The 72,089-nt window shown below is 35.5% G+C and overlaps 1 protein-coding gene and 2 pseudogenes across 1 annotated transcript; 1 reads left to right on the forward strand and 2 right to left on the reverse strand.

The window, feature by feature from the left end:
• Positions 1–25,485: 25,485 nt before the first annotated feature.
• On the reverse strand, positions 25,486–29,657 carry LOC101414798 (multidrug and toxin extrusion protein 1 pseudogene; annotated as a pseudogene).
• A 1,175-nt stretch (positions 29,658–30,832) lies between these two features.
• On the forward strand, positions 30,833–33,860 carry LOC131279789 (poly(rC)-binding protein 2 pseudogene; annotated as a pseudogene).
• Positions 33,861–36,235: 2,375 nt separating this feature from the next.
• On the reverse strand, positions 36,236–37,726 carry LOC139438000 (endogenous retrovirus group FC1 member 1 Env polyprotein-like). The gene has a single exon (XM_071212980.1). The coding sequence runs from the start codon at positions 37,724–37,726 to the stop codon at positions 36,236–36,238; it is 1,491 nt and encodes a 496-aa protein (XP_071069081.1).
• Between the last annotated feature and the right edge of the window lie 34,363 nt (positions 37,727–72,089).

The following is a 72,089-nucleotide window of genomic DNA, read 5'->3' on the forward strand; positions in this document are numbered from 1 at the left end:
CCATGGGTAACTTTAGGGGAAACTGAGTGAAGGGTGTAAGGGATCTCTCTTTATTATATTTGCAAAAATTTGGAAATCTAAAAATCTCCCAAAATAAAAGTTATAAAGAAAGGACCATTAAAATAAAAACTTGGGTACAAAAACATACATAATCATATGTAGAAACAGAGGTACAAGAAAAATACAATTCTGGAAGTTGTTTACATTCCAAAAACTCATAATGTCATTTTAATATTTTTCCACAATAATGACTGATGCTTATAAAATATAATTTATTTTGAATTGAAAGTTTTTATTTGCATTTTCTCCAACAAAAAGCAATAACCTTTCCTGAAATTCTTCAGATTTCTTGAAGTTAAAATATTTTTAAAGATGAACATATTTTGGGGGAGCAGGTATAGCTCAGTGGTTTGAATAACTGCTTCTCATACACAAGGCCCTGGGTTCAATTCAGGGACCCTCCTAAAAAAAAGATGTTATTTTTGACATCTTATATTTTCCTAGTGGTCTCAGTATTGGCTGATATTATTTATAAAGATATATGCACATATAATCCATTTCTTGATAATAAAATAACTATTTCTTTGTAGCTTTCAATTTAATATTCATATTGACATCTTAAGAAAGTGTGTTTCTTAATAAAGACCAAAAAACCAACTATGATCTTTATTAGAAAACTACTCAAATGTAGCAAAAGAGAGTTAGCTGTATACTAAGGATCTAAAGTTAGATCTATGGATTCTCACACGAACCAAACATACTACCACAAATTTAAGGATTAATCAATTGTAACCATGCAATTTCATTACACATGAACATAACCTCAAGTAATATTATGAAATATGTTTACATAATCAAAAATTCATTGTGTAGAAAGAGGTGGGCATTATAAAATCTGTTATGTAAAAACTCTCTTGTCTAGAACAATTAATGGATATAGATTCCAGAATGAAATATGTATAAAATAAAACATTATATTTTTCAGATTGTCATTTGATTTAATAGTAAGGATACATTGAATGTTAAAAAATTATCCAGTTTTACTGTATTATAGTAAGAAATGTTATTTTTGTTCTTGTACATGCATACTATTCTCAAATATTTGCCTCTGTACTGTAGATTCTACCATTTCAACATCTGCCAAACTATTCTTTCTGCTCTTTTTTTGCTGCATGGTAATTTTACTGAGTGCGATAATCTTTTTTTTCAACAAAATATAGTCAGTGACTGTAAAGCGGCAGATAATATTCAATATTGGGAGAAATGCATTTCTATGTAGACTATAAGGTAAGAGGAGCATTTCTCCAAAAAATCATCACATCCACTGCTTCATATTCACCCTGCCAGCTTTTGTTGAAAATAGATCTGGCAGTGAAAAGAAAAGAAGTAACATGAGGTTAAACAAGTAGGAGTATTATTTTTGTTCATCTTCATACCAAAGATGTAGGCTATTCCTTTCTATCTGAAAGCCAGTATGTAATTTTCTCTCTACTCTGTTCCAACTACTCAGTTCTTTTTTTTTTCTTCAATGACACCTTTTTTAAATTAAGTCTCACCTCATTAACCTTTCTCTAAGAGTACCCATTTGTTTTGCTACTCATATTACAGCACCTTGCAATGTTTCTTGTATTGCCTTTTTGAGTTTTGTTATTGTTATTCTAGTTTTCCTGTGGTCTTGTTTCCCCACAGTGCTTACCAACATTATGATAGTTCAAAATATATTTATGTCATTGAGTGAAAATATGATGCAACTCACAAGTGATTCCTGAAGAACCCAGAACCCAAATGGTGCAAAGCTAGTATATGCCATGTGTACAAAGTGTCATTGAGCCAGAAAAAAATATTTGCATGCTATTGCAGTTCATTGGTAAAATATTTTGGCAACAATATTAGCAATGTTTTGAGGTATACTTTTTGTGCATATCTAAAAGTCTCCTTTAACTAAATTCTCAATATTCTGGAACTTCATCAGGACCATACATCAAAAAAATGCATGATTTAAAAAGTGGAATAAACAGGCATCCAGTTTCAGCTCCAATATGTAAGGACTTTAGACTTATTCACTTATCCTCACAATAAGAAAAAACTGAACAAACAGAATATCATTAACTGTTTTCACTGGTTAGGAAACTGAGGTTGCAGGGCAGATCCCACACTGAAATCTGGAGAGAGTGATGAATACAGAGCCACAGTCCAGCTGTTTTCACCTTGAATAAGTCATTGGAGCCATAAACTATTAGGAACACTTAAATAACAATTTTGATGAACTGCAGGAGGCTAAGTGTTGACTAGTTTGAGAAGGATAAAATATTGTATGGCACAGTCTTACATGGCTCCCCACATTTTTGTTTTACAACCAAGAAGCCTACTAGAGTCTCATGGTGAATTGTCACAAACAATCCATTCATGGTTCTGGCAAGGGGAGGGAAACCTAAACTTTGTGAAATAGGTCCAGAGTATTCTCCATAACAAAGGAAGCCTTCTGTCAGTTGAGGGAACAGATATTCCCTATCCTTTTGAGGTCTCTGTAGCTTTGCTCTCTCATCTACAGAAGATAAAAAAGCTAAGAAATATTTGTGATGTTCACAAACCAGGGTCAGAGACCCACTAATTTTGAAGTTTATTTATATTATTAGAACATTTCACACCCAAAAATCTTATTACCACAGCAATGGGGCTAACTACAGCAAACATTAAACACAGTCCAGGTCTAGCCAGATACATGTTAAAATTCTCTCTAAAGTCCTATTTACCCCTGTTTCTATTATCTGATGAAACTTGTTCAGCATTCAAGAAAAAATTACAAGGCATGCTGAAGGGCAAGAAAAACACATACTAAAGAGAGAGAGGGAAAAAAACAACAAGCATCAGCAACAGACTCAATGATATCAGATTTTGTTATTATTTTGCTTTTATTTATTTTTTTAGAAAAGTTGTTTATAGAGCAAAAACGAATAAAACAGAGGAATTCCATATACCACCCCACCACCAACACCTTACATTGATGTGAAACATTTGTTACAATTGAGGATAACATGTTTTTATAATTCTACTATTAATTAAAGTGCATGGTTTAACTTAGGGGTCACTGTGTAGTGCAGCTCCATGGATTTTTAAAAACTTTTATTCTGCTACCTAATATACAATCTAACATTTCCCTTTTTAATCCTATTGAGATATACATGTCAATGCTGTCAATTGCATTCATAATGTTGTGCTACCATCAACAACATCCATTATCTAAACATTTGCATCATTCCAAATAGGAACTCTGTACATTTTAAGCCTAAACTTCCCATTCTTAATCCCCACCCTGTTACCTGGTAAACTTTTATCTAGATTCTAACTCTATGAGTTTGCTTATCCTAATTGTTTCAAATTTGTGAGAACTATAATATCAGTCCTTTTATGTCTGGATTATTTTACTCAACGTGATGTCTTCCATATTCATCTATGTTGCTGAATGTATCAGGAGTTGATTCCTTTTCACAGTAGAATAATATTCCCTTGTATTATAAACCACGTTTTAATCCTCTCATTGATTGACAGCCACTGGGGCTGCTTTCATCTTTTGGCAATTGTGAATAATGCTGCTGTGAACATCAGTACCTGCTTTCAGTGCTTTTGTGTGTATGCCGAGTCATGGCCATATCTTCTTTTTATACCTAGATTTTTAAGGAACTGCCAAATTGTCTTCAACAGCAGGTGTATACTTTTACATTGCCACCATTTCTCTGTATCCTTGCCAACACTTTTTATTTTAAACTTTTTTTAATAGCAGTCATTCTAATGGGTATGAATATTCATTCCATATTTTTCCATTTAGTAAACATTTATTAAACACCTATTATATGCTGGGCATTGCCTTGTTTTTTTATTTTTCATTTATTTTTTATTTTTATTTTTTAAAGATTTGTTTTTTATTTATTCCCCTCCTCTCCCCACCCCCCACTCACATTTTCTGCTCTCTTGTGTCCATTCACTGTGTGTTCTTCTGTGTCTGCTTGCCTTCTCGTCAGGCAGCATGGGAATCTGTGCCTGTTTTTGTTGCTTCATCTTGCTGCATCAGCTCTCCATGTGTGTGGTGCCACTCCTGGACAGGCTGCGCTTTTTGTGCAAGGTGGCTATCCTTGCAGGGCACACTCATTGTGTATGGGACACCCCTAAATGGGGGACACCCCTGCGTGGCATGGCATTCATTGCACACGGCAGCACTGCGCATAGACCAGCTCACCACACAGGCCAGGAGGCCCTGAGTTCAAACCCTGGACCTCCTATATGGTAGGTGGATGCTCTATCAGTTGAACTACATCTGCTTCCCTTTTTATTTTGTTAACAAATCAATGTTATTAATACATATTAATAAAGCATAAACCCATCTAAAGTGTACAATCAATGGTATTTGGTATAATTATATAGTTGTGCAGTCATCACTTCAATTATCATTAGAGCATTTCATTATTCCAATAATGATAATAAAATTAAAAAGGACAACAAACAAAAGAATCTCCTCACCTCTCAATCTCTTTATGCTTTCCTTGCCATACAGAGTTTCTATTCTGTTTCCATCTCTCTAGTTTGTGTTTTTATTTTGTAAAAAAGTCTTATATATGCAATATTACCCATATTCATATTTCACATAAAGTTTCACTTTGTTACACAATTCCAAGTTACACTTTTTAACCTCCGCTCTAGGAATATACATGTTCTTAGACTTTCCATTTCAGTCACTGTCATACCCATATAATAACTCTATTAGTCACAAACACCATGATGTAGTCCATTCATTTCCAAAGATTTACACACAAACATTTTACCAATTCTGCATAGATTAACCCTCAGCTATCCATTCTGTACCCTCATTCTATTTTCCAGTGATCTATATCCTAATTATTAACTCCATGAGTTTACACAATATATTTATTTCACAATAGAAAAATCATACAGCATTTGTCCTTTTGAATCTGGCATACTTTATGTCACATAACGTCTTCCAGGTTAATCTGTGTTTTCACATGCTTCATGACTTAATTTCCTCTTACAGCTGCATAGTATTCCATCATGTGGCTACACCACAGTTTGTTTATCCATTCATTTATCAGTTAAGAGACACCTGGGTTGTTTCCATCTTTCGGCAATTGTGAATAATGCTGCTGTGAACATCAGTGTGCAGAAGTTTTTTCTTGTCATTACTCTCAATTTTTCGTGTATAACTAATAATGGTATTGCTGGGTCACATGGCAAATCTATATTCAATATTCTTAGGAACTGCCAAACAGTTCTCCACAGTGACTGTATCTTTCCCAGTCTCATCAACAGTGAATAAGCGTTCCTATCTGTCCACATCCTCTCCAACACTTGTAGTTTTCTGACTTTTTAGTAGTGGCCATTCTAATAGCTGTCAACTGACATCTCATTGTAGTTTTGATTTGCAATTCCCTAATCACTAGTGATTTGGGACATTTTTTCATGTGTTTTTTTCAACATTTGTATTTCTTCTTTGGACAACTGTTTTTTCAAGTCTTTTGCCTATTTTTAAATTGAGTAATTTGTGTTTTTATTGTTGAGTTGTAGTATTTGTTTATACATAAGGGATATTAAATCCTTATCAGATATGTGATTGCCAAATATATTCTCCCATTGAGTCAACTATCTTTTCACTATTTTGACAGTTTTTTGAAGTATAAAAGTGCTTACTTTTAAGGAGGTCCCATTTATCTTTTTCTTTCTTTTTTTTTCTCATGTTTTAGGTGTAAGGTTTAAGAAACTACCATCTACTATAAGATTTAAAGATGTTTTCCTACATTTTCTTCTAGGAGTTTTGTAGTTGTAATTTTTATATTTATGTCCTCGATCCATGTTGAATTAATTGTTGTATAAGGTGTAATATAGGGTTCTCTTTCTTTTGGATATGAATATCCACTTCTCTGAGCACCATAGACAGTTCTGGCCCAGGTAGGAGAGCTTGAAGGCCTTGTTAAAAATCACCTGACCATAAACGTGAGGGTCTACTTCTGAGTTCTCAGTTCACTTGCATTTGATCAAGCTATCTGTCTTTATGCAAGTATGATGTAGTTTTTATCACTGAAGTTAAGTAATAAGTTTTAAAATGAGGAAGTGAAAGTCCACCAATGTTCCTTTTTAAGACATTTTTAGCTATTCCAGGCCCTTACCTTCCAAATAAATCAGTTTGGATAGAATTGACATCTTAATGATATTTAGTCTTCCAATTCGTTAACATAAAATGTCCTTTCATTTATTTAAGCCTTCTTTGGTTTCTTTTAGAAATGTTTTATAGTTTTCTGAATAGATGTCTTTTATATCCTTGGTTAAGTTTACTCCTAAATATTTGATTATCTTAATTGATATTATAAATGAGATTTTTCTGCTCAGATTGTTTATCAGTAGTGCATAGAAATGTTATTTTAATACACTTCTTAATATATATTTTTAAAGAAACTTAGATTACATAAATGTTACATAAAAAATATAGGAGGTATCTATATGCCCAACTCCCTAGCCCTCCCACATTTTCCCATATCAACAACATCCTTCAATAGTGTGGTACATTTGCCAGATTGATGAACACATCTTGGAGCCCTGCCACGAAGTGTGGATTATGGTTTACATTGCAGTTTACACTCTTTCCCTCACATTTTTCTAAGTTGTTACAAGATATACAACGGGATGTATCTGTCATTGCAAAATCATTCAGGACAGTTCCCATGTCCTCAAAATGCCCTCAAATCACACCGTTGATTTTTGCATATTAATCTTTTATCCTGCCACTTTGCTGAACTCCTCTATTAGATCTAGAAGCTTTGTTGTGGATTTTTCAGGATTTTCTAGATATAGGATCGTATCATTAGTGAATAGTGAAAGTTTTACTTGTTCCTGGTAACTTTTATTACTTTATCCACCCTAATCGTTTTAGCTAGAACTTCTGGCACAATATTGAATAACCGTGGTGATCGTGGCATCCTTGTCTTTTTACTGATCTCAGCATGAATGTTTTCAGGCTTTCACTGTTGAGTACAATACAAGCTGTAGGTTTTTCATATATGCACTTTACCATATTGAGAAAGCTTCCTTCTATTCCTGTCTTTTGGAGTGTTTTTATCAAGAAAGGATGCTATATTTTATCAAATATCTTTTCTGCATCAATCACAAGATCATGCTATTTTTATTCTTCAATTTAATAATGTGGTTTCTTACACTAATTTATTTTCTTGGGTTGAACCCCCCCTTGCACACTGGGGTAAAACCCAATTGATCGTGCTGTATAATTCTTTTAATGTGCTTTTGAATTCAGTCTGCAAGTATTTTGTTGAGGATTTTTGCATCTATATTCATTAGAGATATTGTTCTATAATTTTCTTTTCATAGTATTATTATCTGGTTTGGTATTAGGATGATGCTGATGTCATCACCTGAGTTTGGTAGTGTTCTTTCCTGCTCAATTTGTTGGAAGAGCCTGAGCAAGATTGGTATTAGATATTCTTTGCATGATTGGACGAATTCACTTGTGAAGCTATCCAGTTCTGGGCTTTTCATCTTTGGGAGGTTTCTGATGAGTGCTTCAATCGTTTTACTTGTGATTGGTTTGTTGAGGTCTTCCATTTCTTCTAGGGTCAGTGTGGGTTGTTTGTGTGTTTCTAGGAATTTGTCCATCTCATCTAAAGCTTCTAGATTTCTAGCATACAGTTGTCCATAGTATCCTCTTATTATCTCTTTTTTTTGAGGGTACAGTGGAAATGTACCCCCTCTCATTTCTAATTTTATTTATTTGCATCTTCTCTCTTTTTTCCTTTGTTACTCTAGTTAAAGATTTTTTCATTTTGTATATCTTCGCAAAGAACCAATTTTTGGTTTTGTTGACTGTTTTTTTTTTCTCTATTTCTTTTATTTCTTCTCTGATCATTACTATTTCTTTCCTTTGGCTTGGTTTGGCATTAAGTTGCTGTTCTGTTTCTAGTTCCTCCAGGTGTACAATTAGACCTTTTATTTTAGCTTTTTCTTCCTTTTCAATGTAAACTTGAGTGATATAAATTTCCCTTTTAGCACTAGCTTTGTGGTTTCCCATAGGTTTTGATATGTTTTGTTCTCATTTTCATTCATCTCAAGATATTTACTGAATTCTCTTGCAATTTCCTCTTTGATCCACTGCTTATTTAGTAGTTTTCTTTAATCTGCTTGTATTTGTGAATTTTCCCTTTTTCCATCCATTATTGATTTCCAGCTTCATTTTGTGATGATCAGAGGAAGTGTTTATATAATTTCAATTTTTTAAAATGTATTGATTCTTGTCTTGTGAACCAACATATGGTCTATTCTAGAGAAGGATCCATCAGCACTTGAAAAAGAATGTATATCTTGCTTTTTGGAGGTATAATGCTCTATAAATGTCTGTTAGGTTTAGTTCATTTATCATATTTCTCAAGCTTTCTGTTTCTTTACTTATCCTTTATCCAGATATTCCATCCAATACTGAGATTGATGTATTGCAGTCTCCAACTAGTCTAGAGACATCTATTTCTTCCTTCTGTTTTGCCAATGTGTCTTTCATGTATTTGGGGACACTCAGATTGGGGGCATAAATATTTATTATAGTTATTTCTTCTTGGTGAATTGCTCCTTTTAGTAATATATAATGATTTTCTTAATCCCTTATAATAATTTTGCATTTAAAATCTATTTGTCCAATATTCGTATAGTTACTTCAGCTCTTTCCTGGTTACTATTTGTGGGAGATAACTTTTTCCAACCTCTCACTTACCTATTTCTGTCATTACATCTGGGGTGAGTCTCCTGTAGACATTATATAGCTGGTTCATATTTTTATTCCATTTTATCAGTCTTCATCTTTTGACTGAGGAGTTCAATCCATTAACACTTAATGTTAGTACTGTAAAGTAATACATCATACCACTTTCTTCTCACCTACATGTTTTCTGATGAGAAGTAATCACTTAAGCTAATTGGGTTTCCCTTGTGCAGCAGTTTAGTATTGTTTATGAATTCCAAAAATAGATATTTGATTGTGTTTGTAAACTGGTCTGTTCCTCTGGACCTATTAGACTGTGTTAGACTCAGAGATTTTACTTTTACTTTATTACATCAAGATTAGAGCTTTTATTTAATCACATCATTAGTGTGACTCAAGTTGAGTCACTGCCCACAGCTAGGGTACAGCTTTGGGCTATATAAATGGATGCGCAGTCAAAGACAGGGAAGTAAATACATGGAGAAGGAGAACACAGAAGCAGATATGCAGGAAGGAGAGTGCTCCACAGACATGGCCCCGGGAAGAGAGATGAGCCAGATAGTGTACAGATGACCTTGTGAAGAGAACAGGGCAGCTGAGCTCAGAAAGAAATGAGCCCCAGGTAGACAGATGAACCTTATGCAAGCCTACAGATGAGATCAGAAAAAGATGGAACCACACACAGAAGAAGAGGAAGGCTGAATCCTCACAGTTGTCACCCAACATCTTGCAAGTGGCAACAAACTCTGGGTGAGAAAATACCTCTTATGGTGCCTTGAGTTGGACTCTTTAGGGCCTTGTGAATGTAAGCTTCCACCACAAATAAATATATTTTATAAAAGTCAACAGATTTTTGGTATTTTACATCAGCACCCCTTTGACTGACTAATACATCTTGTATGTGATGCTTTACTTTTTCTTGCTTCAGAATTTTCTCTTTATCTCCAATATTTATCATTCTGAATAGTAGGCATCTCACAGTAGTTGTATTTGGATTTATTCTGTTTGGGGTCTGTAGTCCTTCTTGGATACTTATATTCATGCCTTTCAGAGGGGTTGGGAAGTTTTCAGTCATTATTTCCTCAATTTTCTTTCCGTCCCTTTTCTACACCCTTCTCCTTTTGAGACACTGATAATATGTATGTTACTGTGTTTTGAATTGTCATTCAATTATCTGAAATTCCTGTTCCATTTTTTTCCCCATTTTCTTCCTGATTTTTTCCCAGGGATTTGGTAATGAGAGACCAAAAGTCACTTTTTTTTTTTTGCCTTGGAATTTCCTGGCTGGCCAGCAGATGGAGTTTATCTGCAAATCTTTCCATGGAGTTGTTTTATCAGTTTCCACTTTCCCATGTTTCTGGTTGGCCAGAGCTGAGATTCAGTGTGGTTTCTGCTGGCTGAATTCACTGAAGAGATGCTCTAGATCTCGCCTCCCCCTTTCCTTGTAACAGCTGACAGGTAGGAAGAGATCTCTTCCCTTCTCAGTTGGCTGCAGTGAGAGGGGTTTTAACACAAGTTAATGCCTTGATAGTGGGATATGGGAGAACTTCCTGGCTGCCACAGAAGTTTAGTAACTCACAATTGTTGTTTTAGATTCATTGTCTCTCTGTCCCTTGCCCTCCTGGGAGTTGTATAGCACTGTCCTAGTTTGCTGACCCCCAAAGCAGATCTCTCAGACAGCTTTTAGCCCTTTCTTCATTGTTTTTGTAAGAGAGTTGAGCCATGCTTGCCTATTCCAATGACATCTTCCTAAAAATTTCACTGTCATTTTGATTTCCTTTTACCTGATGGCTAATGATATTAAGCATCTTATCATGTGCTTTCCAGGTGCTTGTGTATCTTCTTTAGAGAGCTGCCTGTTCAAGTCTTTTGCTCATTTTTTATTTGGGTTGTTTGTCTTTTCTATTGTTAAGTTGAAGAATTTCTTTATGTGTACTGTATATTAATCTTCTACGATATTTGGTTTACAAATATTTTCTTCCATTGTACAGGTTTTTGTTTTACTTCCATGATAAAGTCCTTTGATGCACAAAAGTTTTCAATTTTGCTGAGGTTCCATTTATCTATTTTTTCTTTTGTTCTTTGTGCTTTGGGTGTATAGTATAAGAAGTCATTGCCTAACACAAGTTCTTGAAGATGCTTCCCTACACTTTCTTCTTGAAGTTTGAGAGTTCTATGTTCTTATATTTAGGTTATTGATATATTTTAATTGATTTTAAAATATTGATATATTTTAATTGATTTTTAATACAATGTGAGATAGAGGACCTCCTTTGTTATTTGCAAATGAAGATCCAGTTTTTATACCATCATTTATTGAAAAGACTATTCTTTTCAATTGAGTGGTCTCTCCCACCTTGACAAAATTCAGTTGGCCATAAATGTGTAGTTTGATTTCTGAGCTTTCATATGATTCCATTGATTTATATGTCTTTCCTTGTAGCAGTACGATGATGTATTTTATAATGTTTTATTGAAACATCTATAAGCCAAACAATTCACTGAAAGTGTACAATCAGTAGCATTTATATAATAACAGAGTTGTGTATTAATCACTTCAATGTATATTAGAGCATGTTCATAACTCCACAAAAAAAGAAAAGAAAAATAACAACAACAACATAATAAAACCCTATGCCTTAATATTCACCTCTCAATCTATCTTTCCCCTGCATACATAACTGGTAATCTATTTCCATCTCTACATTTTATTTGTATTCACATTTTATATATATGGAGTTAAACAATATGTGGTATTTTTGTCTAGTTACTTTCATTTAACATGCTTCCTTTTGTACCACTGAAGGAATATTATTAGTTAATTACTACAAGTTACTACCTATAGTTTGTTTTGGTTGTATTTTTCCCAAATATCACCCAGATATTAACCTCTTGTTACATCAACATACATTTGCTCTCTTTCATAAAAAGGCATTCTTATATATGCCCTATTAAGCATACTCATTTTTCACCAGAGTGTTTGCTATGCTATACAGTCTAATGTTTTATTTATTAGTTTTAAGATTGGGAAGGATGAGTCCTTCAACTTCATTCTTTTTCAAATGGCTTAGCTTTTCAAGGTCCCTTACCCTACCATATAAATTTGAAGATTGGCTATTCCATTTCTGAAAGGAAAGTTGTTGGATTTTTCATTGGTATTTCATTGAATCTATAAATTGCTTTATGTATTGTTGACATCTTAATGTTATTTAATCTTCCAATTCATGAACATGGGATATCCTTCCATTTATTTAGCCCTTCTTTAATTTCTTTTAAAAATGTTTGTAGTTTTCTGTGTACAATTCCTTTACATCCTTAATTAGATTTAGTCCTAGATAAATGGTTTTATTTAGGTGCTATTGTGAATGGATTTTTATTCATGATTTCTTCTTCTGATTATTAATTGTTTTTGTATAGAAACATGCTGTTTTGGGGATGTTGATCTTGTATGCTACAACTTTGCTGAATTCATTTTTATTTTCCCTAGAAGTTTTATTGTAAATTTTTCAGGATTTTGGGTATATAATATCATCCCTTCAGCAAATAAGGAAAGTTTTGCTTCTTCCTTTCCAATTTGGATGACTTATCTTTCTTTTTGTTGCCTAATTTTTCTGGGAAGAATTTCTAGTACAATGTTGAATAATATTGGTGACAGTGGGCATCGTTGTCTTGTTCCTGATCTTAGAGGGACATTTTTAGTCTTTCACCATCAAGTAGGATGTTAGCTTTGGGCTTTTCTTATATGATCTTTATTCATGTTGAGGAAATTTCTTTCTATTCCTAATGTTTCAAGTGCTTTTTTCAAGAACCTTTGCTGTATTTTGTCAAATGCCCTTTCTGCATCAATTCAGATTATCAGGTTTGGGTTTTTTTTCATCATTCTGTTAGAGTAGTATAATACATTAATTGATTTTCTTCTGTTCAAGTGACCTTGCATACCAGGGAAAATACCATTTATTCATGATGCATACTTCTTTTTTTCTTACTTACATGATCACAGTTTTTATTGAAAGGGTGCATTCTAGAAATGCGCTATAAATCAATGATTTTTAAATGATTTCTCTCCTGCTTTTCATCCTCACACAAAAATTCTAGATTCTGTCATTTAGCTTCAACAAAGAAACTGCAAAAGAAGATATGATTATTATTTTTTTATGTTGGGAGTAACATGTATTTTTTCTTCCTTTTTTTTTCCTATATGGAGATTCCTACATATCTCTCCCCCTCCCAAAATTTTCCCCATTAACAACATCTTTCATTAGTGCAATACATTTATTACAATTGATGAACACATGTTGAAGCATTGCTACTAACTACAGTCTATCATTTACATTATGGTTTATACTTTGCACCTCACAATTTTATAGGTTGTATGGACTGTATCCTTCATTACAATATCATGCAGGACAATTCCAGTGTACAAAAATGCCCCATGTTACACCTATTCTTTCCTCTCCCTCCTCTCATATCCTCTGGTGAACACTGCCTTTATATCATTGTTACAAATTTTTCAATTACTATAATAATTATGTCTACTTTAATTCCATAATTACATTTCCCTCTTATGTTTTTCATTCTTCAGTCTAGAGGATTTTGGGACGTAATGGCCTCTCTGCTTCTGATTGAGAGGAGTCTTAGATCCTTTGGGGCATATGGGTGGAACTGTCTTGCTTACAATTGTAGATACACTCTGGTTTTTGGGCTGGGCATTGTCCATCATCATCCTTTTCTTAGTTGTTCTAGATATATTTCTTATCTCTTTTACTTGAGGTTACTAGGGAGTTAAACTTTAACGTCCTAAATATAAAACAATTATGTTTGTTTTGATACCAACTTAACTTCAGTACTATGCACAAATACATTTAGCTCTCTGTTTCCCCTCCCCCCACGAATTTTTTGTTCTTGTAACAACTTCGTATATTGTATGTCCCAAAACCTAGGTTTATCATTCCTTTTATGCATTTGCATTTTAGCATTTGTAGGAAGTAAGAACTGGAGTTACATACGAAACAGAATACAGTAATACTAGCATTTATAACTGCCCAAATGGTTACTGTATTAGTCAGCCAAAGCAGTGATGATTTAAAATACCAAAAATCTGTTGCCTTTATAAAGGACATTTATTTGGGGGCAGAAGCTTACGGTCATAAGGCCTAAAAAGCCCAACTCAAAGTATACCATAAGAGGTACTTTATCACCCAAAGTGTCTTGCTACATGTAGAAGCAAGATGGCAGGCAATGTCTGCAAGAATTTTATTGAAGCATCTATAAGCTAACATCTGTAAGTCTTCCTTCTTCCTCTTAAGGCTCTGTGATCAAAGCTTTTTCTGATCTCAGCTATAGACTGGAATAAGGTTCATCTCTTTAACCGAGGATTGTTTCTTTCCAGGGTTAGCTGCTCTTTTCTCTTCACAGGGTCAGCTGTAGACTACCAAGCCCATCTCTCTTCCCAGGGTCTCTGCTGTGTCTAATGAGTTGTCTTTCTTCCTCTGCCTTGTCTTTTTCTGTGTGAGTGTCTGGGCAGGGACTCAACACCCTTCTGACATGGCCAAATCAAAGCCCCAATCTAAATTTAACCAAGTAGACTTAACCTTTGAATTTAATACAAAGGATATCACAAACCAGAGGAACTGACAAGTTTACAAACATAATCAATATGCTTTTTGGAGTTCATAAATAATAAGAATTATTACAGTTCATTTACCTTTACCTTTATTTCTTTATACTCTTTCAAGCACTATCTAGAATTCTTTCCTTTCAGTCTTAAGAATTATCTTTAGCACTGCTAGTTGGAGAGGTGTAATGGTGTTGAACTCCTTCAAGTTTTGTTCATCTGAGAGTGGCTTAATCTCTCTTTTTGAAAGACTGCTTTCCCAGTTATAAAAATCTTGACTGACAATTGTTTTCCTTTACCATTTAAAATATTTCAATCAACTGCCTTCTTGCCTCCATAGTTTCTGTTGAGAAATTGGCACTCAATCTAATTGGACCTCCCTTGTATATAATGAATTGCTTTTTTCCTACAGCTTTCAGAACTATTTCTTTGTCCTTTGCATTTGATAGTGTAATAAATATATTAAAGGTTGTATTTTTTCATGTTTATCCTGTTTGATGTTCTCTGAGCTTCTCAGATATGCATATTCATGTCTTTTGCTAATTTTGGGAAGTTCTCTGTCATTTATTTGATTATTCTTTTTCCTCCTTTATCTCTTTATTCTGCTTCTGGGATTCCAATAAGAATATAATGGTGCACTTGATGGTGTCCCATAGCTATCTTTTGTTATTTTCACTTTTAGTATTTTTTTTCTTTCCCCTCCTCAGCCTGACTCATTTCAATTGTCTTGTCTTCAAGTTCAATTTTTCTTTCTTCTGCCAGCTCCAATTTGTTCTTGAAACCCTCCTGGCCATTTTTCATTTCAGTTATTATAGTCTCCAACTCCAGTAGTAGGGTGATTCCTTTTCAAAATTCCTTGCTCTTTATTTAGACTATCATATTGTTCATTCATTGCATTCCTGATATTCTTTACTCTTTCTCTTTACTTTACTTCATCTCCTTGAACATTAAGATCATTTTTTAAAGGCTTTTCTCCCCACATTCTCATTTTGGGTTTTTTAAATTTTATTTTAAAATCTTTCTTTGTATGGGTCATAATTCCTGATTTGTTTATCTTGTACTCATTTGTTGCACATTGTACATTTTAATATTTTAAAATGTTAACTCCAAAATTACTTGCTAAAATGTCTGTTTTGGCTTTGTAACCTGCTAGTAATAAGATAGATATTTTCTTGAGCTTCAACTCTCATAATAGGAGGCTTGCCCAAGGCAAATGCAGTGTGTAGTGTCTTCCCTGTCTTTTGGGTGTCTGTCTTGTCCTAGGCTTTTGCTTGTTAGTTGTGTTGAAGTTCCACTCTTCCAGGAGTTAGTTGTCCTTTCTTATTCCAGAGGGAAAACCTCCTTCTCCTAGGTGTTTGAAGTTGACAGGCCTTTCTTCCAGACTGTCCACCTCTAGTTTTTTACACTTTTTGTCTCTGCTGCTTTTGCATGAAGGGTAAATTCTGATGGGAGGATCACCTCTGGGAACATTTCTCAAGTTAGTCTTTCCCAGACAAAACAGGACCAGGGATCAACAATGGAGACATGGACTGGCTCCCAATTGCCCTGTGGAAGGGGGCCAGGAAGGCTGCCAAAACTTTCTCTGATGTCTCCCCAAAGCTTACCTTTCCTGGCCTGCCCAGAAAACACAGTCCTTCACCTAAGTATCCTCCTCAGCCCTGAGGAAGCACTGAATCTTTAAATATCCACTACTTCTGCCCCTGTCCAGGAAGGGTTGAAAAAATGGCTGCCACCTCTTTTGTCCCAGGCAAGGTTGAAACAATAGCTGCCCTCACAACTGGGACCCAAATACCTGAATGCACTATTCAAAAGCCATGATCAGAAATCAACCATGCCCATCATTGTTCCTGAGGAAGAAGATTTTACATGCCTTTCTGTCACCTATGGCTAGCCCAGGACTGATCTTCATGGTGGTGCTGGTAGACAGTGTGAAGAGAGAGCAATTTATATTTCTTAAACATAAGTTATCAGCGTCTTTCTCCTGTTCTTCCCTGGATGCTGCATTGTGTATTTCTGGTCTCTGGAACTTCCAATTAATTGTTTTAGACAGTTCTTGCCTGTTTGTTGTTTTGGTCCTAGAGTTCCTTGCTCTGCCTCTTCCCTGGATTTTGTTATTATTAGACAGGGAGTTTAAAATAGCTATCATTAATATGTCAACACCTCTAGTGAAAACATGACAAGCATGCAAGGACAGATGTGTAATGTATGCAGAGTGATGGAAGCTAATCCATTCAGTTCATATAAATCTATTTTAGGTGGCAAATCCTGATTAAATTATTTTTGTTAAGGGTCTTTGATTATATTATGTGACCCAGTGGGTCTTAATTCTCTTACTAGAGTCCTTTATAAATGGAGAACTAAAAGCCCACAAATACACACAAAAGACCTGCAGAGACAGAGAATTCCTGAAAGGCTGAGAGAGAGGACCTGGAGGTTGGAAGGAGCAGAGCACAGAGGCACAAAGAGGCCCCCGAGAGGCTGAAAGAGAAGACACCCAGAGGAGAGGGGAGAGATGAGCCATATACCTGATCACCCGCAGTTGCCACATGATGAAACAGCATATCTTGATGATGCCTTGATTTAGACTCTTCCATGGCCTCAGAACTGTGTTTTAACCTAATTAATTCCCATTACAAAATTCAACCCATTTCTGATATATTGCTCCCAGCAGCTTTTAGCAAACTAAAACATCAGGGAAGTTACTAACTCTCTCCTCTGTGCTCTCCTTTTATGTAAGTTTATTATTATGTTGAGGAATACAAACAGATCAGTCTAATTTCCACTGAGCCAGTGCAACTGCAAATCAATAAGATGGATTTCTGCTCAAGTTTCTTTGAACTTACAAATAATTGCTTCAAAAGGAAAATAATGAGTTTACAGATACTGATTTTAAATAATTTAAACTATCTTCTTAATTACATGTTGAACTTTTGGAAACTTTAAAAAGTTTTATTTATTCATTTGTACTAATATATTTTAAGACTTACCTACAATTGGATTTTATTAACAATAGGAAAATAGTCCAGACCATTCAACTCTAACCATCATCTCAGTCCCCTTCTCCCAAGATAACGGTAGCTTTAGGTTTTTATGAGTATATTGATAATTACCATTTAAAAGAATCATATTTTAATTAACAAAATGCTATATATACCAATTTACAACTTATTTTATATGCATATCCATGTGTACTTTCCCTTGATAAACATTCATAGTAAATAATTATAGAGATGAGTGGTTATTTGAATTAAAGATTGTCTCCCTTATTTTACTCTGTAATTTGTGCCTAAAGTAATGTGCTGGAGGTGCAGTTAATGTTGGGGTTTAAGATATATTTAGGGGATTTGAATCTCTGGACTGACAATGTGATAGCCAGATCCTGAGCCTCAACAGACTCCAGCACCTACAATCTGATTTATTGGACTTACCACACTCAGCTAAGATGGAGTTGAAGAAGGACAACCACCACACCATGGAGCCTAGAGTGATTACAACTGAAAATGGGAGGATTGCATCCAGCATCCAGGTGGAATCTGACCCTCCTCTTGACATAGAGGTGCAATGGACACAACCAATCCAATGTCCACATAGAAGAGGTGGCATTGGATTGGGAAAAGTGGACATAATGGACAAAGGGTATGAGGAAAGGCAGGAAGAGATGAGAGGTGGAGGCGTCTTCGGGACATGGAGCTGCCCTGGATGGTGCTTCAGAGGTAATCACCGGACATTGTAAATCCTCACAGGGCCCACTTGATGGAATAGAGGAGAGTATGGGCCATGATGTGAACCAATGTATATGAGGTGCAGAGGTGCCCAAAGATGTACTTACCAGATCCAATGGATGTGTCATGATGATGGGAACGAGTGTTGTTGGGGGGGGGGGAGAGGGGGGGTGGGGGGGGTGGGGTTGAATGGGACCTCACATATATATCTTTAATGTAATATTATTACAAAGTCAATAAAAAATAAAAAATTAAAAAAAAAAAAAAAAAGAAAGTGCAGCCTGCTCAGGGTGAGGGAAGGGGAGAGAAATAAATAAATAAATAAATCTTTTAAAAAAAAAAAAAAAAAAAAGAGTGTTTACATATACTAGACACCTCCCTCTTTTTGAGAGGGTATTCCATTCTGTTATATTTATATTCAACCTTTTGTTGATATACAGCTAGGTTGTATGGAGCACTATTTATACTACTATGCAATTGGTATATTTCAACAGTTTTATCATAAATAAGGGATAGGGATATCATGGTAAAATATAACCCTTCTGGAAGGACAGTTACTAAATCTAGAACAAAAGGTAAGCACATTTTATAATAATCCCTCAAGCAGACTTTTCTTGATGCTCTTTTGATAATATAAAATAATTTCTCAGTATCACCTAATATATGAGGTGATTCCCATCATATGCCTCTCTGTTTTCTCTCTGGAGCCTTGAAGTTGAAAGGACAAGTGTAATACATCACCATTGTTAATCAAGCTGTTTAGTTTTGGAGGATTATACAAAAACACACCAAATGTAAGATAAGGACTATGATAAGCTATGTAAGATAAGATAGGGACGTCTAGATATTCTAGATTCAAACTAGGTGGTAGTTTGTGTTGAAAAATATACTCAAAATATGTTATGACCATTCAAAAGCAGCTAAGAAAAAAATTAAAAAAAACATTCAAATTTGTCTCTGCATACATGTAAGAATCTGACTGGTCTCCACCTACCAGTTTTCCACAGAGAGTTGGGAATGATGTGGTTTTACTTGTGGGTTTTCGATTTTTCCTAAATAGGTTCAGAAAATCATTCTTTAAGCTTGGACTATATATAAACTGATCTTCTGTATTTAGAAATACAAACTAGAAATGTACTACTAGCTATAATACAAACATAATGATAGATATTTAAGCATTAGGAGAAATTTTATTGTACACCACATTGTTGGAATTGCATTTTATTAATATTAAAAATGTACCTTTCCAAATGAAACTTGAGTAGCAAGCAAAAGCATTGGAAGAAAATGTATTATTCTGACTGTAAAGTGGAAAAAATGTATATTTCACTTAATTTAGATCTAAATGAAAATGTTCAGAAATATTTCAAATAAAAGAAAGTTTACATATAATAGAACTTCAAGGGCACTTAATGTAACAAGTCACTTCTGTTTAATAAAGCTTACTTAATCTATAGTTAAGTCTGTGTTATATTCTGTAATGGAGCATTCATAATTTGGGTGAAGCCATTAATACACCCAGCTTATATTAAATGTGTGCACAATGACTTAAAAAGCTTACTGAACTCTGTGCTGATTGTTCATCTAATAGCTGAACAATCAAGCATATTTCAGTTTATTCAGAACTCAATATGAATGTCTTAACTTTCAGCATAATACTCCATAGATTTTGGATTTATGTTTCAAAAAAAGGAATACCATTTGGTTGTTTTAGTTAAATAATTTTAGACTTTATAGATAATTTTTGAATTAATAAAAACATTAATTGCTATAAAAATATAAAAGATTTATTTTCTTACTCTTTCTTCACAAATGATAAGATCTGACATATATAATGCAGAAAAATGCATCTGATGATTCTAAAATGTGGACATGTATTTGGACATTTAATGTGGATATTTATTTGAATTAGGTGTTATTAATAAGTAATAACTGAACTTAAGGGCAAAGAATAATTCCATTATATGAGAAGATGTTTTTACATATTTAAAGACTAAATTATGTAGCTATTTAATTTTAATGATGTTTCACAATTTTCTCAGTATTTTTCTGATTATAAAAGACATAGTCTAAAATTGTGACATATTTCATAGCTTCTTGTCAGATAGAGGTATTACAAACCATGGCAATAAAATTCACGCACATAAAAAAATAACAAAAGTCATACCCTAGTAATTGTTTTTAAAAATTCAGAAAATTATGAGAGGAAAATAAACAAGAGTATGCCAAACATTCAATATAAACACTAATAAGCATGTTGGTGAAAACATTGACAGATTTTTTGTGTCTATTTTCTTTAAATAATAATCATGAAGTCATAATATATTCAACTCTGCAACTGAGATAACTGATTTAACATAATATTGTGTACCTTTATCCTTATTAACAGAGAACAATTCCACTTACCAATCAGGTTTCTTTTGTTTGAATGTGACAGCCACTTACATGGAAGTTGTATAGGTAAAGAACAGTAACTTAATAATTCAACCAAATCTCAGAAAGGTTGGTGTGGAAAGCTATTTTTAAGGGATAAATGCGACTAGGTATGTGAATGCTTTCCAGGATTTTCTCTCCAAGACATTTTTGTGATACTTTTTGCATGTCACATTTATTTTTCAATTGGATTTAATGAAGGGTTTACCATGTCCATAGCAACTTCTCAGACCTATGACTGGCATCATCCATTAAATAAATGTGGTTTCAGAGGAAGAGAGAAATCTACCACATGAACAGCTGTACTGCTTCCAAACCAGTGTGGTGCTGATGAGACAAACAATTGGTAACTGTTATCTTTTTTTTTTTTAACTTTAGATTTTTTTTTTAGATTTATTTTTATTTATTTCCCTCATCTCCCCATTCCCCCTGTTTTCTGCTCTCTGTGTCCATTTGCAGAGTGTTCTGTGTCTGCTTGTTTTCTCATTAGGTGGCTCTGGGAACCTATTCTGGGACCCCCAGAATGGGAGAGAGGTGATTGATTACTTTCTTGTGCCACTTCAACTCCCTATTCTGCTACATCTTCTTATTTCCTCTCCTCTGTATCCCCTGTTGCATCATCTTGCTGCACCAGCTTTCCATGTTGGCTGGCACTCCTATGGGGCAGGCTTCCCCACATGGGGCGGCATTCCCAACAAGGTGGCACTCCTGCGCGGGGCCACATTCCCATGTAGGCCGGCACGCCACGTGGGCCAGCTTGCCCTCACCAGGAGGTCCTGGGTCTTTTGCCTACAATTTAAAAATCCCTTAGTTAATATCACTGTTTTTTTCTATCTTCTTGGCCTAAATCCCCTATATGCTAATGGAGTGGACTGTCTAAAATATAAAACAGATTAAACCACTCCTCTTCTTAAAATTCTTCAATGCTTTCCTTTGAAAAAAGGTTAAATCTGAATTTCCTATTATTATCTACATGGCCATAAATGATCTGCTCCTGTCTACATCTCTGAGTTCATTTTCTCCAAGCTCCACTTCCCTGTTTTACTGTAGCTAAATCATCTTCTTTCCATCCTTCAAATACATTAAGCCTATTTTCAAGGTTAGTAGTTCTTAAATTATGTTCTGTGTACATCTGGGAGTCACCAAGATACTTTCAAGGGGTCTACAAGATCAATCTTATTTCCATGATATTACTATGACTTAAGTTGTCTTGACAAGTCTAATTCTTTTACAAGTATATAATAGAATTTTCCAAAGGCTGCATAAACTGTGGTATCACACAGATTGAAGGCTGAAGCAGATGTGAGAATCCAAATACTTTTTGTTAGAACTGTGCACACTTGGAGCACAGTGACATTCTTAGCAATTTTCTGGTTTTTTTTTTGGGGGGGGGGGTGGATATAAGTTTTAAATAGAACGTTATTTATATAAAGATAAAAGGGATTTATTATTTTTTAACTCATTGGCAAACCAATGTGATTTTTAAATTTTCAGCTTTAATTTCTAACGCGGAAACTATTGATAAATACAGTCCATAATAATAAAAGTTCTTTAAAGTCTCCAATAATTTTTAAGAGTATAAAGTGGTCCTTAGACATAAATGACAGAAAATTCTTGCACCAGACCTTAGAGTTTGCAGTTACTTCTGCTTAAAATATGTTTGCCCTAAATTTTGGCATGGCTTTTTACCATGGTCTTTTTATGGGTTCTTTCTCATTATTCAGATCACAACCTAATGTCAATTTTCTCTCAGGCTTTTCTGATAAAACCAGACAAAACAGTCCACTGAGTCCTTACTAACATCTTCTAACATATGACGCTTCCTTAACTTTTATGTACACTTAAAACTATTTGAAATTTCTGATTTCTTAATCCATTTATATGTTTACTTTCTAATTTAGCCAATATAAAAGAAGATCCTTCATTTGTATAAACTGTTCACTATTAAGCTAATGCAAAGGAACAAATTTGCCAATGAGATTCATGTAAATCAGAGATTATACATAGCATCAACTGTCCAAGAGACCAATAGACCCAGGCAAATCAGAGATGGGTTTAGGACATTGTTGGTAATTTTTTAGGTCATTCATTCCTACATGGGGTGTACTTTCAACTGGCCCAAAATAATAAGTGTAATATATGGTTGTCTCTCTTAGTGAGTACTTGTTTATGACACCATTCTATATACCAAAGTTATATAACTAACAGGTCATTTTCTTGGGGTCTATTCCTGATAAATTTATAGATTCTAACTCTGTATACTATAAGTAATTCTATTCAGGGACATACTACTAAATTCATTATATAGATAAGAACTCTCTTAATATCAAATATCATTAGTCTGACTGCTAGGATGTTTCCTTATCAGTGTATGTACAAAGAGATTTGAATGGGTCTCTTGTCTTCTTTATTTTCTAGGGGACATTCCTCTAGTAATAACTGGAGAAAACATGAGCAGGTCAGTTACTTTACCACCATTCTTCTAACCACTAAAACCCCAGTACTTAGAAGAGTGCTTGTAATGTAGTTAGTGTTCATAAATATTTCTTGACTGATTAACTGGTATTCACCATTTCAATGTTCTTTCAATATTTCATTATATAATTTAACACAATTTATACTTTCTAAAAAAGCAATTTAGTTTTTAAACAAAATAGTGATGAATATCCTTGCATTACCATCTTGATATATTTGCCTAATTATTTCCTTAAGTAATTTTTTGGAAGACAAATTCTGGGCCTAAAGACATGTACATATCAGATTATCAGTCAAGTTACAAAGTTGCCATCAAACAATTTATACCAGTTTATATCCATGTCAGCAGTACATAAAATTGAATATTGACACAATGTCACAAATATTTTGTACTAACACATTTTGTTGCTAAGTTTTAGGCTCAAAATAAACTTATAATTGAATTTATATTTCTTTGATTATTAATGAGAATAAAATATATTGCAGATATTTATTAGTCATTTTTAATTCTTATAAATTTCTTATTGATTTTTTACTTATTTCTCTGTATTTTTATTTTTCTATATGTGTTTATATGGTTTATTTGTATGTTAAACACATATTTATACATATATACACACATGAAGTGTTTATTATATATAACAAACATACATATACATGTGTTTACCTCGTTAAGATAAGAATTAAGCATGCTATACCTTTGTAGAAAATTGTTGTTAAATTATGACTAGTTTTGGTATAAAGGCCATCATTGTATAAATGTTTGAATCTTATTTAAACCATGAGATATCATTTATTATTGACATGTGCTGTAGCCAGTGGAATAGTTATTATATGATGGTAAATTCATAGCCATAATTCTGCTCTGAATTCTTCATTGTTAATTTTGCAGGAAAAATATTTAGCTACTTAAAGCAGAACACTTGAATATTTTATAGCATTCCTTTTCAAAAAAATATTTTTGGCTAATTTTTAGAAATGATTTTTGTAGAAATGAGTTTTCTTTTGTTTTTCCAAGGCTTAAAAAAAAATTGTAAATCAAATGTTTCCAGGGAACTGACAGGAAATATTAATGAGTGAAATAAATAAAGTAACATAATTGGTGTGGTAACAACAGTGGTCATCTAAAGAATGCAAGACCCACTTAAAGGGAAATTCATTTTTATAAAATCAGTTTTGGTCAATAAAACAAATCCTGTTCACTGATTGAATCCAGGATCAAGTCCAACAGTTCTCAATCTTTAGAGAGTGATTAATCTATGAATTTGGAATAGTCATTACATGCAAGTTTCTATTTGTCTTGGCTATATATATAACATATAAATATATATAAACAATATTACATTAATATTTTTATTCTCAATGCAAGTCAGACATAGATGGTAGTTTTTGTCTTAATAGTCTACATATGCTAAAATTTTGAAAGTGACATGAGCAAAGCAAAACCAAAACTTTATGTGTATATGGATTTATGTGTAGTGTTTTAGTTTGCTTAGACTGCTGAAAGCAATGCAACATGAAATGAGTTGGCTTTTAACAATGGAAATTTATTAGCTTACAAACAGTTTTGAGACCATGAAAGTGTCCAAATCAGGGCATCATTACCTATGATTTCTTCCTGAAGACCTGCTGCCAGTGATGCTGGACTCCTCTGTCTCATGACAAGGCATATGGCAGCCTGTTGGACTCTCCTTACTCTTCTTGGGATTCCTAGCTTTCAGCTCCTTGCTTCTGTGGCTTTCTTCCTCTTTGTCTGAATTTCATTCTCCTATAAAGGATTCCAGTAAAAAGATTAAGATTAAGAAGATTAAGACCCACCTATGCCGTACCTTAAATGAAGTAGCCTCATCAAAATATCTTAGTTACAATAGGTTTATACCCACAGGAATGGATTGACTTTAACAACATGATCATCTGTGAAAATTGGATGCTAGGCAATTTGTATCCAAAAGATGGCTTTATGAAATACATTTTTTATTTGTTTAATATCATCCTTCCCAACTAGAATATTGAATATTAATTTTTACTCTCTCTCTGCCTAGAACATGGTTCTCCAAATGATTGATTTCTTTTGCAAATGCCACATGAGTTAATGTTGGTCATTTCTTTTTTAAGCATTAAAATGGTTAATTTTATGTAATGTGAATTTCACTTGCATTTTTTTTTTAAAGGAAAGGTAAAAACAAAAAATAGTAAATAGAAGATATATCAAAGCTATAGATAAATGCAACCAGCCATGGTGGGCCTTGGTTAAAATCCTCATGGATGAATCATTACCCAAAAGTAAGCTTTTTGACGTTAATTCAGACTGTAAAATAGTGTCCTTCATGAGGAAAACATATCTTTGAATCCCCAGTCCTTGAAACCCATGGATACAACCAGATTCTGTTAACTGAAAAGGAATACCCACTATTGGGCCAATGAATAACTGGTTTGGAAACTCCAAAGAACTTTGCCCAATTTTCTCTCTCACTACATCACTGAATTCTTACATATAATCTCACTAAAATCCCCACCAGCAAGACTAAACTGAATGCCAGGAGCAGGAGCCCTTGCCAAAGGGCCAACTGTCTCACAGACAGCTCAGGCCTGTCCTTCGGAGGGACAGGGAAAGGTTTTCTCAGTGCATCCGCAGCTCCAAATGGGACTCCACCTTTTTCAACGTTTCTAAGTAAAATTCCTCCTTGGTTTTCAGGGCCCACTGGATAAAGTGGCTCCGAAAACAGAATCCCCAGCCAGCTCCATAATTAGTTTCAAATTGGCAAGGACTAGAGCCTGTTGGCAGGCTTTCTTACAATTTAACTGAGCAATAATGCCCAGAAAGCAGGGCTTGGGAGACCGAACAGATGATTATTCCCGCCCACAGACCCATCACTCCAAGCTGAGCTGCAAACATCAGCGAAATCCCAATGGGGAGGCCAACGGCATAATATCCAACAGCATTAACGATGACTCCAACCTTCTGGTCTCAGCTTCTCTGCAAAATTCCGCCACTTGTACAAGCAAGACCTTCAAAGAGGTGAGAAACTGCATAAATTGGAACCACCTGAGCCACCAGAGCAATGATTTCTCTGTCAGTACTAAAAATGTAGCCCACCAGATCCTTAGAGCTTGACAGCAAGATTCAAAAGGTTACAGCAAAGAGTTCTGTGATCACCAAGGCAACAACAGAAGCTTTCTTTGCTTGAACCATGTTTCCAGCCCCCAGTGCATTTCCAACCAGGACACTGGCAGCCAGACTGAAGCCTGTAGGTATCATGTACATGATGATGGCCAGTTCCTAGACAACAGACTGGGCTGCCAGCTCCACCATGCCAAGGATACCACTCAGGAAGCTCCCGATCTCGTAGGCCCACCCCTCCATGCACAGTATAAGCATACTGGGAACCCCCAGGGAGAAGGAGCCCAGTCCTGCAGGCATTCCAAGGACCACCCATCCCAAGTTGCTTGGAGCATTTTCTCCCGAGGATGTAGAGAAAGAGGAGCATGGCCAGGACGAACTGGGAAATCCTGTTGGCCAGCGCAGAACCCATGAACCCAAAGTTCAGCTGATCCAGAAGCAGGTAGTTGGTGAGGGTGTTGACAAGGTTGGCAGCAACTCCAGTTAGGACCTGGGGCAGCATGATTCCCTGGTTGAACACGTATTTAACTTGTAACGAATAAAGAAAGGTTGCACGAAGGGCTGGAAGGAAGATCTTGACGTAGGTCTGGGTAAGCCTGGACACGGCCGGGTCCTGCTCAAAGAGTCTCAGGATCAACTCAGTGTGGAGGAAGGGGAAGCCGGCGAGCACAGGGTGAGCACGCCCCGCTGCGGGGTGACCCCCACGTGCCTCAGGTTCCGGCTCCGGTATGTCTGGGAGATGAGGGTGTCACAAGCGGAAGATAAGCCGAATCCCACCGAAATGCCAGTGACGTTGATAACCGCGATCGCGAGTGTGACGGCATCCAACTCGAGCTTCCCCAGGTGGCGAAATACACGAAGCTTATGAAACTGATCAGAAACACCGTCAACTGGGCCAGGACCGCCGAGCCCGCCGGCACCGCGAGCGCGCAGCTCCTCTCGGAGGTGGGACAGCGGCGGGCAGCGCGGCCGGGGCGCTCGCGCGGACCCGGACCTCGGTCTCCCGGCTCTTCCACGTGCCCGACTTGGTGCCCGGGAACGCACCCGCGGAGCGGAGAGACGCTGGGCCGGCCCCCACCGCAGCCCCCGCCCAGGCCCGGCCATTTTTTAATTCATATATTGGTACATTAAAACATGTTCTCCTAAGATGTTACTCAGATTCTCTTTATGACATAAAATTTTTAAAATACATGAAGAAATGGGGTAATCTCTAGTGGTCCAACAGAATGGCATACTGTTCAACTTGCCAGGCAAGTTCACGTTAAATAGAAACTCAGCTGACATTTATCAAAGGGATCTTCCTTTCTTCCCAGGCATTTAAAAACTTACTATAACCTTCAGGTCTTCTCTTGATTAACACCAAAAATCAACTAGTTAGAAGAGGTGGATACCCTAGTGTTTTTCCTTTAAAAGACATAACATTTTTTTTTCCTTATGTAGATATGATTCAATTTCATGATTTATGGCAGTTGGATAAATAATATTTTCATTTATACTTGGCTTTAATAACACCTACTGGGAGAAATAGAAATATAATGATTTTTTGATGTAACATTTCTCTTTTTAAAATGATACCAAACTAGCTAAAAAATTTATATTTGAATAGGTACAAAAGTAAGTAGAAATATGTGCAAGCATGAGAGAATATACAATAGTGTCTCTGTAAATAAGATATAAATGAAATAAAAGAACCATAGTGGCATTTGGTATCATACTAATTAGAATGCAGAATTTAAAGCACTAATTTGAAGAATATTTATTAAGAGTTAGAGATTATTCAATGAAGCCTATCTATTTAACTTTTTCTCTCTTTATTCCTTACTTTTTTCTTTACATGGTGAAAAATTTAGAATATATATTGGCTGAAGCAGAATTAACTAATTATGGAAAGATTACTTGTTCCCAGAAATAATTAACATTTATAATTTAAAAATTATAAAAGTTTCCCTGGGTCAGAGAACCCTTCTGAGAATGAAGACACTATTGGGTCTGGCCAAAAATAATGAAATAACTCTAGTAGCTTGGGATCAGAATATTATTCTCACAGACCTGCCTATTTCAGCCATGGTTTTCAATCCTACAATTACACTGACTTTTGGCCATTTTCAAGCATGGTACCAATGAGGTCTGCAGTTAACATTAAATGATGAAGTCATCACTTATAATGTCCTGCAGGGCAGCCATTCTAGTCCTAAATTCTGAACTGGTCACATGGAAAGAAATGAGCACAAAACATGAAAGACTACTGCATCTCAATTCAATGATTAAACAAATAATGCATCATCTCTTGTGGTTCACAAAGCAATTAACATACAGGTGTCACCATAAAACCATGAAGAAGGACAATACTTTTTAGCCATAATATAGCAATGTTATTGCTGTTCAGTATTAAATGTTCAATGTTATTGATGTTCAATATTAAACAGCATGTTCAAGGTCACAAATTAATAAAAAGAATGTTTTCTTAAGCAAGACAAGGAGAAAGAGAAAGGAAGCCTAAAGTGTGAAATTGTTGAGTATGCTATCCACCACAAAATGGTGAAGAATAGCTCAATGCATGGAAATAATAATGGTCCTGATAGCAGAAGGAATTAGAAAATATAAATAAATAAATAATAATTCTCCACAGTTAATCTGGCCATAGATGCCTTTTACAGTTTTGTTTAAATATGTGATTCAGTAAACCTATGATTTGCTAAATAAAAATCGATAATAAAATTAAAGGATTAAAATTTACTTAACATTATCATGTCTATTTTCTGCAGTCCAGTAAGATGGTTTTCATTAACTATCCTTTCTTTGAGGCTCTTCTACAAAAAACAGTTACTTTTTCTCTAAATAATTATCTGTCTATAGTGTCAGTTCTTGTACCACTATTCTCTTAAACATGCATTTTAAAACCCTTTGTTTTAAAACTATGCAATAACTTAAATTTTCATTTCTTTACTTGTTATTACCAATATAAAGTTCAGAACTTATGCCCTGTTCATTCTTCATCATCATTATCTTTAGCTTTTATTTGAAGTTGTCCCTTCCCACCCTCTTGATCCCCTGCCCCATTCCTAATATAAGCTTATACTTTTTTTTATAGCTACAAGAAACCACTAGAAATACATTAGTCTACTCACTTAGCTTTGAAGTTTTACTTATTTACAAAATGTATAAAAATGCTAACTTCAACCTGATGCCCAACTCTAGCCCTAATAGTTCAGAAGAAAGTTCCTCTGCCACACATTAGTACACCATACACAGAATAGCACTTGAATGTAGGTATGGGGGTTTGAAACTGTAGATATCTTAAAAAGTATGTTCTTAATCTATTCCAGTGAGTGAGAACTCATTGTAAGTAAGATCTCTTGGTGAGTAGGATCTTAAGATGTGATCCATCACCTTATAGGTAGGTCTTAATCCTTTTACTAGATCCTTTATAAGAGAAAGAAGGTCAAACAAAGAGAGAAAGCCATGAAAGCAAGAAGCAGAAAACAATGAAATCTGGAAGAGAAGGTGGATACCAGCAGGAACCGCCATGTTCATCAGCATTTGACAAGTAGTTTAGAATCACTGGAAGCCAGTCTTCAGAGAGAAAACATTGCCTATTGATGCCTGGATTTGACATTTTAATCAGCCTCAAAACTGTAAGCTTGTAACCTAATAAGTTCCCGTGGTTAAAAGCCAATCTATTTTATGGGATCTGCTTTGAGCATCTTAGCAAAGCAGAACACTGGGTGTCTGTTTTAACAGTTCAGGTCTCAGTTTTTCTAAGACTAACAGATAACTCTTCCTCAGCTTACATCAAGTGATGTCAGGGTGACCACTTTAAAATCATGCTGAAATAAGGTGAAAAAATGTAATATAAAAAATGCGGAGATAATTATATAGATTCAACATTCAATGTAACGACATCTTTTTGAAGTTTGGGTTAGCTAACTGGGAGGACACTACTCACAATTTACCAGAGTATGAAAAAATAAAAACAACAAAAACAACAAAAACAACAAAAAAATTGAGAGTCCAAAATATTTTAGAATTACCAATAGAATATGTGAGAAGCTATTTATATTCTAAATACTTCATGGGTATATGTGATCTGTAAATGCAACTTGTATTTTGTATTGAGATAGGAAATAAAAATGTAAAACTATGGTCTTTTTTTTAGAATACACAAGTAATGACATTTCCATCTCTGTCTCTGTAGTCTGATGAGTGTGCTGTGTCCACCATTGACATTTAGGTTCTCTTCTGTGCCTTGTAACACATATTTGCCACTCTCTTTCAAAAGTTCACATTTTTGGTTTTTAGAAGATTTTAACTTCTTTTTTAACTGTAATTGTTTGAAAACAAATGTCTCTTTCCTTTTACCTCACAGGGTCAATACCTTAGAATCTTTTGACTCTCCAAATGTTTTCATCCATTTGTTCCATTTCTTCTCTCACTCCCTCTCTTTTTCCTTCACTTGATTTAGAAATTCTGGTAGCTGTCCAGCTTGGGCTATCAGGGACTCATTCATAGGAACCTAAGAAGATTTCAATTGTAGCAGGCAGATATAGTGACAATTGCCTCGAGCTCTATCTAGCACTCAACTTCTCACGTATTTTATACACTCCATATTAGTAACAGAATAAAATTATATCTCCATATTTCAAGGAATTTTCAATGCACTACTGCAATAAAAATATATATTACTATAAGAGAATATATGCACGATGTGGGCCAACAAGGTACAAGTGTTATTCAATTTAATTCAAGGAACACTACAATGCAGGCTGGATGGAAAATGATGTTTTCTTCACAGATCTGTGTCTAATGAGAGACAGAAAAGTAAACAAACCATTATGATACACTGTGAAAAGTTTTTTGATAGAAAATATTATAATAGTTCAAAAGAAATAGAGCTCACATCCCACACACTACTATGCAATGCACTGATTTGTTTCTGTTTTTTATTTTTTAAGATTTTAGAAGAATAGAAAAAATTTCCAAAGATCCACAGTGAGAAACTTTCAGAAGAGGCTTAACTGAAGAGAGAAAATGACACACACATTGACAAGCATGTTCATTAATATTTAATGCTAATGAGGAGTGTAAATTCAGTCAGAAATATTCTTAAATTATTTTAATCTTTTAAGATAGTTTCAATTTTTTTCCTAAAATTTCATCAGTCAGCAAATTTCTATTTCTTGAAAGATAGGGTTTTACAAATTTGCCAGGAAACTCTCAAATGGATAAACTATAATGTTAACTAGAATCAAATACAAAAATTAAAGAAACTATTAAAGTAGGAATGTTTGGCATAGCCAACATTAAGAATGCTCATGACTGTCAGTTTAGCTTTTTATGGTGGTCCTTAATTTCAATTTATATCTGGCAGAGCTCAAATAATTAATTTTTAATCGGTTTCAACTAATAGTTATATATTTATACTTTATTGCTTATAAAACAATTTAATATAGAGTACCACATTTCAGTCCCATATATATAGCATGAAAGTTATTAGTATTATTTCAGTTTTAGAAATGAGAGAAAGAGGATTGAGGAGATACAAAAAATAGCAAGCTAGCTCTCTCAAAGAGAGAAATAGAAAGGGAGAGACAGAAACAGAGAGGGAGAGAAAAGTAGTAGAATTATATTGTTGAATTTTTAATCAAGTGGAAAAGGCAGGTTTTAGATAAAAGTCTATCATACAGTTACCACTTATCCACAATTCCAAAATCCCAAATCCTCTGCTCTGAAAACCAAAAATATGTTTACTGTCTTACGGTGTTAAACTAATAATGATAAAAATAGTGATAATAAATTTCAAATGATAATTATAACTCACATTTATTGACCACTAAACTATATGCTAGACAATGTTCTCTAAATACATTTTTCATTTAATTCTCATAGTAACTTTGTAATGTTTGAATATTAAAATTCATTTTGTGTATGAAAAATACAGAGGCTAGAGAATGTAAACAACTTACTCGAATTCTCTTTGGCACCTGTATATCAAGTAGATTTTTCTCATCCCAAATTCTATGCTATTCTATTGGCAAAGGCTTAATTAGAAGAAACATTATGTGGACTAAGCATTATTAAGGCATTTTTTTCCAGTGCTGTTAAAACATTCCCAATATTGATATTACGAAGTTCTTGTTTTTTTTCAGTGTTATACAGAAGTCGTTTTTTTTTTTCCAAAGCATATTGACAATCTATTTAACAGAGCCACTGTTATTTTGGCAAAAGCTTACAGTTTTTATAGCACCTGTATGGAGCCAGGAATCACTAGCATAGCTTAGTGAAATTGTTTTTCATATCGGTTTTATGAACAAGTCTCTGTTTCAAAAGGAATTAAACCATAAAGGCAGAATTGTCAGAATGAACAGTAAATACATCTATTACAAATGAAAATATAGTACTTTGAACTTATCTAGCCCAGACCAGCAGAGGCAGCAGCCGGAAGACCGCAGCCTGCCCCTCTCCAGCCACACCGAGGGTCTCTTTCCCCTTCCTCCTCCTTCTCCTCCTCCTCCTCCTCCACCCCCCTCCCCCATTCTGTCTGCGCGCAGGACCCCCTCGCTTTCCCACCCACTCCTATTATCCCACCCCAGGCCTCTCGCCCTTCCTCTTCCCGCCCACTCTCCTCTTCCCCACAGTCGTCTCTCACCTGCAGTGACCGAAGACTTGACCACTCAAAATCCAGAACCTCAGAACACTGCTCGACGTGGACGCCGGTGTGATTGAAAATGCCACATTCACCATGTGGCTACTTGTGCATGGAAAGAAGTTGGCAGGATCATCAGAAATAATGATGCGCGAGGAAAACTGTGCATCCATCAGGATCTCAGAAGGGAATTGTCCTGAGGGAATTATCATTTTGGCTGGATCCACCAAGGTCATCTTTAAAGCCTTTGCTATGATCATAGATAACTGGAAGAAGACATCAGCAGCTCTATGACTAATAGCAATAGCTGCCAGTAGACCCCCAGTCACCCTGAGGCTGGTGGGCCCTGCTAGTCAGTGTGGTTTTCTTATTAGGAGAGGTGGACGCAAGATTAAGGAAATACAAGAAAGCACAGGGGCTCAGGTCCAGGTGGCAGGGGATATGCTCCCCAACTCAACTGAGTGGGCCATCGCTATTGCTGACCTTCTGCAGTCAGTCATTGAGTGTGTCAGACAAATCTGCTGGTCATGTTTGAATCCCCCTTCCCCCCGCCCCGACATTACCATCCTGTACCAGCCCAAGCCGTCCAGTTGTCCAGTCATCTTTGCAGGTGCTCAGGACAGGTGCAGCACAGGTAGCAACAGTGCGAGCTTTCTCCACACCACCCTACCCATGTGCTTCACCCCTGACCTGGAGGGAACACCCCTAGAGGTTTATATCACTCAAGGACAATATGCCATTTCACAGCCAGATTTGAACAAGCTGCACCAGTTGGCGATGATACAGTCCCATTTTCCTGTGATGCACGGTGACACAGGATTCAGTGGCAGTTTGGGTGCATCTGCTCAGACTAAGCTTCATGCACTCACCATTCCAAATGAACTGACTGGCTTCATAATCCGGCATCAAGTTGCCAAAATCAATGAGATCCATCAGATGTCTGGGGCGCAGATCAGAATTGCGAACCCAGTGGAAGGATCTACTGATGACAGGTTACCATCACTGGAACTGCTGCCAGCATTAGTCTGGGTCAATATCCAATCAATGTCAGGCTTTCTTCAGAGATGAATGGCATGGAGAGCAGCTAGAATAATGTAGATTCATCCATAATCCCTTTCTGCTCTTCACCACCACCCATGATTCATCCGTGTAGTTTTTTAACAGTCAGCCAGCCATTCCAGGTTGTAAATAGTTTTTAAATTTTCAGTTTCTACATAATTTATTAACCACTTTTGATTTTTTAATTAAAGTGTTTTAATTCCTTTCTCTCTTCATCTGTTAATGCTAAGATCCATATTTAGTTTTATAAGCTTCTCCGTTTTTTGTTTTGTGATTCTTTTTGCTTATGATTTCATGGAAATGTAAGAATGGAATATTAATACATTTCAGTTCTGCAATGTCAGGATTTCTTTTTAATTTTAAAAAATTATCTAAATGATGTGACATAGTAAATATATGCTTCTGAATATATCTTGGAGTTAGGACTAACATTTTTATCCTGCATTGTTGATAGCTATGTTGCACATAGTAAGTACTCTGTTTGAATGTGATGAATATTAGCATGCTTACCACTGCAAGTTTCTCTTCTTAGAATTATGAACTAACTTCTGCATTAAACACCATATAGAGACTATATATTTTACATAAAGCCTACAAATTATTAATATGGTAGTTTGTACATTACTATCATATTAATTCGCCTAAAAGCAAAGCCAAAAAAATTATTGCTTGTGAACAGTAGATTGTACAAAATGAAAGTAAAAACAGGTTAATGGAAAATAGCCATAAAAAGAAAATAATAGCTATTCAAATGCAACACCACCAGAAAGCAATTCAAGGAAGAAAAAAAAAAAAATACAAGAAACGTAAGGTTAAGAACACAAAAGCTAGGGATGACCACTACAGGAAGAAAGAATTTGTACAAAAATCTTCAAAATTGTGTAGACTTTGTGTATAAAGAAATGGAAAATAGAATAAAGTTACCATAATGGGTGCAGATAGCTTAGCAGCGACATTCTTTTCAATGGTTCCCATCACATATGAGATAAAGTTTACTATATTTTATGGCCAACAAGGTCCTTTATGATCTGGCCAGTTACCATCTTTTCTATTTTGTCTCTTGTTAATCACCTTGTTCTGCTCTGAGGCCCATCATCATGTCACATTAATGCATGTCTCAGTTCCAATCTTACTGAAATCCAGTATACTAGAAATAGTTATCCAATAATATAACTTCAGACTTTCATGTCACTCTACATTAATTTTCTCTGCCTGAAATTGCTCCGGCCAGCGGGGGCAAATCCAGGGACCTGTGGAAAGAAGCAGGGTGGGGCAGGAGTCGAGAGAAGAATGGAGACAAGACAGGATTCTGATCAAGTCTCGTTTATTGGGGGTAAAGCACGGGAATTTATAGGGAGGGAAAGGAACGTGTACATAGGTGACAGGCTGGTTTTGTGGGTGGCAGACGTCCAAGGAGGGGATTGGCCGACAGTTCGTCTCGGATCTGCGGAGTCTCACGCCTTGCGCATGCGTATTGCTGTGGTCGCCAGAGTTGCGGCGGGAAGGGGAGAACAAAGAAACAGAGTTGTGGCGGGAAGGGGAGAACAAAGAAACAAAGAGGAAGAACGAGGAAATGACAGGGAAGATTTGTGAACTCCGCCATGTTGTGAGATCCACCATATTGTGGCAGGCTGTAAATAGGTCTCACAGCGGATGGCTCCCCACAGGTCCCCCTTTTCTGTTTAATGCATAATGAATTGAAGAAAGGAACAGCCGGCGGCGGCTCACGTTAGAACAGGGCTTATTTTCAGTAGTGGCATGCGGCTGCAAGGTGCTCCCATGCTGAAAGGGGTGCTGTGCCTGTCTTAGGTCGGAGCTGCACCCAGTAAGCGATTCGTCTTACCCGGTATGCGATCAGTCTTACCCGTCATTGGGAATCATGGCAGCAAAAGGCCACGTCCCTGTCTTAGGTTGACTGATGGGTCAGTCCAGTTGCCCGTCATTGGCTAACCAGTCCAGCGCCTCAGCGACAAGTAAGCTATAGCGGGGAGTTATACACTCCTCATGACATGCATAATGTACTGAGATTAGTGGGTGTGGCCACACCCGCCCCGGTCTTGTCAGGCCAGGGTGCTCATTGCTCATTCGAGCCGCTGGATCTCTGCCGAAGCCGTTCAGTGATATAAATTAAACAGAGAAGGTTAAGCCGCGATAAGGGAAGTGGTGACTGTGAGGAGAAAACAGGCAAAGAAATGCAAATGAAACAACATAAGAAATTTGCATTTTCAAATGTCGGTTGTTTGTTCTTCGGTCCGGATGGGTTGGTACTGATGAACAGCAGCAAGATACTTCATGTGGGCCGAGATTTGCTTCATCCTTTCTTGGAGAAATTTAAGGAGGCAAGGTGCAAATGCACAGATTAATATGAGAGCGATTAGGGGACTGAGGAGGGGAGCCAGCCACGTCATGAGAGGGGAAGTGAGCCAGGCCGACAGGGAGGAGGTTGACTGGGAGGGCAGTATCCCTTCGCCCAAAATTCTCGTAGAATCTTAACATTTTGCTCAACAATACCAGATTCATTTATGTAGTAGCAGCATTCCTCCTGAAGGAAAAGGCAGGTGCCCCCTTTTTCTGCTGTAAGTAAATCAAGGGCCCTGTGGTTTTGAAGGGTTACTTGAGCAAGGGAAGTAAGTTGCCTCTGGAGGGATTCAAGGGATTCGGCAGTGGATTGTAGGTTAATCTGCTGTAATGCTTCAAAATGTTGTCCCTGCAGGACAGAGTGTGCCAATCCACCAGCGCTAAGCCCGAGGGCAGTGACTGCGCCCACAAGGGCCATTCTGATTAGGATCAGGAGTAAAATGGCTCTGGGCTGACGGGGGGCTAAAAGACTATGCAATTCCCCCTGCGTATAGTAGGTTAAATGGGGGGTAAGAAGAACCGGAATGCAGGGAACAAGGATAGAATCGTTGATGCAGCAAGAGACGGTACCGTTACACCAGTAGAAGAGTGGAGGAGGGGCACAGGTAGCGTTGCTAGTTAGATTGTGAGTACATTTAAATGGGGGGGCAGAGCGAACTGTCGTATTGAGAAGAATGCAGGTGAGATTGCCCTGAGGTGGGGCAAGGTGGAAATTTTTGGTGGTGTCATCTGCGGTGAGAGAGCTGTTGAATGAGAGGGTAGCGCTTAGAGGAACTGGGGTAGCAATTAGCAAGGACTGTTGGAAGGCAGCGCAGAGAAAGCAGCTGGTGATTTTTAGCCAATTGGTGTTATTAAGAATGTCTAGAGTGGTTTGAATAATCTCTGGCCATGTAAGTAAGGGTGTGCTGGCAAGGCTTGCTTTTAAGCTTAACTCTTGTTGCTTTATATCTTCTGTGAGGACTGAAATGTCCCAGGTAGTATTGTACTTAGAGACGGTACGGAAGACAGAGATAAAGACTGTGGGTTTGAAGTGCACGGCTTCATGGTAGAGAGTCCCTGTGACTCCCGCCTTCCACTTATCATGGTTGGGATCCTGAATATGGAGCCAGGTAGTACCATTGTGATGCTGGTGGTAGATACACCATTTGTTGGCGACGCCTCTGCAAGATTGCGAACGGTCTATGGTACATTGCCAGTAGGGGCACCCACCATATGTCTTGTCATAACCACGTTGGGTGCAGAAGGTGAGCGTTTGGCGGTGGGGCCAGCACATGTATGAACCAAGGGCAAACAACCCTTCTCCCTTTCTCTGGGTTGCCCTATTGATTACAATGTCGAGGGGACCTTCGCACCTGGTTAGACCGCAGTATGCCTTTCCTAGAGGTTTAGAATTTTTCTGGACTAGTGGGTCAGTATATGAGTAATGCACTGAAAAGGTAACTGCATAGTGATCCTTTTTGGCCTTACTTGCTGATGTCTGTGGTGCAGGGAATGAGAGAATTAGAGCAAGGGTAGAAGAAAACACAAGGGAGTGCATTATGCGTAGGTGCGCTACAGATAACAGGCGATAGTGAGAAGGCGGCAAATATACATTACGAAGAAGAGAATTAGCAGAACTTTCTCTTGCATGGTCCAGTCGTTAGGTGCTCTGGTGTAGAACAGGAGGGCTTCTATGATGATGCCTCCACAGATGAGGAGAATTCCAGGAACGGTGCACGCCTACATGAAGGTTGACAATTACCGAGATGTCTTCCAGGGAATAGGCAGTTCCCTGAAGGTCTCCTCCATCCAAGCTGAAAGCTCAGGTCTTCCGCCCAAGCTGAAGGCTCAGGTCTTCCACCCAAGAATTCTCAGGTCTTCCTTATTTACAAAAACCACCTGCGCAGGTTTTCCTTTGTGTATTGGCTTGCTTCTTCCCCCAGGTCCCGTAAACAACGGTGGGCGGGGCCCCACGACATTGGGCGCCACTTGCTCCGGCCGGCGGGGGCAAATCCAGGGACCTGTGGAAAGAAGCAGGGTGGGGAAGGAGTCGAGAGAAGAATGGAGACAAGACAGGATTCTGACCAAGTCTCGTTTATTGGGGGTAAAACACGGGAATTTATAGGGAGGGAAGGGAACGTGTACATAGGTGACAGGCTGGTTTTGTGGGTGGCAGACGTCCAAGGAGGGGATTGGCCGACAGTTTGTCTCGGGTCTGCAGAGTCTCGCGCCATGCGCATGCGTATTGCTGTGGTCGCCAGAGTTGCAGCGGGAAGGGGAGAACAAAGAAACAAAGAGAGTTGTGGCGGGAAGGGGAGAACAAAGAAACAAAGAGGAAGAAGAACGAGGAAATGACAGGGCAGATTTGTGAACTCCACCATGTTGTGAGAACCGCCATGTTGTGGCAGGTTGTAAATAGGTCTCACAGCGGATGGCTCCCCACATGAAATGCCCTTCATTTCCTTGTCTATGTGTAATTTCCTTGTCTCAGTTCTACTTATGAGTTTCCTGATGTCAGGGCTGTGGTTTATTGTTTTTGTATCCACAGAACAGCTAACATTGCAAGGACTGAATAAATTAACTAATGAGATTATAACCATCCCATTAGAATAACTGAATGAGAAAAATGAATTTTTTCATTTGAATGAAATCAAATGAAGGACTCATTCTAATAGATTTACAACATAGAATTAGCTCAAAAGAGGCAATTTTCGTTGAATTACTTATAGTTATTTGTCAAGCTCCTGGGAGGAAAAATAGGATAAAAACAAATAATAGAAAAAGTACTAAGTTGGGAGTCAAGATCCTGGAAAAGTCCTGTATTTGCTATTAATTAACTGTCTGAATCAATAAGTTTCATAAATAATAATGCAGTTAAAAAATAGAAATATTTTGAAAGGTTTCATTTTTTAAGTTGCTATACCTAAATAATAAAATACTACAGGCCATGCATTGTGTTGAAAGAACAACATGACTAGCAGAAAGAGTAGGTGTTTGGGATATCATTGGTCAGTTTACAAGATGGTAGGCTATGTTTTCCACTTTTTCTGGTTCTATGGAAGACTGAAGCTGCTGAATCTTTCCTAGGGCAATTGTGGGAGTATAAAATAAGGTAGAGATGAATCTCATGTGGGTCCCTAAGTAAACAGGGTGAAAAAATAAATACAGAAATAAACACTCTCTGACCCTCACAACCACATTTTTTGTTGTCTTTAACCACTGATTTTTAAAAAAATTTCCATATCATAAACAGTCTGCTTTGAGCAACAAAGATTAATGAGTCTCCAAAAAGAATCGGGAGGTTATCAGAGGGGTTGCCCTTATGCACACCTCAGCAGAGTCCCAGAGACAGATAAAGTAGATGCATCCCTGGTATTGGTTCTTCTGAGGGCTGCAGAGATCCACAGGTTCTATGGTCATGGCAGATGGAGTTCAGTGCCATGTCAGTTGGCCCTACTTTGGAGTTTGTGTTTCTGTGTGATGGAGCTGGGCTCAAAAGTGTTCTTTGTTCACAAGCCTCTCCTGTTACTTTTACCAGAACTGTAGTTGGTGCTCGGGTTTAATATATACTCAGGGGACCTGAATCTCTGGACTGACCATGTGCTAGCCAGGCCCTGAGCCTCAACAGACTTCAGCTCCTACACTCTGGTTTATTCGACTTAGCCCATTCAGCTAACATGGAGGTGGAGAAGGTCAACCACCACACCAGGGTGCCAAGAGTGCCTACAACTAAAAGCAGGAGGATCGCATACAGTATCCATGTGGAATCTAAGCCCCCTCTTGATAAACATGTGGAGTGGACACAACCATTCCAAGGTCCACACGATGAAGGAATAGAGTATGGATTAGAGTGGATTTACTGATATTCTATTCATGAACTATTGTGATTAGTAATCGAAGAAAATGTGGCATTGGTGTGGAGAAAGTGGCCATGGTGGCTGCTGGGGGTAGGGAATGGGAGGAAGACATGAGATGCGGGGGCGTTTTCGGGACTTGGAGTTGTCCTGGGTGGTGTTGCAGGGACAGTTACCTGACACTGTATGTCCTCCCATGGCCCACTGGATGGAATGTGGGAGAATGAGGGCTATGATGTGGACCATTGACCATGAGGTGCAGCAGTGCTCAGAGATGTATTCACCAAATGCAATGATGTCTCATGATGATGGAGGAGATTGTTGTTATGGGGGGAGGAGTGGAGTGGGGGTGGGGGGTATATGGGGACCTCATATTTTTTTAATGTAATATTAAAAAATAAATAAAGACAAATAAAAAGATTCAGTCTCATTGCACAGTTCAAATCAAGAATATGGTCAGACACTTATCCTTTTAAATCTGTGAGGGGATAGAGTTCAAGCCCAGAATATCCTGGCATTTCGGGGGAAAAAAATCCTCAGAGAATAGAGACTAAATTTGTTCATTTTGCAATCAAGTGTTATAGGACAAAGGTTATCTCTAATTAAGTCAAAACTGGAAGTGAGAAAAAAATGAGGGAGCAGCACCAAGAAGGAAAGAAAAGAATTTTTGAGAAAAGAAAATCTGAAAATCTGAGAAGTATTCTAGTATTCTAGAAAAGAGCTTTGAATAATTGGCACATGTTGCTGACTGGATCAAATAGATGATGGGTTGTCTGAGGTTCTAGCAGAGTGGTACAGCCAAAGAAACACAGAGCTGGCCTAAAAACATGTGGGTGTCTGACATTTAAAACAACCCTTGAACTGCAACTTTCTTAAAGCAGGATGGAGAATAAGAAAGCCTCTCAGCCTAGCTAGGGAGGGATGACTACCCTTTAGATTACATAAATGTTACATAAAAAATAAAGGGGATTCTCATATGCCCCACTCCTTATACCTCCCACACTTTTTCAAATTAACAGTATCCTTCACTAATGTGGTACATTTGTTACAATTGATGAACACATATATTGGAGCATTTCTACTAAGTGTGGATTATAATTTGCGTTATAGTATATACTTTGTCCTGCACAATTTTGTAAGTTATGACAAAATACATAATGGCCTTTTAATATTTACTTTTGTTGTTGCCAAAGATGATAAACCATTTGTGGCCTTAAAAAATACATAAAAACAACAAGCCCTAAAATTTAATGGGACAATGACATGAAATGATGGAGAGGGTGCTGAGTGATCTTCTTGGCTTTGGCAAGGACAGGCTGGTGAGGAGCAGCATCTCAGGAAAGATAACTTCCTAATGATACTTCAAATAGAATAAGGAGGGAAAGGAAATTAGTCAATCTTGGTAAATCAGATTTTCAACTATCTGGTTCTCCTTGCTTCATCTGTCAAAAAAATATATGATTACAAGATATAGCCATCAAGATGAATCATATTCTAGAAATATCAGCAGTTTAGTTGCTTGTTATTCAGATAAATATGAAGATCAAAGAACTCTAGGAGAATTATTGGCTTCTTGCTCTTTCAACTGACATTTTCCTTCCTTCCCTGAAAATACACCTTCCCCCATATAAGCTCATTAAAAGAACAGGTATTTTATTCCTTACTTTATGAAATATCAACACACATTCATTGAAATGAAAATCCTTTTATCAAGGATTTAAGTAAATGTTTATGACTTCAATTTACCTGAATATAGTTTTAAAATGGGGTATTACATAATATCTTCAATGATTAACATTCATACTCTGAAATAAGACCACTGTTTTTCATATCCAGCCTCTAATGTTTACTGGCTGTGAAGCTTTGGCTAAGTCACTTGGCCATGAATGTTTTAAGTGTTCTTATCCACAAAGTAGGACAAGAATAATACCAACCAAATATAATTGTTCTGATCATTAAATGAAATAACCTATAAATGAGCACTCAAAATAATACTATAGTTTTGGTTAAATGATGAAATAGAGAAATACTGTCTGGTTTAAAAACAAATTCTCAGAAATGGTAAAAAAAAAAAATTATCTTTGTCTATAGTCTCCTCAGAGCATAATGGGCTAAAACTTTTCTTGGGGGAATAGCACTGTTGGGTAGCTCTAGTTGTCTCATGTTTGTTTTTTGTTTTTTTTTCCAAAAAAATGAACTATGATCTGAACATTTTATATGAATTATTCTGAAAGCATCAAGAGAGTGGAAAGCTAATTTAGTGAGGTTTTCTGTAGCAACCTCTTCTTGGCCTAAAGCCAATAGATCAGAATAAAAGGAAGAAGCAAAGAAGAAAAGGTAGTATGGTGCTAATAAATTTCTAATGAACATTGAGGATCAATAGATCAGTCTTCAATAGTGTAGCGTGCCATAAATAATTTTTTACTCAATTGAACCTGTAGCCACGTGTATCTTTTAGGATTTCTTCAAATGTAAAAGTTGTAGGTTATGAAAAGTAGGGAATGGAAAAATATTTCAATTTATAATTCACTGATTAAAAATAAGAAATGTGTCAATAATATAATTATTTTAATAGGCACATAATAATAATGACAAATGATACAGATAACAGGTGTGCATACAGATAATGAGGAGGAGTGAACAAATCACAAATAATAGCATTATTTTAGCTTTGGTTGGTTTGATTAAAGGAATAGAAACTTGGACTAATTCAAAAAGGATTATTCATACTGTGATTTGTTAGCGTAATTCTTTAGTCGTTTTTAAATGAGAATCCCAAAGGAGAATCCCAAAGAAATCCAAGAGGAAGATCCATGAAAAGCTAAGCTTGGCTGGTTCTGACTTAAAGGAAGTTGTTGAACCTTAGCTGTAGGATTTCTGGCTCTTCATTTGAGGATTTATCCATTTACCTAACTCATCTACTCCATTGCTCCTGCTCCATATCCTGGTCCAGAAAGCCAGAGGAGTATGATTTGCTACAAGATATTGCCTACTAACTCTACATCATTGGGATAAATCAATCTTTAAAATAAATATTCAAAGGTGTCAGAAAACATTACCTGTATCTGGGACTTCTGAGTTGATTCTTAAGAGAAATTGTGTTTAAATTGGATATAAGAGGTGTGACCTATTAAGGAGGTATAAATGGGTAATAGACAAAGAGTAGTTATCTAAGAGTGAGATGGTGGACTTATGATGGAAAAAAACAGATGCCCATTTTGCCTTTTGGCAAAAATGCTGATAAAAAGATAGTTTTATCAATTCTATAGATAGTAACTAAGTCCCTTGTTTATAATTTGTTCACAGCTATTTCTCAGTATTAAGTATAATGTCTAGGCCACAGTAGTTACTCTAGCAATATTAATTGACTAAGCTGGCTTTATAAAAATAATGAATACATACATAACAAGGAAATGGGTAATATTTTAATTTCCTGGCTGCTAAAACAAATACCACGCAATGGGGTGACTTAAACAATGGGAATTTATTGGCTACTGGTTTTGAGCCTAGGAAAAGTTCAAGATCAATACATTTTTAAGGCAATACTTTCTCCCAGAAGACTATGGCATTCTGAGCTGTCTACCAGTGAGTTTTGTCCTTTGTTTTTCTGTTACATGGTGTATCAGTACACCAAAGTGGTGCCAATGCAAAGTAACAGGAATTTGTTGGCTTTTATAAAAGGTATTTATTTGGGGTTAAAGCTTATGTTACCAAGGCCATGGAAAGTCCAAAACTCAAGGTACCATAAGAGGTACTTTCTCATCAGTTAGCCCCACATGTTGAAACAAGATGGCAAGTGATCTATGACAGATTTCAGCTTCCCCTCTGGGCTTCCTCTTCTTCTTGAAGCTCCTTGGGTCCTGCTTCTTCCTGAGCTCCATTGTAGGCTGGCATGGAGCTTGTCCCTCAAGGCACCGTATGTTAGTCTCAGAACTCTTCCCAAGGTTACCTGTAAGCTATCAGGCAAATGATGTATCTCTCCTGGGGGCTTTAACTGTTTGAGCCTTCTCCTAGGACTTCAGCCCCACTTGTGCACCAAAATTCATTTTATCAAAGTTATCAACGATCTTGACTTTTGCTTAATCTCATGGCTAAATTTAAATTGATATTTAACTTTAAGCAACAATTGACAAATTGATAAATTTCCATCTATAACATATTTTTATTTACCTGTCAAGGTAATGCACACATTGCCTTTACTTTTTTCTCAATGGTCACTCTGCCTCAGACTTCTTATTTGTTCATTTCTCATTTCTTTGACCTTTTAATGTTGGAATATTCTAGATATCTTTAGTTTTAGTTTTTCAGTCAAATTACTCTCTTGGTAATGTCATCCAGTCCCATATTCACAAGGTACTTTCTGAAATTTAGGAATAAATAAACACATTCCTATTTAACATTTCAGTTTGGCTGTTTAATAGGAATTTCAAATTTATGCTCAAAAAATGAGCTCCCAATTTCCCCTCCAAACCTGCTGAATTACAACCAATTACAACCATTCAGACCAAATCACTCAATCTCTTTGTATAGAATACCTCTGTCCTTCTTACCAGATTTTGGTATTTTTTAACAATGGCAAGACATTGCGCTTACTGTTCTGCATGGAATGGAACTGCTCATTAGCTGATTGGTTGGGAGAGCTACTTGAACAGTCTCATCAGTCCAAATTAGATATCAAAGAAAACCAGCACTACCAAGTGTACAAGGGCTTTCTTCTTCAAATAAGAAACTTGGAAAAATTAAGGCAGCAGATTAACAATGGAGATCTGTATGTCATCACTCAAGTTTGATCAAATTCAGAAGTTTTAGAGACCCTGGCAAAATCATTTTCTTAGTTTCCCTACCAGGTTTCCATCAACATTCTTTTAAGAAACTATTTATTTATGTTAATGTAGCTTTGTTCAAAAATGAATAGAAGGGAAAGCACTTCAGGCAATTTCCCACCAATCACTCCCTAGCATTGCTTAATTGATCTGGTTGTTTTCCTCTGTTAATCTGGATGAAAAAGAACTGCTGATGGAAAGATTGCTTATAGACTAGATCTTTTGCCTTGGCAAGGCAGACCTCTGTGAGAGAAACCCATGGCAACACCATTTGTTACAGTGGAAGTGTCACAGACGTGGACAATTTAAGGGTCTGGACTCTTTCTACTTCCAGGATTGCTTATTAGACATCACCCCTACTTACAATATGAGCAGCTAAATGCCTCTTTCCTTTTTTTTTTTTTTTTTTTCCTCTTGGAATTTCAGTTCTCAAAGCACATGAGTGAAGATAGAGAATTGACAAAACTCAGACTTCATAGAAAGCTGACTGCTTAACCCACTTGAGAGAAAGGAACCATCCCACCCTGCAGCATTATAAAGTAGGACTTAGCAAACACACATTCGTGAAAGGAAGAGGTAGTTTCTTTGCAACAAAGGCTTCTGATTCTAAGATGCCATGCACTTCAGCAGACCGTGCAATATTAGCTGCAACTACTTTACTTACTAAATGTTCTTAATATCTAGCATGATTTTAGCCATTGCTATACTTAGGGGATTCCCAAATCTGCATTGTCACATGGATGCTTTGTGACTACCTCAAGTTAATTTCTACACTATCCAATTTTTACTTTCCCTTGAAATCCTGATTTTTATTATGTTTTATCCCTTTGGAACAATGATATTACCATTATCCAAGTTGCTAGAGCAAGACTTCTCATTTTTATCTTTGGTTACTCATTCAAGTTTACCCCTTTCAAATTCTTGCAGCAGTTTTCTAAAATCTCCTTTGCCTTTCAATTGCTGTGCAAAGATTCCCCACCATTTTCTATTTTAAGTATCTTACTGATCTCTTACAGTCTTTTCACTGCCATATGGGTGGTGGTCTATGTTCCAAAATACTGGGTATGTTATCCTATTCATGAACAATTTTATTCTCACTGTATTTCATTGAAAACTATCTCTGTGAAAGGCTTTGGGAATTTGGGTTTTAGTGGGACTTAGAGAAAGGGGAAAGACGTTCTCTATAAAGTAAACTTGAAAATTTTGCACATTTAATGCTTACCTGGAATTCCCAAAATATATGATCATAGAGATGACTTTCCAAAATTCTTCACTAGGAATTTAATATTTATTGTATCAATTGTTTCCTAGATTCACTTGATAAGAAAAATTGGTTTTGCATGGAAACTATTTATATATAAATTAAGTGAAATAAAATTTTCTATCATATTTTAATATTTTACAGAGTTTTTTTGGAAGAACTTTATTTCTGGATTACAAAATATTAAGGAATTTGTAGCAGTTTGATATTATTGATGAAGTCCAAAAAGAAATATTGGATTATGTTTGTAAACTGGTCTGTACCTGGATGTGATTAAATTATGATTAGGGCTTTGATTGGACCACATCAGTAGGGTGTTGAGTCCCCACCTCTTGGTGGGTGGTGACTCACAGATAAAAGACAAAGCAAAGGACAGAGATGGAGTTTTTGATGCTGGAGTCTTGAGCTGGACTCCTGGGAAGTAGCACACAGAGGAAGTTGGTTGTGAGGAAGGAGAGAATGCCCAGGGAAGAGAAACAAGCTGTTTGCCTAATAGAGTACAGCTGACCCTGTGGAGACCATAGCTGACCATAGCAGCTGAGCCTGGAGAGAAATGGAGGAATCGAGGAAGCCTGAACCCTTGGCAGACATCAGCAGACAACTTGCCCCAACACAAGGCAATAGACTTTGGTAAAGGAAGTAACTTATGCTTTATGGCCTTGAAATTGTAAACTTCTTCCCTGAATAAATACCACTTATAAAAGCCAGCAGAGTTCTGGTATTTTGCAGGTCAGCACCCCTTTGGCTGACTAATATAGTGTTTAAGAGCAAAATTTGGATTTTAAGTTCTTACTCAAAACATATATAATAGAACGATTAGATATTAAAATGAATACAATTGTCCACCAGTCAAATAATATTCTATCTCTTTCTTTTTCATAAAACTACATGTTTTAAGCTTTGCTGACACAAGCAAAAAATTGAATATATTTTTAAAAATTAATGACAAAATCGTAATTTAAACATTTAATTTTTCTGATTTTATTAATTTCTTCTCTTCTTTTAATCTTAAATCTTTTAAATATAATCTAGAATCACATTTAAAATCTATGCAGTGGTAATAGAGAACATTTTAAATGTACTTTATATATTTTTAAGAGTTCTATTATTCCTACATTGCTTTTTTATACTAAGATATGAGTTTTTTCAACAATAGATTTTTGTTTTATATGAATATTCTAACTATACTGTCATTTATTTATTTTGTCTTATACTTGGAATAGTATTCTTGAACAATTGATGCTAAAATCAGCATATGTTATAGAAGTTAACCTCACTGGTTGAATATTAATGTTTCTTTTTCTCATGAAAAACCTTGGAGAATTACTAGTGTTTGAATCTTTTCCCAAATTAATACACTATCTCTCACATTATAATTTATTTTTCATTAAACTAAATGTATATAAAGTTTGCTAATTTTTACCTTTTTCCTTTTTAACTGATAAATGCAAGAGTGACTTGTTATCTATGCAGAAAGTTTCAGCAGTTGAACTTAGAAGAAAATTTGACTTCGATTTTCCCATACATTGTTTATATGTGATAATTCTCAAATATTAGGATAATATCAGAGTATTAATATTCTAAATACATATATAAAATCAATAAAATCATTTAGGACTGTGATATCCTAAGTCATTTAATTAAGAATGAAAGTTTCCTTAAAGTGAACAGAATTTGTCAATAGAAAGTACCTCCAATTAACAATTAATATAGCAAGGTATCAGTCAAGCTATTAGAAGTAAAAAACGTGGCAAGTAGATAGGTGAGGATTTATGGTAGAACTGAAATCTAAGAGGAAATGCAAGCATTATTTAAGGCAGCTGGCTATCTGTGGAAATGTAGAATTGACATAAAATGACTTCAGTGAGGTTTAAAGAATTAATTACAATGGAGCTGTGTTAAGACTTTGATGTCCATGTTTACCCCATGCTGCTTATTGCCCTGTATCCATAGCACTGGATGGTATAATGAAACTCACTTTCACAAGTGAGGTAGCATGGTTCAGATTAAGAGGAAAAGTCGTTCAGGAATTTGCCTGCTGTGTGCTTATTAGTCAGGCTTTTAATTTCTTTAGCATTCATTTCCTCTCAGCCACTACTAAACCAATGTTTGCCCAGGGTATTTATGGCATGTACTCGTTTGTGTATAGATAATTACCCTACTTAATAAGATAGAGTTATTAACAGTAAAGTTGGATAACTAAGGGTCACAGATGAAAATCCTAGCTGATAAACTCAACAATTCACTGGACTTGTTTCAGTTATATTCACAAAAATCTTTAGACTTTTTGTTGATATAATAGTGGAATAAAAATAATTAAAAAGATAAAGAAGCAAAATATAATAGTATGATTGTATATGCTTTGCAGAAAAACAAAACAGTAAGGAAGAATAGATTGTTGGGAAGTGGGGAGTTTGCAAATTTAAATTGGACAGTTGGTGAAAGGAGTCCTCTTTAAGAGAGTGATATTTGAGCAAAGACCTGAAATTAAGGTGGATAACTAAGGGAAGTTATGTTGACAACTGGGGAAAGAACATTCCAAGCATTTGGAGAAGTAAGTGCAAAGGCCTTGAGTTGATATATGTGCCTGGAAGGTTCAAGGTAAAGCAGGAAAACCAGTGTAGGTGCAGTAGAATGAGTAGATAGAAATAGGCCAAAGTGCTAACAAGAAATTTAACTGTATTAGACCTTGTTTTATTTTCCGTGGCTACTCCAAGCAAATGGCTAACTGGATACACATTCAGTTAAAACTTCACATGGAGCACTGTATCCTGGGGACTCATTTTTAAAAGGCTTAGAATTTTCCAAACCATCAATTTCTGGTTTCTTTGTGTCTAAAAGTTCAGCTCTTAGCTTATCCTTTTCCTCTCACATTTTATTATAAGCTGCAAAGAGAAAGAAGGCTGCCCTTTCCACATTTAGTTTGGAATATTCCTCAGCTAAATATCAAAGCTCATCACTCAAATTTTGCTTTCTGTCATCTTGTGAAGTTGATATTATCAAGCTCTCTTCCACTTTAATAAAAGGGTCACTTTTTCTCCAGTTTCCAATAACACATTTATCATTTTTTTCTAAGGTTCAGTCAGAAGTACTTTTACCATTCATATTTCTGCAAACAGAATCTTCAAAGCAATATAGGGCCTTTTTCTATCAAGCACCACACAGTTCTTACAACCTATATCCTTAACAAATTCCAAAGTTATTTCTATATGTTTGGTGTTTGCAGTAGCAGCACGTGACTCTCAGTAACAAGATATCTATAGATATTATGAAATTTCTATAAGAATTGCCTCAAGCAACTGTAGTGAGAGGCAAGTCTAAATTCCATAGGACAGGCTGCAGGCAGGGAACTCCAATGAAGGTTTTCGATGAATTTCCCAGGAGAAGCTGACCGGCTAAAATAGAGATGAATAGAAATATAAATCTTTCTTCTGTCTCCTGAAATCATGCTTCTCTTTTTGAAGCTCTCATCTGATTTGATGAGGCATCTCTCATTGTTGAACACAATCTCCTCAGTTGTTTGCAGATGTAATCAGTCATAGATGCAATCAAGTAATGATGATTTAAGTCCATGAAATGGCCTAACAGTACCAATCAGGTCAGTGCTTGCTTGACCAAACAAATGACATCACAACCTGGTCAATTTGATACATGAACTTAACCATCACAGAGAATTGTAAAAAATTGTGTCTACTCTGTGTAATAGGAAAACATTGGCAAATTCTCTGAGGATGAGTGACATGGTGTGATGAACCTTTGGCCAAAAAACTTAGTCTGCTGCCTTGACAAAATATAGCACAAACAGGCTTTGGATAATATTACAGTGATTTATATGAATGATAATTATGTCTTTAAACAGTGTTGTAGGAGTGAAGTTGTTGAAAATGTTTGAACACTCGAAATATATTGAATATGGAATCGACAGAACATGCTGACAAAGTAAACTAAGGACATGAAGAAACAAGGAGTAAAGGGTGGTACAAGAGATTATATTTTTAGATTGCAAAAAAATTACTAGAAGAAGAATCAGAATTCTGAGAAGAGAATAATGGGGATAAAGAGAAAGTAGAGATGTCATGAAAGACAAAAGATTTTAGCCAAACATTGGCAGAGAGATGACACTGATTTAGAGAAAATTAAAAGATAAGGGAATTCCAGATTAGTTGTAAGAGCACAAAACCAAAATATAACAACAACAACAACAACAAAAAAAAAAAAAACCCCTGGAATTAACAAAGCATATTCAGACAGTGAAATACTCAATCTGGCTGAAAGGAAGAATATGTTTAAGCTGTAAAATAAAAGAACACACGTGGAAAGATAATGAGTCAGACAGGTGAGTTGAAGGCAAATATCACTATGTCAATTACTATATTGTTTATAGAGTGTTACTGCTTTAAACAACTTCGCAAAGAACAAAGAATGTTTGTAGGAACCATATATAGCAATACATTTTATAAGCATGGCTTGAAAGTGTTCAATAAGAAAACTATTTTTTTGTCATCCTGCCTTCTTCTTGGATGATAACTATAGCAGATATTAAGGGTTTTCCAGCATTCATTAATAAAACATATTTTAGTCATTTCTGCTCACAAATATCTCACACAGAAACTAAAATGTTACAGTTTTGAGACAGAATCAAACAAAAAAATGTAAACAGAAAATTCACCCCTCTTTCAGCTTGGGTATGTTTCTAGGAAGCAGCCATTTTGGGGAAAGAAAAAATTGTATGAGTCTTTATTTCTCTTCCAGCATACCTGCTTCTCTGCTACAGTTGGTCAAGCTACCATAGGACCTTTCAAAGGTGGTGAAGGTAGATAGAGAAAGGACAAGAAATAAGGTACAGGAAATGTCTTATTGACAAGATATGGCATAATCAGACATTGGTTTATCAGGAGTTAAAATGGCTCCTGGTTAGCTCTCTCTCTTGCATTGCCATTATCTATAGAAGAAACACTTCATCTTTGCATCCCTTGCTGGTAGAATTTTCACCATATTCTATCTTTCAAACACCAGTCTACTAGGCCCTGAACACTGGGGGACCAGTAACAAGCTCTTGGTGTTCTCTTGGTATTCCTTACCAGGCTAGATGTGAAGGGAAAGGGCTCACATCTCTCTACTCCATGGACTGGCATTCTCACACTTCAACTCATTCCCAAGATATCTTTCAGTTTTTTACTTCTTCTCATAACCTATCTAGTCATTTATAGGATGGAGATGGAGTTCAGCTTAGAATAAAACCACCAACAACAACTACAGCAACAATACAAACAGATTTGACAATTTCTTTGCAAGCCATCCTTGGAAGTACAGAGCCAGACTTTGCAATAGTAGAGAAGTAGATACCCAATTTTCTCATCTTTAATTTCAGATCTAGCTGAAATGAAGACAGAAGACTTCCATGTTTACATTCGCTTAAAGATGGAAGTTTATTTTGTAGCCTAGTTTATACTTTAACCTTTTCACAATGTATGTGCATAAACTTAATTGCTGGAACACTATCTAAAGCTTGGGAATCCAGTAGGCTGCAAAATATCATTAGAGTTATGTACAAAAATAATTTTGTTGTGATTTCTGCTCACCAGAAAGTGTTGGCTTTTACTAGATACATATTCCCCAAATTTTGACTCAATTTCAAATTTGAAAACAGCGTCATATGCAGAAATTCATTATAAATTGGTAAGAATTGTATATTTAAATCTTTTCATTGCATAGATTCTCTTGAAGTGGTGTGTAGAATTAAAGTAGGCATAAAGTGCTGTAATAATGTTGCCCAAATAATGAGACTAATATACATTTCTACAATAGTTTAACATACACAAGCTCCAATACAAACACACATGTATATAATATTTGAATCTATAAGAATACTTAGATAAGAAGAGGTAAGTTTTTTATTCAATTCTTTTAATTGCCTGAGTAGTAATATAGAATTTATGAGGTATATAAAAACATTTTTTATTTTCATATAATAGTAACCATGGATTGAACATGACAAAAAGTCCAAAATTCTTCATTTGTCCGTCCTGTTAGGTGTCAACAGGATGTTTCTTGTCTATTTCACTATCTCAGTGATGGACCCTGGACCAGATAAGATACTTGCAACTAAATGTTTCCTAAGAGTCACTGAAATTGATGAAATTTTGAAATCTATAAATATACTCTTAATTTTGGATTTTAGCAACAGGGATGAACAGGTGAATTATATCATTTAGAACATTTTACACAATGCTACATTCCCATCTAACTTTGAAATCTGCAAGATCAAGGATAACTTCCATCTTCCTTAAAACGAATCTCCTTCTACATCAACGTGTGCTACTATAACAGTTACTATTTCTGAAATATTTTAAAGAGCTCTGGTCAGGATATTATTTTATAGGCTTATAGTTTTTAAAAAAATCAGTAGGAAAAATAAAGTAAAATTTATGTTGCATCTCAGATTATAAAAGTGGAAAATTACCTGGAAGTGTAGGTTTGCTTGTTGAAAATTTGATTTTTAACACAATGAGATAATATGAAATTAGGAAGAATATCTTATGACCAATTGTTTTAAAAAGGAATGAATACGTGATCAATATCAAGTTGATTCATAAATGTGTATTCTCATTCTAGGCTAGATCTTTTGATAGTGTGACTGAAAGTACAGATTTCATGGTTCATATTCATAAAATTTAATAGCTTCATATGGCTCCTACTACAAAATATTTTCTCTTACACACATCATCTGTTGGATTTTAAATCAATCTTGACGTAAAAAATGAGAACAATAAACATGTTTATAATTAGACAGAGTTTGTTAAATGTGCTTTAATGAGGTCCTATTGTGAGATGTGTCTGGTGTATAAGCAAAAATCAAGACTAGCATACTGAAGAAAAAAGAACAAACAAAAAGCTATGGTTAGTGAGTAGATATAGAGCTTGAAATTGTTTAGTCTAGGAAGACATCTAAGATACAATTTGGTACACACAGAAAATGTAATTAAACGTTAATTGCACTGAAGCACAATGAGTATGGGATAAACAGCTTGTGAATCAATAAACCATGAAGTGCAGGCTGAGGTATTTATTGATTTATGATTCATTTATCTCCAAGTTTACTTGGTTTCTAATTCAATTGGAACTACTGTATTATACTTCATTGAGAGAGCTGGTTGGAGTGATTGTTTCATTTTACATGAGACAAACAAGTATTTCCTATTTACTTACCAAATCTATAGAATATTATATACCAGTATCTTAAAACCTGTGTATTAATATTGAAAATTTGTATTAATCCAGAAACTTTAGAACAATATACATTTGCAATGATTTAAAAACCTGTCATTTCATTTGTTTAAATCATGCATATTACCTTGTACATCCCATTGTTGGTTGCCACTAAAAGCATCTGTATTTTAATGCAGGATTACTGCACATTTTTAAAAAACCATACCAAACTATCTTTTTGTTGCCAGAGAGTGTTTTTCTTATCTTCTACATGAATAAATTTTTTAAAGTTTATTTATTTATTTAACCCTTCTCCCCCCATTGTTTGCCCTTCCTGTCTGTTCTCTATGTCTGTTCATTGTGTGCTCTCTGTGCCTGCTCATCTTCTTTCCTTTTTTTTTTAGGAGACACCAAGAATCAAACCCAGGACCTCCCATGGGGGAGGAAGGCACCCAGTCACTGAGCCCCATCTGCTCCCTGTTTGTTGTTCTCTCTTTGTGCTTCTTCATTGCATCATCTCATTGTGTCAGCTTGCTGCACCAGCCCGTCACATCAGCTCGCTATCTTGCTCGTCTACTGGGAACCAAACCTCAGACCTCCCATGTGGTAGGCAGGCATCCAACTGATTGAGCCACATCTGCTTCCCTACATGAATAAAGTTTTATATTTGCATGGCTTTCTTTAAGATGAATTGTAAATGTGTAAGTGTCCACTCCCCTTTCACTGATCTAAAGTAGCCCAAAAAGCAAAAATATAGTTTTCCTCTCTACCAAAATTAACAGGAAGCAGTATAAATATCCGAATTAGGGCACTTTAGAACCACCTTCCTCTGAGGCTTTGTGAGTATACAGAAACTATAACTACTGAATACTCATCACTGGTTACTTTTATTTTTTTAAAAGAAGTAAAACCATTACTTTGGTTCATTACAAAGCTGTCAGTTTCCAAAGGATCATACTGAAGAAATGAGAAATTTGCTGAAATGATCAAGACCTATAAAATTTATGATCAAACCTGCATCAACTACTTGTCAAATTAAAAACTAAGAAAAATAATGCACAGAGGCTTAGCAGTCAGAAGGGGATTAACTACAACTTCTTCTATTTGCCTTTGACTCAAATTGTAACCTCTACCTTTCATTATGTTACCACTTTTTACATACATTTAGTGAAATATTGCTATTGAAAAGATGATGGTTAAGACACTAAAGAAAGCATATGTTATTTCCTCTAATCAGATCCAGGGAAATAATCTTTCTATTTGCCAATTCATGAATTTTTTCAATAAATCTGATTTGTATTAATATCAGAACATTTAATTTCTCTTTCTTGGCATATTTAAATCCTTGGCTTAAACCATTTTCTGAACACAGTACTCCAGTATTTTTGTCATCAGTCTGAACCTCACTGATAAATTCAAATCTACTTACATTGGTTTGGGTTTCTCCCCAATATGGTGAAACACATCCATTAAGAAATGTGGATACAGATTCCAGATTAAACACCTGGCAACTTATTTCTACATGACATTTTCCTTTCCTAAAATATTTCCTTGCTATCTTGCCAATCAAGGGGTAAAACTGTCTATATTTAGAGCTGTGGAATCCTCAGCAAAAACAAATTTTGATTCCCCTCGCCCTGGGATTTCCTACCAAGGGAATTAATTTTCGTTTCACATCAGTGGCACTGAATACTCAATGGTTTCTCAGAGCTGAAACATTGACATATAAAAGTAGATGACCTTATTTTAACGCCTTACTTTATTATGTGCAGTTGCTGTTATAATACTTATGAATGAAATTTTGGGCTTTATTGTTTTGTATTTTAAAAATTAGTTTTCTTGCCTTGAGCATGTGTTCACACAATAGAAAACAAAATACATTATATTTTGGCAGGAAATAAACAGTTGATTTATGAGCATGTGTGCCATAGAGTTTTTATGAACAAATTATTTTCCAACAATGATATGTTACTAGGAAGATGATTTGTTAATATAACCAAAATGGCAACAAGGGTCAGTCTATGCATGAAAATAGTAGATATTGGCTAAAATATACAATTAATATCTTGCATACTGTTATGCTGCATTGAAATATAAGTGGCTTACATTTACGTAGTTATCTCTGACTCTAAGCCACTGCTCCTGCTGAATTGGTTCAGTTCCCGGATTTTCTCCAACTTCCAGGTGTCCTATCCCTCTCTGAACTGCTCTTTGGTATTATTTGCAGATGTCATATTAAGTTAGCTTTGTAACTGTTTACATAAATAGCAAAATTCAAAGGCAATGGACTGTGTTAATGTAAACAACACATTATCATATGGGTAGCAGAACTTAAAGATTTGCTTAACAATTTTTGTTGGAAATACACAGACTTCTCCAAGCATACTAGAGTAAGGAACCACTAGTATCTTTTATTACATGTCAGGTTGTTTCATCTCCCTTCTATTTTTTTTAAAGTAGGTTCCTCATCTCAGTAATAAGTAATAAATAAATTTGAGGGCATGAGAGTTATATTGCAAAATGAAGTCCTGAATGACAACCAAAATAATAAATTCAAAACTGTAAATTTTACCTCCTTTTATAATGACCACTCTTGCAGGAGCAAAAAGTCATAGATAAAAAGTTACAATATGTGATATCCCTGGGAGAAACTTTCAATAATTAACATTAAGGATGTATGACTGAACACTAATTTAAATTAATGCTGACTCCTCAGCTCTCCCTACCAACTTTCCAAATATACTCACCTATTTAATTTAAGAAAAATTTAGTAATGAAAATAAATATTTTTAGGGCATGGGGATGGCCTCTTGTACCATGTCAGTATAGAAAATGGCACACTAAAGTCTACTAGAAGGAATAGCTCCCTGGCATTCCTCTCTCCATTATCCCCATGCTGTCTTATCTATACGAGAGGATAGATTTTATTTAAGTAATATGAATATAATAGAAAAGGGAGGACAGACCAATTATGTCATGCCTTGATATTGATGCTTGTACCTATGCACCTTGTTCTCATGAAATTGAAACTTAGCCTAGTAATATAAATTGCCTAAATGTTACCTCCTATAATCCTCCTTGTTTGTCAAATGTGATGTCTTTCAAATCAAACTCAGTATATAAATCACTACCTTCCCCCTGACATGGGACATGACTCCAAGGAATGGGCCTCCCTGGCTCCAAGGGATTATTACCAAGGGCCCACTAGTGATGAATTTAAAGGGAATTATTAAATAGAAGTGAATTTTTATGGCTAAGAGATTTCAAAGTGAGTCAGTAGGTCATTCTAGAAATTATGCTTGTGCACTGTCTGACACAGTTAATCCTGCCTCAAGCAGGGGTGCTCCTGAGGACTCTAAAGACATCTAGATATAATAGGCAGAGCAGACAGCCCAGGAAATCAGCATCCCATTAGTGGGCTTTAGTTTTGAATATATGATAATGAATCTCCCCAATGTATCAGAGTAAACTTATTTATAATTTTCTTATATATGGCTCTTCTGCCTCATTTTTTAAAACCTACACTACACACCCACTAAATATATGTCCCAGAGACTTAAATATTCTGCATGTTCATATGCTGGTTAATCCCTGAATCTCAGCAGAGTTGCAGCCAACACCTACTCTGCAGTTCTTTGGACTCACCCAGGACAACCAATGAAAGGATGCTGATGGACAATGCCTATCTCAATAAACAGAGATTGTCTACTATGCAAGCAGGACAATTCCATAAACCTGGCCCATGGGATGTAAGCTCCCTTTCAATCAGAAGCAGAGTGGGCATCACCATCCTGAAATCCTCAAGAATGAGGAACCAACAAACATAGGGGGAAAGAAACCTTAAACTAAAATAAGACTTTTTATTCTAGTAATGGGAAAACTAGTAACATTGATGTAAAGACAGTGCTCACCAGAGGTTTCAAGGGAAGGAAAGAGACGAATAGGTTTAATATGGGGCACTTTGGGGACATTGGAATTGTTCTGCATTATATTGTAATGATGGATACAAGTCATTATATGTTTTGTCACAGCCTACAAAAGTGTGCAGTGCAAAGTGAAAACCATTATGTAAACTATAGACCATGGTCAGTAGCAACGCTTTAAGATGCATTAATCAATTGTAACAAATGCACCACACCAATGAAAGATGTTGTTAATGGGGGAAAGTATGAGAGGGGGTGGGCATATGGGAATTCCCTATATTTTGATGTAAAGCTCCTTTAAAAATAAAGAAAAAAAGTCAGAAAAAAAGACGGAGCAGGCAAAATACCTCTTATCTCTTTAGGTATCTGGGAGGAAGTGTTACTTTAGTTTGGTACAGACTATATTAATATTGCCTTATGGTGCTATTTGAGACCAAGTTTAACCCATTATACCCTTACTTTTTAAAGACAGAATGCCTTATTCTTGGAGGGATAATTAAAGAGGAGTTTTTATACCTCTCAAGACTAAAACTTAACTATATTTTCACCAAAATGTCAGAAGGAATCAGTTCTGACCCCAACAAATACCTCTTATTCCTTGGGGAAATTATTTAAGCACCAAATTTGGCTGTAAGATTCTAAAAGATACAGGACTAGTCTCATGCAATAACCTTGAATCTTATTGCATTTATCTGGGAGACTCAGTTGGGGAATTAATCAATCAAAATGTATCCTTGATATAATACTCTATATTCGGAGTTGATATATTATTTCTTCTAAAAAGTTAATTAATTTAATTCATAATTATTTAATTTCTATTTCAATGAAATAGACACTGGTGATAAACAATGAATAACTTAAGCGTAATTTCTGCCCTCTAAATTTCATAGTCAATTTAATTGGGAAATGCCAAAAAAATTCATGAAAAACAAATTAATATGATATGATTCACACTAAATGCTGAACTGATCTCAGGAAAAATTTGCATTAAAATGAATTTCAAGTGTCGGCTTCATTTATATGACAATTAGAATTCACCCTGCTCATATAATAAGTACACATGGAGACTGCAATATCTAATGCACAAATTCAATCTCATATTCTTGACAATCTACAAATATTCAACAATGTAAACACCTTTTTTAGAAAAAATATATTTTTAAAATATTGATGTGATTTTTGGTTGTGGAAAATTTTAGTGTCTTTTTAAACTTCATATTGTGTATTGAGTTATGAGAATTACAGTGTACTAAGTATGTTACATTTATAAATCATTTTCCTTTCAAGGAACTTAAACATATTGGCAGTTCCCTAAAGAAAGGAAAATCTCAGAAACTTTAGATAAGTGATGTGATGAAGTAATCATAAATATTTAAAAGTCAGTTAAAAGATTTGAATTCTTTATATGTCAGATGGCTTCTATTATGGTGAAATGGTTGATGTCCTTGAACTGAAAATCTCTTTTCTCTATCCTACTTTTAAAGGCATCACTGTTGAATATTTTGTTTCTTTCTGTAGTTAGGTGATACGGTAAGAATAATAGTAAAGTCTGTGATTGAATAAGTGCTGAATACTCATTAATACAGAATTATAATTATTTTATTATCATAAACCTACCCTTGCAAGATTTTTCCCAACTGTCAGTTCACAGCCTATATTTCAGAATGTAGTTGGTGCTAGTAAATCTGATGTTCATAATTCTAAATCCAGAATGTCATCATCTCACATTTAATCATGGGCTATCTTTATTCTGATTTTCATTTCTTCATATAAAAATGTTTTATCTTCAAAAATTACAAGATGTTCAAAGTTCTTCTTCATTAATAGTTTGGAATCATGTTATTTGATGCAATAGTTTCTTAAGAATTTTGTTAGATTTATAGCACTTCTAATTTCATATTATGTCATAAGCTTTATTGTATAGTAAAACTTTTATAATTTCTATATTTACTTATAACTAAGAGACACACTGAAAATGCTTTTTCAAGTGGGTGGAAAATTAAAAAAAAGGAAATTATAAGTTTACATAGAAATCACTCCTACCATCTCCATGTGGGTAGGAAATATAAGTGCCATGTTCAGTATTATGTATCAACTATTTATCAGAGAGTATAATTCATTACAGCTGAGCTACAAAGTTGAGTGGACAAATGTATAATTTGCCTAAATTTCAATAAATATGGAAATTTTGCCACTGTCAAACCAAATAGAATGATGCCTTGTGTTTTTTTTTTTTTTTTTTTACCCAGTTGAAAGAATGTTCTCAAAACGCATGAGTGGTTTCCTTTTCCTTTGTCATGTTCTGTTGACTGTCCTCAGAATTCCAAACACTGAAGTCAATTAGGAATCATTATATTATTTTCTTTTCCATAAAGCAGTAAGATAATATTAACAGTTTTTAGGGCTGGGGTAATGGTAATTGAGTTAATATTTGAGTCTGGATATAAAGAAACAAAATAATTTGGCCATTAGGAGGATTTATACCATGAATTACATTTAAAACAAATATTCTACTACTTTGATATATTGTACTGTGTTGCCGCCTTTCTTCACCCCTCCTCCCCTTTCAGCCCCCGCCGCCCTTCCTGCCAGTCCCGCCCATATTGCCAACCTACAATCTGCCCTCTTCCCCAGTAACTGCTTACCTCAGGTCTATCCATCAGCTTCAGCCTGTCCACAGCCTCCCCTTAGCCAACCCTCCCTTCATCACGCCCCTCCCTCTACCCAACCCTATATAGCTAAGTGTACTTCCATAATAAAGCAGACCTGTTCTTGCGCTCAAGTGGTCTCCGTGGTTTTTCCTCAACCGTGCGTCCCCCACGCCTGGAGAAACGGTGTTCCCTCTTGGAGCACCCCCCGCCGGCGGTTCGGCAGGAGCAAGCCCCCCCGACTCTTGGGCCTGAGCGAGGACGAAACCCTCACGCTCAGCTACAGTACTGAAACAATAGAAAACACCTGAAAATATTTCAAATATTCAAGAATTATATAAATATAAATTTAAGATAAATTATTTTAAAAATTTAAAATTAATAGCATTTTCTAACACTTGTACATTTTTATTTATGACATTTTCATAGAAGCTTTGGTTTTTACCCTGCTTCTTTTGTGTATTGAATATAATAATCATCAGTGAGCTATAATTACTGATAGTAAATTAATCTGCATTTTAAAAATAGTAAAATTACATATATTCCAGAAATGTTTCAATGTTGATTTACTTAATTCAATATGTAAAACTAACAGTGTTTCCTCATTATCATCATGAATATCTATTTTTTTCCTCTTGGGGTTTCATTGTTAGTAATTATGAAGAATATATCAATGCTAAATTTCCATGCATTTTAAGGTTATGAAATTTGAGGAATGAGCAGTTTACTACTCCTTATTCTTTTCACACTTTAACTAAAGCCCAGTTTATCTTTCCATCTCATTTTCTGAGTCATGAAATGTTATAGTCTGTGACTAAGAAAGAGTGTTCTATAGCAATCAAATTTATGGTTCTGTACTAACCCCACTAAATATCAATTGTTAGTAATGTTTCAGTGCCTCTCTGTCCTATATGTAAAACAGAGCAGATGAGATGACCTACCTTATGGAATTGTTAGGATTAAATGTATGTGTAGCACCTAGCTCATGACCAGACACATAATTAGTATTCTAAAAAATACTTTCTTATGAAGAGGAAGAATACTGGCCATCTCATATTGACATTTGGTTGGCTCAAATTGAGGCCCTATGTATATAAAAAGAAAATCATTTTATTAATATATGAAAATGCAATGACAAGGTTTGGGAATAAACCATTTGACTTCTTGGATAAAATTTTATCAATGAGAATTTCTGCAAATAGATTATGAAACATATGATTGAAAATGGCAGCAAGAAATACAAATATTTGTCTACAAAACAATTAATCATCATATCTGGAAAATGTTTGTAGAAAATAGTTCATATTATTGCACCTGTTTAATCTTGTTTTCTTTCTGCAAGGTAATTTTCTCTGGATCCTGTTTAGAGTAGATAGTTGGTGGCTAGAAATTAAAGCTAGCAAGCATGCCACATAGTTTCAAGCAAAGAGAGGAGTAACATAGGCCAGGATACATAGCTCCACTGTTTGTAGTATTATTTCCTAATATTTCTGGAAAATAAAAAGTTTACATAAAGTGTATTTTAATTAATTGAATTAAATTATCTGATCATATGGTCTTCTTTTTAATATTGAATACAATTTGACAAGGCAAACGTTATGTACTATTATTATTGTATATATATACTATAAATATGCATATATAAATAATATAACCTCTAAAATTATTGGAGGTTTAAAATTTGTAGTTATTAAGTAAAGGTGTTTTTCCACTTTTAATAATATATTACATCCCTTCCCTCTCCTAGCCCCTCCTGGTTCAGGATAGGTTCTATCAAATATATTTGCTGGGGAAAAAGTATCTTTCCTCTCTGTCCTGCAGATCTTAGGATCTGATAACTCCTCTTTTGCTACATTTGAGGAAATTAGGATGTTTTTATTGTCATTCCTTAACACAGGCTTGAGGATCTGCTGTAATCGTTGATATTCCCAAAATTCTGTCCCTACCTTGCATCGTCTTTCCAGTCATTCTCTACCTTGGTAATATCTGAACTATGAAATAAATAAATTATGTATAATTCAGAAAATTTACATCTATTAAAATTGACCCATAGGTGATATTTGTTGCACAGTTCTTGCTATACATAAAACATTAATACATATCAACTGCTATTGTTGCTGCAGACATTATTAATAGTTACCATTATTGTGATTACTTTTGAAACTCATGTCTTTCTGAAGCTCTAAATATACACTGAGTTTATTTCCTGAAGAAACTGAACTCATTTTATGAGTAAAACTTAATAAAAGCAGTTAAGTATAAAACATTAACACAACATAACAAATAGTTTGAAAAAACCTACTCCTATATGGTTTTTCAACCTTACCTTTTTTAATTAAAGTATATCACTCATGCATAAACATACATAAAAAATAAGCATACAATAATAGTTGTGAATTTACAAACCAAACATATATAACATCATACAGGACTCTCATACTTCACCCTACTATCAACATCTTGCATTGTTGCTAAATATTTTAAACTCATTATTAAAGAGCATTGTCAAAACATCACTATCAATCAAAGTATTTTCCCCCAACCCACCCTATTATTATTATTATCTTTATATCATTTATATATGAACATACATAAACAATTAAATGTATAGTAAAATTTGTAAACTTAAGCAAACAAGCATAACATTGTACAAGGATCCCATACATTAACCCTCCACTAACACCTCCCATTGTTGTGAGACATTTATTACAAATTATGAAAGAATGCTGTCAAAATTTACTACTAATTATCATCCTTATCTTATATTTGGTGTTTTTCCCCCAACCCATGCTATTATTATTTTTTAAATATATTTTTTATGACAGAAGTTGTAAAGTTATAAAACAATCATGCACATGTACATTATTCCCGAACAACACCCCTCTATCAACACACCACACTGTGGAGGAACACTTGTTAAGATAAGATAATATCATCTGATTGCTACCAAGTCCATATTGTACATTTGACATACATTTTCATACTGCCCATTATCAACACAGTACATTTTTGGCATAGATGCAATATTATAATTACTACAGCTAACCACAGTCCATAGGTCATTCCAGTAGTATTTTTTCCATGCTGCTCCACATTTCCACCAACCTGCAATAGTGATGTATATTTGCTCTATCTAAAAAAGACACTCTTGCATCTAGTACCATCAACCACAATTCTCATCCACCTCTTGCTTTACTGTGCTATTCAGTTCCTAGATTATTCTCTAGGAATTGGAATTTACATACCTAGATTACCATTTTCAGCCTCATACCCATTCATAAACTAACTGTTACTGTTACTATGTATTACCATCCACTTTATACATTTCCACACATTTACAGTAAGCTTCTACAATCATTAAACATCAGTAGTCCACTCAGTCCTCCTCTTATCTTCTTTAAGAATTTGCCACCTACCACCAGGTCTTGAAGATATTTTCCTGCAATTTCTTCTAGAAGCTTTATGGTTCTTACTTTTATTTTTAGTGATTTTTCTAAATCCATTTTGAGTTAATTTTTGAATAATGTGTGAGATAGTAGTCCTCTTTCCTTTTTTTGGCTATGGATATCCAGTTCTTTAAGCACCATTTGTTGAGTGGACTGTTCTGCCAAGCTGGGTGGTTTGACAGGCTAGTAATAAACCACTTGACCATACATGTGAGGGACTGTTTCTGAACCATTAATTTGGTTCCTTTGGTCCATGTGTCCATGGACCATGGTTCCATTGGTCCATGTGTCTTTCTTTATACCAGTACCATGCAGCTATTACCACTATGGCTAGGTAATATAATTTAAAGTCTAGAGATGAGAATTTGCTTTTCATTTTTAAGATGTTTCTGGCTATTCAGGACTACTTACCCATCCAAATAAATCTGAAAATTATGTTTTCAATTAAAAAAAAAAATGCTGGTGGAATTTTTATCAAGATTTCATTGTATCTGAATATCAATTTGAGTAAACTGGCATCTTAATGATATTTAGTCTTCCAATGCTTGAGCATGGAATGTTCTTCAAGTTATTTAGGTCTTTTTAAAATTTCTTTTAACATTGAGTTGCAGTTTTCTGAATACAAGTGCTTTACATCATTGGTTACATTTATTCCTGACTATTTGAGTTTTATTGGTCATATTTTATTTTCACCACTCTTTTGATAGTTTTAGTTGCATTCATTGATATAATCTTCATTTCTAGACTCTCTTCCAGGCCCCGCTCTCTTATCTTTTCTTTTCAGGCTCTAGCACACCCTTTAGAATTTTCTGAAAATCTGGTCTCTTGCTTAGAAATTCTCTTGTTGGTTTTTTTTTAATCTGTGAACATTCTAAACTCACCCTCATTTTTGAAAGACATTCTTTCTGGATATAAAATTCTTGGCTGGAAATTTTTCTCTTGTATTCATGATTTCTGGTGAGAAATCAGCACTTAATCTTATGGGGTTTCCCTTATATGTTATGGATTTCTTTTCTCTTGCTGTTCTCAGAATTCTCTCTTTGTCTTTGGTATTTGCCATTCTGATTAGATTTTGTCTAGTAGATGATCTATTTGGATTTTTCAGATGGGAGTACATTTTGCTTCTTGGACTTGGATATCTATGTCCTTCAATAGTAATTCATTGGTTTTGAATGAATTCATAGTAATTCATTCAATGGTAATTTTCTACCATTATTTCTTCAAATATTCCTTCTGCCCCTTTTCCCTTATCTTTTCCTTCTGGGAGATCCATGACACTTATATTGTATGTCTTTTGCTGTCCTTTAATTCCCTGAGACCTTGTTCAATTTTTTCCATTCTTTTCTTCATCTGCTCTTTTGTATGTTCAGTTTCAGAGGCCATTTCTTCAAGCTCATGAATCCTTTCTTCTGCCCCTTCAAATCTGCTATTATATGATTGCAATGCTTTTTAAAATTTCATTTATTGCACCTTTCATTCCCATGAGATCTGTTATTTTTCTATGTATGCTTTCAAATTCTTCTTTGTGCTCATTCAATGTCTTCTTAATATCCTTAATCTCTTTAGCCATCTCATTGAATTTATTAAGGAGATTTATTTGAACATCTATGATTAGTTGTCTCAATTCCTTTTTGTCATCTGGATGCTTATCTTGTTCCCTTAACTGGACTCTATCATCATGTTTCTTGGTGTGCATTGCATTTTTTGGTGGTGGCTTAGCATCTGGTTTACTGGAGTAATTATTCTGGGTGCAGGTGTTCTCTTTCATTGAGGGCTTCCTGCCATTTCTCCCTTGTTCTTTGTGCAGTAAGAGCCAAGGATGTAATTGGTGCTATAAGCTGTGGGGACTCAAGCTGCTCTCATTGCCCCAGGGACCAGTGAAGCTTCTCCTGACTTCTCCTTTGCCATGGGTAGGGTCAGAGTCACAGCTGTGTAGAATAATCCAAGTAGTGCAGGCCTAGATTGTAGTTGTCCAGAGAGACTGGTGAAGCTTCATCCCCCTCTCTCCCTTGCCTGGGGCAGGATGGAACTGCAGGTGTGGACAGCAATCTATGCAGTGCAGGCCCAAGATGACCTTGGTTGCCCTGATAGACTTCTGATTATTCAGTCTGTGCCAGCCAAAGGTACCTGCAGTTACCTGAATAGGCTGGTGCAGGGCCCGCCAGCCTCCTCCCTGCCAGAGGTGGGGCTGAAGCCTAGGCTATGGGCTGCAGGCCAGTCTGGGTGAAAAAAGCTGTCTCCTACTGTCACTGTGATTTTCAGTCAGCCTGGCTTCCTCTCAGGCTACGGCCTCTTTCCAATCTGGACAGGTTCATACTTTAGCTATTTTTAGGGTTATGCTTTAAGCAGCCAAATTTACTTATCAGTAGCTGAAATCAGTGCCCAACCATCTCTTCCTCCCCTGTTTTTGAGAAACTGGGTTTCAAATTCCAGCCACAGAATAACTCTTGTGGCAGCTTGAGCTGCCAAAGTAGGGTAATCACTGACTTCTATGGCTTGGCCAGTAATTTCCCAGACAGCCTGGCACAGGTCGCCCCATTATCCTCCCTCCTGGAGGTGAAGCTGGGGTTTAGGCTAAAGCTGCAATCTGACCTGGATGGAGAGAAGCTGGTCCCTACCAGCATGGTGATTTTCAGTCTGTCCCATTTCCCCTCATGCCAGGTGCAGTGTTAATATGGTGGTTACCAACCACTTTATGACATGGACAGGTTCTAGCTATAGCTATTCTTAGGATTATACATTAGCCCACTGAATTTACTCATCAGTAGCTGAAGTTGGTTCCCAACCATCTCTTCCTCCCCATTTTTTGGGAAATGGAGCTTTCAATTCCAGCCATGGAACAGCTCCTGAGGTGACTTGTTCCTCTACTGGAGGATGGGCACCAGCCTCCATGGTATGGAGTGTTCTACTTATGAGTCTACTCTACAGATGAGCAGTCTCCTATCCCTTCAAGGATGTGGCAGGATGTTCTTCTGGGTTCCTGGAGCCCCCAAACAGGTGCTTCAGCAAGCTCCAGATAGCTGTGGTGTTTACTACCTGCCCTGTAGCAGGAGCTGGCTCTAGGAGATCCTTACTCTGCTGCTATCTTGCTGGTTCCCCCTCAAACTTATCTTTTGGCCTTTTTATAATTTAAATACCCATGGTAAAAAGCCCACAGGAATTCACTTGGAGGCATATATTGTATTTCCAAATGCATGTAGGAAATATGTTTTCCCCCCAAAATATAAAAATAATAGTTAATTTTAGATTGCTACATTGTGGGAGGAGTAAGACAGCTGGATAAGGCACAAGAAGTAGGTTCATGTTTCTAAAGGGAAATTCTAATTGAATACCATGTGGGTCTTTAATCTCAGAAATGTTCTAAAGGACATTTAGGTAGAAATCTTGTAACATTTAATTTTTTGCATTAATATTTTGAATTTTGTTCACTATTTTCTGCCCATGTAAGAAGTTAATTTTTTTATTCTTAAGTTAATCAGAATAAGTAGCATCACATTCTTCTGAGTAAAAATACATGTATGTTTAAATGATTATACATTAATTCATCAAAATATATTTTATGAGGTATAAGCTATGAGACTGTCACTAGGAATTAATTGAGTAAACAGGTAGATATGCATCTGTATCAGTGAAAAATATTTATTCTGTTGAATGAGATATATAAATTATCTATTAGGGCGGAGTGCTAAGTCACATAGCTGAAGTAAAGAGTGCTATTAAAGCAAGTAAAGGCACATGATAAATATGGTCAGAGGCCAGGAAAAAAAAATCCAAAAGACATGATGATTTAAGCTGATATCTGACACCTAAAAGGAAAAAGAGCTAATTGAACTATTGTCTGTATGGTTATTGCTCATGTGAGGAACATTGTAGTGCTGATTGTAAAAATCTTCATTACAATAATAAAAATATATAACCAAGCCATTAATCTATCCAAACTTGTCAACTGTACCAGTATTTAGAGAAAAATTATACTATTTCAGATGTTCAATTAACTGCTCTGAAAATATTTTTAAGTTATGAACTCAAAACCCTCAATAACTTTAAAGAATCAATTCTGTAAAAAGTACTAAATGATGTTCCATGATCAACTTGTATTTTCCTTGTACCAACCCTCCAACACACCAATTCTCTAGGAAATCTTTGTTCCTTTTATTGGAGAATGGTATTAGAAACCATGATCTGGGTTCTGGGCATGCTTATAATTACTGTGAAATCAGTACTATAGGATTTCTCCATGGAAAAAAGCTAGGAAATGCATGTATTTATACCAACCCCTATATAAACATATATCTATAATTATTTCTTTATCAATCCCTTTTTATATATATTTTAAGCTAAGTAATTCATATTGATGTCTTCAACTCTACTCCAGTGCCACATTGTTCATTCCATTTACCCCCTTATATTTAGCATCCCTGTTTGACAGGGAGAAATCTGCTCCCGCTATCTACCATGAACCTTTATTTGTTTATTGAACTCAGTACACACAAAAAGCAGTATTGGAATTGCCAGCCTGGACCCTGTGAATAATAGGTTTAGCAACTAAAGTACAGTGTTTATGTACAGTTCCTTTTATCTTTAGTTTCAGTTTCTAATCAAAACACCACCTTTTAGAGTTATTATGTCAGCTCCCTTTTTTACCCACCCACTTTAGTGAGATTATTTCCTGTATTTATAATAAAATTAGACTCTTTTTTCACCCTCCTGGTATCTCTTTATTCCTGATTGATTTTTTTATTTAGTTCTATGCATTAAAATTTACTTTTTGTAGAGTATGCTCTATGATGCTATTTTATTATTGGTTTTAAAAAATATATAAAGTCATGTTTCCACCACCCCAGAACCTTAAAGAATAATATCATCCCTGGAAAATTAGCCTGTGGATTCTTCTTTTAGTCAAACACACCTCGATTACCCAAATTCTGGTAACTACTGGTTGTTTTCTGTCCATTAGTTTTGCCTTTTCCAGAACGTCATATAAATATATTCGTACAAAATGTTGCCTTGTGTTTCCGGAATCTCTGATTAAATAAAATATATCTAACTCAATTTTTTGCACATAGAGATGTGAAATTGTTCCAGCACCATTTGTAGAAAAGTTAATCTTTGTTCCAATGAAGTAAATTTGCATCTTTAGCAAAGAAAAATAGTTGGCTATATTTGTGTGGGTTTAATTCAGAGTTCTACATTTTGTTGCATTAAATGATGTCCATCCTTTCAACAATACAACACTCTCTTGGTTACTACAGCTTTATGGTAAGACTTAAAGTCAGATCTTTTTTTTAACAAACAAATTTTATTGATACATATTAATAAAGCATAATTCCATCCAAAGTGTGTCTCTTTCAGAGTTACTGTGAGAGTGAGAAATGTAGTTATGAATAGCTACAGTATAAAAAATAAGTACTTAAATCAAGGCTTATGTGATAGGACAAAACTTTGCAGCATTAATCAATGTATTTTGTTGTTTGTGGGTTTTCCCCCTTCTTTCATTGTGCCAGTCTTCAACCACTCAAACTATAACTTTGCCTACACTTCCCAAAGAAGTTATGCCCTGGCTCAAATGCCAGAAACAAGCAAATGAGCTTCTAAATTCAAGAATCTCCCATAAAGAGCAATTTTGGTAGACCACTTGTCAATCTCCTGTGGGTTGGAAAAAGACATGGAACTCTAGGAACAATCTCTTCACCCTGAACCTCTCAGACCAAGTCTTTTAAGGTGGTGGTAATAAATTTTAAGAGAAGTTTGGATATCAAAAAGCTGAGCAACAAGAACAATGTGAGCAAAAGAGTCTGAATTGCATCTCAGATACCCTGCCAAGCATCTTGTGGGTCCTCTGCATAACTAAATTATCTGTTTCTCTGAGAAATCTTTTCAAGTTTATTAAGTGGAACAGAAGAACCAAAAGAGTCTAATAATTGCATTGATGGTTTGTTGCAGTAAAGGTAGCATGTTCAACTGAGATCTTTGATATGCCAATGGATGTCATTGGGAAAGTTTGAGAACAGCCATTAGCCATAGGGATAACATGCATTTTAACAGAAGCCAGAGTAGACAGACACCAACCAATGTCAGAATCCCCCACACCTTAGTGCCCTGACTTCTATAGCCCGGATAATACTCCAGGAAGTTAAAAATAAAAGGAGGGGGGAGAAAGAAATCTTCCATTTTCTGAGTGTATTAGTCTGTCAAGGGGTGCTAATGCAAAGCAACAGAAATTTGTTGCTTTTTTAGATGGTATTTATTTGAGGTAAAAGCTTACAGGTAAAAAGCCCTAAGGAGTCCAACTCAATGTTGCTTTCTCACCAAAGTCAGTTGACATGTGTTGAAGCAAGATGGCCACTGATCTCTGCCTGGTTTCTCCTTTCTGGACTTCCTCTTCCTCTTAGACTTGTGGGCCCAGCTTCTTCCTGATCTCAACTATAGGCTGGCATAGGGCTTGTCTCTCAGAACTTCCTGTATCAGCCTCTAGCATAAGGCTCCTGTTTTTTCCAGGTCTTCTCAGCTGCTCTGCAGCTCTGTTCTCTTCACAAGGTCAGCTACAAACTATCAGGTGAATGACTCATCTATCCTTAAGGCCCTAGAATCAAGCATGACAGAGGTCTCTCTCTTCCCATCTGTCTTCTTGATTTAATGTCTGTTTATATTAGCCCAGAATGGGGACGATGACTCAGCCTGAGTTATGCCTTACTGACATAGCCCAATCAGAAGCCCTAAATAGATTTTATCATGTAAATTTACTCAGAGACCCCTCACTGGATTTAATATAATCAAAGGGTACCACACCCAGAGGAATAGTTTCCAAACATAATTTTTTCTTTTTAAGATTCATAAATAATCTCAAACTGTCACACATAGGTTAGGTAAAATTGACAAAGGTATGTTTCCTGACAGTGTGTTGAATAGGCACTTCATCTAGAAATTAATTAACATATAAAACAATAAGCTCCTCTTATTTTTTGCAATATATGGATTAGGATATTTTATCAACTATGATAAAAACATAACTAGGAAAAAATTGTAGTTCCTGATGAAAAAAAATCAATAATTTAAGAAGTTTCCTCTGATCATCTTAAAACACATTAGGTAGATAGGAAGATAGATGGTATTTAGATAGATAGATAGAAAGAAATATATTCAAATAAATGTATATAAAAAACACATAAACCTAGGTTTTCAATCATCATGTATTTCAATCATCAAGTAATTTAAGAAGCAAGACAATATATTCTTAACGAAATTTGTTTAGTTATTAAAATGTATCATTACTAATTTTTCATAATATTAGAATGAGTATTATATCATTCTATATCATTATTATTTTGATTAGGGCAATACTACTTAGAGTTAGCAAACCTATTGAAAGCTGCAATGTATTTCAGAGATAGATCCCATATATCAACATAAACTCTGTTTTGAATAGAACTCAAATTTCAAATTTCTTTAGTTACTAACTATAACCAGTAGGTTCAAAATACTTATTTTTACTATGACTTATAATCACTTTAATTGCAAGTAATCACCCACAAAACTTATGTATGACATATTGATTCAAAAATACTCATTTGCCTGGGATATTTAAATTTATTTGATGTCACTTAAAGTCAGACATCAATCTGCTTTCATTAAGATAATATGAAAGTGAACTCAAGCGGGAAAAGTCAAGGATCTTCATGAATTTCATTCTAATTAGTGACCTAAAAAAGACCAGTAAACTCTACTGTTCTTATGTACTAACTGAGGATACTGAAATAACTATTATAATTCTAATCCCTGATGCAAGTGTCATGAAAATTCTCAAGTTTATGACTGCTGCTACACCTGTTTAAATGATTAACCTATGATCAAAATACCTGCACAAATAATGAGTTCTAATAATAATATTAATATATTTCACATCCATATATATTTTTACATTTTACCAAATATATTCATATATACGGAGTGATAAAGTTAAGAAAAAAGATGGATAGATGGAGAGAGAGATAGGAGTACTTTATCATAGATCTAATCACATCTATCATCTATCTATAGGTATATAGCTAAGATACCATTTATGTAAGAGGAAGCATCTTGAATTTATTTTATTAGTCTTATCTAATCTTTGTCAAAATTGAATGACCCTAATATAATTTCCAGCTTTAATATTCAATGATTTTTTATTATTATTTGCTAAAGGACTTGGAGAAAATCAGTTTTGTCAGCTGAATGATAATCTTAATTCGAGGGAGGTGATTTTTTTCCATTAATAGAGGAGAGCTTGATATAATGATAAAACAACAATTCTAGAATTGAATTTAATTGTCAAGACCAACAACACTTTCTAGCTATGTGAATTTGAACAGCATATTCTCTAACTCTGAGATTTCTAATATATACATTTATCATGGATGTTTATTGTGAGGAATTATAAGGAACATATATTTATGTAGCCCGATGAATTATTCATGACAGGCACTCAATAAATGGCAGCTATTATTATATATAGTGATAGAACATAATTTTGTCAGTATATCACACATAGTAGGCTTTTCATTAATATTGTAAGGCACTATCAATACTGAAATATTAGTCAATACTATCTTAAGAGTTACTTTATAAGAGACAGGTCTTGACTCACAGTGTATTTAACTGCATGTGAATTATCTTTTCATGGATTGTACTCTCACCTCAAAGATAATGTTGGTAAGATTTAGGAACTTTATTAAGTCCTTTGAGTTCGTCAGAGGAATGGTGCCACAGAGATACAAAAGG

This window comes from Dasypus novemcinctus, chromosome 1 (assembly GCF_030445035.2).
Source record: "Dasypus novemcinctus isolate mDasNov1 chromosome 1, mDasNov1.1.hap2, whole genome shotgun sequence".
NCBI lineage: Eukaryota > Metazoa > Chordata > Mammalia > Cingulata > Dasypodidae > Dasypus > Dasypus novemcinctus.

Coding starts and splice junctions, on each gene's coding strand:
- LOC139438000 (XM_071212980.1), bottom strand. CDS start 37,726: ATGCACTCCCTTGTGTTTTCTTCTACCCTTGCTCTAATTCTCTCATTC.